General features: G+C 42.2%; 4 protein-coding genes across 7 annotated transcripts in view; 1 reads left to right on the top strand and 3 right to left on the bottom strand.

The window, feature by feature from the left end:
- The window catches only part of LOC111950242 (pyruvate carboxylase, mitochondrial), a 99,740-nt gene extending 62,821 nt beyond the window's left edge, over positions 1–36,919 (bottom strand). Inside the window, exons 1-8 of one of the 3 annotated variants that reach the window (XM_023967664.2) lie at positions 36,461–36,919; positions 25,733–25,874; positions 25,425–25,609; positions 25,142–25,307; positions 24,826–24,971; positions 24,611–24,728; positions 21,982–22,133; positions 16,837–16,955 (exon numbers count right to left, since the gene is read on the bottom strand). In XM_023967664.2, the coding sequence (XP_023823432.1) occupies positions 16,837–16,955; positions 21,982–22,133; positions 24,611–24,728; positions 24,826–24,971; positions 25,142–25,307; positions 25,425–25,609; positions 25,733–25,874 (1,028 nt within the window). In that variant the 5' untranslated portion in view covers positions 36,461–36,919. Of the gene's footprint in view, positions 1–16,836; positions 16,956–21,981; positions 22,134–24,610; positions 24,729–24,825; positions 24,972–25,141; positions 25,308–25,424; positions 25,610–25,732; positions 25,875–32,248; positions 32,269–36,455 lie in introns of those variants that run through there. The other 2 variants (XM_023967663.2, XM_023967665.2) reach the window with 2 other exon arrangements.
- Positions 36,920–40,736: 3,817 nt separating this feature from the next.
- Positions 40,737–46,276, bottom strand: LOC111950244 (calmodulin-1). The gene is made up of 6 exons (XM_023967667.2): positions 45,861–46,276; positions 44,025–44,055; positions 43,722–43,865; positions 43,442–43,548; positions 43,074–43,209; positions 40,737–42,184 (listed from the first exon to the last, which is right to left on the bottom strand). Exons 1-6 carry the CDS (start codon positions 45,861–45,863, stop codon positions 42,156–42,158), a joined length of 450 nt encoding a protein of 149 aa, XP_023823435.1. The 5' UTR covers positions 45,864–46,276; the 3' UTR covers positions 40,737–42,155.
- Positions 46,277–49,429: 3,153 nt separating this feature from the next.
- On the bottom strand, positions 49,430–54,731 carry LOC111950241 (amino acid transporter heavy chain SLC3A2). Of its 2 annotated transcripts, none has more exons than XM_023967660.2 (9): positions 54,645–54,731; positions 52,817–53,060; positions 52,542–52,732; positions 51,707–51,880; positions 51,498–51,592; positions 51,250–51,389; positions 50,681–50,996; positions 50,489–50,551; positions 49,430–50,356 (listed from the first exon to the last, which is right to left on the bottom strand). In XM_023967660.2, the coding sequence occupies exons 2-9, from the start codon at positions 53,032–53,034 to the stop codon at positions 50,009–50,011; spliced, it is 1,545 nt and encodes a 514-aa protein (XP_023823428.1). In that variant the 5' UTR covers positions 53,035–53,060; positions 54,645–54,731; the 3' UTR covers positions 49,430–50,008. The 2 variants fall into 2 exon arrangements, with proteins under 2 accessions (XP_023823428.1, XP_023823429.1); XM_023967661.2 differs by having other exon boundaries at positions 52,817–53,055.
- A 7,913-nt stretch (positions 54,732–62,644) lies between these two features.
- Positions 62,645–69,675, top strand: tmem179bb (transmembrane protein 179Bb). Its single transcript, XM_023968778.1, has 5 exons — positions 62,645–62,798; positions 67,939–68,129; positions 68,227–68,364; positions 68,502–68,580; positions 68,746–69,675. Exons 1-5 carry the CDS (start codon positions 62,703–62,705, stop codon positions 68,878–68,880), a joined length of 639 nt encoding a protein of 212 aa, XP_023824546.1. The 5' UTR covers positions 62,645–62,702; the 3' UTR covers positions 68,881–69,675.
- Positions 69,676–72,089: the final 2,414 nt, after the last annotated feature.

Raw genomic sequence — 72,089 nt, 5'->3', positions numbered from 1 at the left:
TAATAATAATATTGACTACGTAGTGTTCTCCCCTGTTCCTTTTCTTTCTCAAGGCTAAAGCTTTGTTCGCCAACTCTTCAATCAAGTTCCCAAGCAGAAGAAAGCCATGTCAACCATGACGATCAAGCAAACGGCGCATCTATAAAACAAAAATAACTACAAAAACGCTGTCTCTTGCACTGCTCCAGAATCTCCATAAGTGTTCAATTGGGTTGAGATCTGGTGACTGAGACGGCCATGGAATATGGCTTACATAGTTTTTATGCTCATCAAACCATTCAGTGACCACTTGTGCTCTGTGGACTGGGGCACTGTCATCCACTCCCATCAGGATAGAAATGCTTCACCATAGGTTGAAGGTGATCCCTCAGAATGGCTGTGTATTTACTGGCATTTACCTTGCCCTCTAAGGGGTTCAGTGGACCTGAACCATGCCAGGGAAACGCACCCCACACCATAAGCGTCGCCGGAACACTCATTTACTCAAGTGTTTCCATTATTTTGGCAGTTCCCTGTAGATTACCTACACAACTATATGGGTTTGACTGAATGTAGATTACCTACATCAGTGGATCCAAAACTGTGGGGCGCACCCCCAGAAGTCCTTTTAACTTCTTATGGCTGCAGGGGCAGTATTGAGTAGCTTGGATGAAAGGTGCACAGAGGTGCCCAGAGTAAACGGCCTGCTCCTCAGTCATAGTTGCTAATATTTGCATATTATTATTATATTGGGTAGAAAATACTCTGAAGTTTCTAAAACTGTTTGAATTATGTCTGTGAGTATAACAGAACTCATATGGCAGGCAAAAACCTGAGAAGTTCCACTTCCTGTTTGGATTTTTTCTGAGGTGGCAGATTTTCAACCAAGCTCTCATTGAAATTACAGTGAGATATTGATGAGTTTTCACTTCCTACGGCTTCCACTAGATGTCAACAGTCAATAGAACTTTGTCTGATGACTAATGTGAAGGGGGGCCGAAGGAGACAGGAATTAGTCACCACTGCCATGAGCTGACCATGCTTTGACCACGCGCGTTCACGTGATAGGCAGCTTCGTTCCATCGCTCAACTGAAGGCAATCTAATTCTCCGGTTGGAACATTATTCAAGATGTATGTTAACAACAGTCTAAAGATTGATTCAGTACATCGTTTGACATGTTTCTACTGACTTATGGAACTTTTGGACATTTCGTCACGTTATAGTGGACGCGCTTTGTGACTTTGGAATTGTTTACCAAACGCGCTAACCAAAGTAGCTAATTGGACATAAATAACAGACATTATCGAACAAATCAAGCATTTATTGTGGACCTGGGATTCCTAGGACTGCATTCTGATGAAGTTCAAAGGTAAGGAAACATTTATCATGTATTTTCTGGTTTCTGTTGAGTCCAACATGGCGGCTAATTTGGCTATTGTTCTAAGCGCCGTCTCAGATTATTGCATGATTTGCTTTTACCGTAAAGTTTTTTTAAAATCTGACACAGCGGTTGCATTAAGGAGAGGTATATCTATAATTCCATGTGTATAACTTGTATTATCATCTACATTTATGATGAGTATTTCTGTTGAAACGAAGTGGCTATGCAAAATCACTTGATGTTTTTGGAACTAGTGAATGTAACGCGCCAATGTAAACTGATTTTTTGTTATAAATATGAACTTTATCAAACAAAACATGCATGTATTGTGTAACATGAAGTCCTATGAGTGTCATCTGATGAAGATCAAAGGTTAGTGATTAATTTTCATCTCTATTTCTTCTTTTTGTGACTGCTATATTTCGCTGGAAAATGGCTGTGCTTATTGTGGTTTGGTGGTGACCTAACATAATCGTTTGTAGTGCTTTAGCTGAAAAGCATATTTGAAAAACGGACACTTTGGTGGCATTAACAACAAGATTACCTTTAAAATGATATGACACATGTTTGAGGAATTTTAATGATGAGATTTCTGTTTGAATTTGGCGCCCTGCACTTTCACTGGCTGTTGTCATATCGATCCCGTTAGCGGGATGCAGCCATAAGAAGTTAAAAAAGAAACTCAGTCCGGCTTTAAACTTACTCTTGAAAGTTGTAATAGTAGAATGCACAAGGTGCAATTTCAAAATTGGGTAGTGCATCATCAGTTCCTCTTGTCAGTCATTTCATACCTTAGAGAGCTATTTTTAACTCAGAAATGTCCAGATCAACTAGCCTATGTCAGCTACCATTTTTATATACAGTGGGGCAAAAAAGTATTTAGTCAGCCACCAATTGTGCAAGTTCTCCCACTTAAAAAGATGAGGCCTGTAATTTTAATCATAGGTACACTTCAACTATGACAGACAAAATGAGAAGAAAAAAAATCCAGAAAATCACATTGTAGGATTTTTAATGAATTTATTTGCAAATTATGGTGGAAAATAAGTATTTGGTCAATAACAAAAGTTTCTCAATACTTTGTTATATACCCTTTGTTGGCAATGACAGGGGTCAAACGTTTTCTGTAAGTCTTCACAAGGTTTTCACACACTGTTGCTGGTATTTTGGCCCATTCCTCCATGCAGATCTCCTCTAGAGCAGTGATGTTTTGGGGCTGTTGCTGGGCAACGCGGACTTTCAACTCCCTCCAAAGATTTTCTATGGGGTTGAGATCTGGAGACTGGCTAGGCCACTCCAGGACCTTGAAATGCTTCTTACGAAGCCACCCCTTTGTTACCCGGGCGGTGTGTTTGTGATCATTGTCATGCTGAAAGACCCAGCCACGTTTCATCTTCAATGCCCTTGCTGATGGAAAGAGGTTTTCACCCAAAATCTCACGATACATGGCCCCATTCATTCTTTCCTCTACACGGATCAGTCGTCCTGGTCCCTTTGCAGAAAAACAGCCCCAAAGCATGATGTTTCCACCCCCATGCTTCCCAGTAGGTATGGTGTTATTTGGATGCAACTCAGCATTMTTTGTCCTCCAAACACGACGAGTTGAGTTTTTACCAAAAAGTTATATTTTGGTTTCATCTGACCATATGACATTCTCCCAATCTTCTTCTGGATCATCCAAATGCTCTCTAGCAAACTTCAGACGGGCCTGGACATGTACTGTCTTAAGCAAGGGGACACCTCTCGCACTGCAGGATTTGAGTCCCTGGCGCCGTAGTGTGTTACTGATGGTAGGCTTTGTTACTTTGGTCCCAGCTCTCTGCAGGTCATTCACTAGGTCCCCCAGTGTGGTTCTGGGATTTTTTGTGATCATCATTTTGACCCCACGGGGTGAGATCTTGCGTGGAGCCCCAGATCGAGGGAGATTATCAGTGGTCTTGTATGTCTTCCATTTCCTAATAATTGCTCCCACAGTTGATTTCTTCAAACCAAGCTGCTTACCTATTGCAGATTCAGTCTTCCCAGCCTGGTGCAGGTCTACAGTTTTGTTTCTGGTGTCCTTTGCCCAGCTCTTTGGTCTTGGCCATAGTGGAGTTTGGAGTGTGACTGTTTGAGGTTGTGGACAGGTGTCTTTTATACTGATAACAAGTTCAAACAGGTGCCATTAATACAGGTAACGAGTGGAGGACAGAGGAGCCTCTTAAAGAAGAAGTTACAGGTCTGTGAGAGCCAGAAATCTTGCTTGTTTGTAGGTGACCAAATACTTATTTTCCACCATAATTTGCAAATAAATTCATTAAAAATCCTACAATGTGATTTTCTGGATTTTTTCCTTCTCATTTTGTCTGTCATAGTTGAAGTATACCTATGATGAAAATTACAGGCCTCTCATCTTTTTAAGTGGGAGAACTTGCACAATTGGTGGCTGACTAAATACTTTTTTGCCCCACTGTATACATATTTATTTTTTTGCCCATAGCAATTTTTTTGTCACTCAAATATCACATGAATACACATTAGACATGGCAAATGTATAGAATTGCAAGAAAACTAGCTTTTAAATTGCTAAAATGTTCTTTGCACCCAATTACAAAACGTGTAGAACTACAGGAAATAAGCTTAAAGCCTGCCAAATTCTCTCCACCAACAAAACAGGTTGAAAAAGTTTGGGAACCTCTGACATACATGACTATAATACAAATATTATGGGCTTGACTGAATGTAGATTACCTACAGGACTATATGGGCTTGACGTGTTGTTTCCACCAGTGGAGGCTGCTGAGGGGAGGACGGCTCATAATGGCCCGAACGGAGCAAATGGAATGACATCAAACACATGGAAAGCATGTTTCATGTATTTGATACCATTCCACCTATCCGCTCCACCCATTACCATAAGCCCGTCCTCCCCAATTAAGGTGCCACCAACCTCCTGTGCTTTCCACTTATATATATTATATTTTTCATATCAGTTGACACAATGGGAGAAGACAACATAGAAAGGAATCCCTTGAGAAGTACTGGGACCCAACCTTTATACAACCCTTCAAGAGTCTTAAAAAGACTGAGCAAAAGGACAGTCTTGAAACTTAATGACACGACATGAACGGACAGATAATTTGACCAGACAAATGCTGTTTTTAACCATGGGTTAATGCAGTTTTGAACCATGCCTGCAGATTTTCTTCTTGATAACGTGCAATCATTAGAAAATAAAATTGCTGACCTAATATTAAGATTATCCTACCAAGGGGACATTAAAAACTGCAACATCTTATGTTTCACCGAGCCGTGGCTGAACGAAGAAACGAACAATATAGAGCTGGCAGGATTTTCCACGCACCGGCAGAACAGAAAAAAAAATCCAAGATGGCGTAGCAGTCAGACATCTTTGTCTTCTCTTGTCCCGTGTATATATTTTTTACCTCAATTTCAACATACTCTCCTGCAACCCGCCTCACCCAATGGATCTGCTATTTTCTATACTTTAGACCCGGAACCCCCAACAGAAGCTAGCCAGCTAACTAGCTACTAGTCAGTTAGCCACTGCTAGCGGTCATCAGCTAACCTCAGCCCGGTCAACTCCTGCCAGTCTGCACAGCGCGATTCAACCCAGAGCATATCGGACTGCTTTTTCTATACCACATCTCCGGATTCCTACCGCAAGCTCTGAACCTTTTCATCTGGCTCGTCGCAGCTTGCTAGCTGCTATCCGAGTGGCTACTCCTGGCTAACGTTCTGTCCCGAAGCAAGCACCAGTTAGCCTGGAGCTAACCTCGTGCTAGGCCCATCTCCCGGCTAGCTGAAGAGGTCCATCAGCCACTCCTTGGGCTACAACACCTATTTTGCCAATTGGCCTGGATCCCTTTTACTACCGACACGGAGCCCCGCCGATCCATCACGACTGGTCTGCCGACGTAACCGTCCGAAGGGGCTACAACAGACTCGTCCGTTGCGACGTCCCCCAAGGCCCTTCTGCTAGCCCCGGCCCGCTAGCTGTCTGAATCGCCGTGTCTCCAGCTCGCCTAGCTACTCAATGGACCCTATGATCATTCGGCTACACATGCCTCTCCCTAATGTCAATATGCCTGATCCATTGCTGTTTTGGTTAGTGATTGTCTTATTTCACTGTAGAGCCTCCAGCCCTGCTCAATATGCCTTAGCTAGCCCTTTTGTTCCACCTCCCACACATGCAATGACCTCACCTGGTCTCAATGATGTCTCTAGAGACAAAACTCTCTCATCGTCACTCAATGCCTAGGGTTACCTCCACTGTATTCACATCCTACCATACCCTTGTCTGTACATTATGCCTTGAATCTATTCTTCCGCGCCCAGAAACCTGCTCCTTTTACTCTCTGTTCCGAATGCACTAGGTGACCAGTTCTTATAGCCTTTAGCCATACACTTATCCTACTCCTCCTCTGTTCCTCTGGTGATGTAGAGGTTTATCCAGGCCCTGCAGCACCTAGCTCCACTCCCACTGTCCAGGCGCTCTCATTTGTTGACTTCTGTAACCATAAACCCGGATGTCCTAGCCATGTCTGAATCCTGGCTTAGGAAGGCCACCAAAAATCCTGAAATTTCCATCCCTAACTATAACATTTTCCAACAAGATAGAACTGCCAAAGGGGGCGGAGTTGCAAACTACTGCAGAGTTCTGTCATACTATCCAGGTCTGTGCCCAAACAATTCGAGCTTCTACTTTTAAAAAGAATCCACCTTTCCAGAAATAAGTCTCACTGTTGCCGCTTGTTATAGACCACCTTCAGCCCCCAGCTGTGCCCTGGACACCATATGTGAATTGATTGCCCCCCCATCTATCTTCAGAGCTCGTACTGTTAGGTGACCTAAACTGGGACATGCTTAACACACCGGCCGTCCTACTATCTAAGCTAGATGCCCTCAATCTCACACAAATTGTCAATGAACCTACCAGGTACAACCCCAAATCCGTAAACACGGGCACCCTCATATCATCCTGACCAACCTGCCCACTAAATACACCTCTGCTGTCTTCAACCAGGATCTCAGGAATCACTGCCTCATTGCCTGCGTCCGTAATGGATATGCAGTCAAACAATCACCCCTCATCACTGTCAAACGCTCCCGAAAACACTTCAGCGAGCAGGCCTTTCTAAATCGACCTGGCCCGGGTATCCTGGAAGGATATTGACCTCATCCCGTCAGTAGAGGATGCCTGGTTATTCTTTAAAAGTGCTTTACTCATCTTAAATAAGCATGCCCCATTCAAAAAAAAAATAGAACAAGGAACGGATATAGCCCTTGGTTCTCTCCAGACCTGACTGCCCTTGACCAGCACAAAAACATCCTGTGGCGTACTGCATTAGCATTGAATAGCCCCCGCGATATGCAAATTTTCAGGGAAGTTAGGAACCAATATACACAGGCAGTTAGGAAAGCAAAGGCTAGCTTTTTCAAACAGAAATTTGCATCCTGTAGCACAAACTCCAAAAAGTTCTGGGACACTAAAGTCCATGGAGAATAAGAGCACCTCCTCCCAGCTGCCCACTGCACTGAGGATAGGAAACACTGTCACCACCAATAAATCCACGATAATTGAGAATTTCAATAAGCATTTTTCTACGGCTGGCCATGCTTTCCACCTGGCTACCCCAACCACGGTCAACAGCTCAGCACCCCCCACAGCAACTTGCCCAAGCCTCCCCATTTCTCCTTCACCCAAATCCAGATAGCTGATGTTCTGAAAGAGCGGCAAAATCTGGACCCTCTTTCTAAAATTATCTGCTGCAATTGTTGCAACCCCTATTACTAGCCTGTTCAACCTCTCTTTCGTATCGTCTGAAATCCCCAAAGATTGGAAAGCTGCCGCGGTCATCCCCCTCTTCAAAAGGGGGAGACATTCTAGACCCAAACTGTTACAGACGTATATCTATCCTACCCTGCCTTTCTAATGTCTTCGAAAGCCAAGTTAACAAACAGATCACCGACCATCTCGAAACCCACAGTACCTTCTCCGCTATGCAATCTGGTTTCCGAGCTGGTCATGGGTGCACCTCAGCCACGCTCAAGGTCCTAAACGAAATCATAACCGCCATCGATAAAAGACAATACTGTGCAGCCGTATTCATCGACCTGGCCAAGGCATGACTCTGTCAATCACCACATTCTTATCGGCAGACTCAACAGCCTTGGTTTCTCAAATGACTGCCTCGCCTAGTTCACCAACTACTTCTTAGACAGAGTTCAGTGTGTCAAATCGGAGGGCCTGTTGTCCGGAACTCTGGCAGTCTCTATGGGGGTGCCACAGGGTTCAATTCTCGTGCCGACTCTTTTCTCTGTATGCATCAATGATGTCGCTCTCGCTGCTGGTGATTCTCTGATCCACCTCTACGCAGACGACACCATTCTGTATACTTCTGGCCCTTCTTTGGAATCTGTGTTAACTAACCTCCAGAAGAGCTTCAATGCCATACAACTCTCCTTCCGTGGCCTCCAACTGCTCTTAAATGCAACTAAATGCGTGCTCTTCAACTGATCGCTGCCCGCACCTGCCCGCCCGTGCAGCATCACTACACTGGACGGTTCTGACTTCGAATATGTGGACAACTACAAATAACTAGGTGTCTGGTTAGACTGTAAACTCTCCTTCCAGACTCACATTAAGCATCCGTCACTCATGCTGGCAAACATACCCTCTTAAAACTGACTATCCTACCGAGCCTTGACTTCGGCGATGTCATGTACAAAATAGCCTCCAACACTCTACTCAGCAAATTGGATGCAGTCTATCACAGTGCCATCCGTTTTGTCACCAAAGCCCCATATACTACCCACCACTGCGACCTGTATGCTATCGTTGGCTGGCCCTCGCTTCATACTCATCACCAAACCCACTGGCTCCAGGTCAGCTATAAATCTTTGCTAGGTAAAACCCCGCCTTATCTCAGCTCACTGGTCAACATAGCAGCACCCACCCGTACACGCGCTCCAGCAGGTATATTTCCCTGGTCAACCCCAAAGCCAATTCCTCCTTCCAGTTCTCTGCTGCCAATGACTGGAACGAACTGCAAAAAAATCACTGAAGCCTCATAGAACAGGGCTCCGGGCAGCCGAGCGGAAATGGAGGAAAACTCGCCTCCCTGCGGACCTGGCATCCTTTCACTCCCTCCTCTCTACATTCTCCTCTTCTGTCTCTGCTGCTAAAGCCACTTTCTACCACTCTAAATTCCAAGCATCTGCCTCTAACCCTAGGAAGCTCTTTGCCACCTTCTCCTCCCTCCTGAATCCTCCTCCCCCTCCTCCCCCCTTCTCCCTCTCTGCGGATGACTTCGTCAACCATTTTGAAAAGAAGGTCGACGACATCCGATCCTCGTTTGCTAAGTCAAACGACACCGCTGGTTCTGCTCACACTGCCCTACCCTGTGCTTTGACTCTTTCTCCCTCTCTCTCCAGATGAAATCTCGCGTCTGTGACGGCCGGCGCCCAACAACCTGCCGCTTGACCCTATCCCTCTCTTCTCCAGACCATTTCCGGAGACCTTCTCCCTTACCTCACCTCGCTCATCAACTCATCCTTGACCGCTGGCTACGTCCCTTCCGTCTTCAAGAGAGCGAGAGTTGCACCCCTTCTGAAAAAACCTACACTCGATCCCTCCGATGTCAACAACTACAGACCAGTATCCCTTCTTTCTTTTCTCTCCAAAACTCCTGAACGTGCCGTCCTTGGCCAGCTCTCCTGCTATCTCTCCAGATGACCTTCTTGATCCAAATCAGTCAGGTTTCAAGACTAGTCATTCAACTGAGACTGCTCTTCTCTGTGTCACGGAGGCGCTCCGCACTGCTAAAGCTAACTCTCTCTCCTCTGCTCTCATCCTTCTAGACCTATCGGCTGCCTTTGATACTGTGACCATCAGATCCTCCTCTCCACCCTCTCCGAGCTGGCATCTCCGGCGCGCCCACGCTTGGATTGCGTCCTACCTGACAGGTCGCTCCTACCGGTGGCGTGGCGAGAATCTGTCTCCGCACACGTGCTCTCACCACTGGTGTCCCCAGGGCTCTGTTCTAGGCCCTCTCCTATTCTCGCTATACACCAAGTCACTTGGCTCTGTCATATCCTCACATGGCCTCTCCTATCATTGCTATGCAGACGACACACAATTAATCTTCTCCTTTCCCCCCTCTGATAACCAGGTGGCGAATCGCATCTCTGCATGTCTGGCAGACATATTCAGTGTGGATGACGGATCACCACCTCAAGCTGAACCTCGGCAAGACGGAGCTGCTCTTCCTCCCGGGGAAGGACTGCCCGTTCCATGATCTCGCCATCACGGTTGACAACTCCATTGTGTCCTCCTCCCAGAGCGCTAAGAACCTTGGCGTGATCCTGGACAACACCCTGTCGTTTCAACTCACATCAAGGCGGTGACCCGTTCCTGTAGGTTCATGCTCTACAACATTCGCAGAGTACGACCCTGCCTCACACAGGAAGCGGCGCAGGTCCTAATCCAGGCACTTGTCATCTCCCGTCTGGATTACTGCAACTCGCTGTTGGCTGGGCTCCCTGCCTGTCCATTAAACCCCTACAACTCATCCAGAACGCCGCAGCCCGTCTGGTGTTCAACCTTCCCAAGTTCTCTCACGTCACCCCGCTCCTCCGCTCTTCCACTGGCTTCCAGTTGAAGCTCGCATCCGCTACAAGACCATGGTGCTTGCCTACGGAGCTGTGAGGGGAACGGCACCTCCGTACCTTCAGGCTCTGATCAGGCCCTACACCAAACAAGGGCACTGCGTTCATCCACCTCTGGCCTGCTCGCCTCCCTACCTCTGGAAGTACAGTTCCGCTCAGCCCAGTCAAAACTGTTCGCTGCTCTGGCACCCCAATGGTGGAACAAACTCCCTCACGACGCCAGTTCAGCGGAGTCAATCACCACCTTCCGGAGACACCTGAAACCCCACCTCTTTAAGGAATACTAGGATAGGATAAAGTAATCCTCCTAACCCCCCCTCCCCTTAAAAGAGTTAGATGCACTATTGTAAAGTGGTTGTTCCACTGGTAATCATAAGGTGAATGCACCAATTTGTAAGTCGCTCTGGATAAGAGCGTCTGCTAAATGACTTAAATGTAAATGTAATATCTCCCTCACTAACTTTAAGCATCAGCTGTCAGAGCAGCTTACAGATCATTGCACCTGTACATAGCCCATCTGTAAAATAGCCCATCCAACTACCTCATCCCATTTTATTATTTTTTTGCTCCTTTGCACCCCAGTATCTCTACTTGCACATTCATCTTCTGCACATATACCACTCAAGTGGTTTTTTGTAATTACATTGTAATTACTTACCACTACAGCCTATTTATTGCCTTACCTCCCTAATCTTACCTCATTTGCACACGCTGTATATAGATTTTTGTTGTTGTTGTCAAAAACAGCTGGTGCGCAATGTCTATATTAAAGAAGTCTCGAGGTATTGCTCTCCTGAGGTAGAACCTAGGTACCTTATGATAAGCTGTCGACCGCACCATCTACCAAGAGAGTTCTCCTCTGTATTATTCGTAGCCATTTATTTCACCACAAAGCAAAGCTAATCAAATCAAATCAAGTTTATTTTATATAGCCCTTCGTACATCAGCTAATATCTCGAAGTGCTGTACAGAAACCCAGCCTAAACCCAAACAGCAAGCAATGCAGGTGTAGAAGCACGGTGGCTAGGAAAACTCCCTAGAAAGGCCAACCTAGGAAGAAACCTAGAGAGGAAACCAGGCTATGAGGGGTGGCCAGTCCTCTTCTGGCTGTGCCGGGTGGAGATTATAACAGAACTATGCCAAGATGTTCAAAATGTTCATAAGTGACAAGCATGGTCAAATAATAATCATGAATAATTTTCAGTTGGCTTTTCATAGCCGATCATTAAGAGCTAGCACTAAGACCGCTCTCAACCAACTCTATAAGGCCGTAAGCAAAGAAGAAAATGCTCACCCAGAAGCGGCGCTCCTAGTGGCCGAGGAATTTAATGCTGGCAAACTGAAATCAGTTTTACCAAATATTTACCTGCATGTCAAATGTGCAACCAGGGGAGGGAAAAAACCCTAGACCACTTTTACTCCACACACACAGATACATACAAAGCTCTCCCTCGCCCTCCATTTGGCATCTCTGACCATAATTTAATCCTGATTCCTAGTTACAAGCAAAAACTAAAGCAGGGGGTACCAGTGACTCGCTCAATACAGAAATGGTCAGATAGTCCTGTAGTGTAGCATACGTACCGTTTTGCTAGCACAGACAGGAATATGTTCCAGGATTCATTTAATGGCATTGAGGAATACACCACCTCAGTCATCGGCTTCATCAATAAGTGCATCGATGACGTCGTCCCCAGTGACTGTACGTACATATCCCAACCAGAAGCCATGGATTACAGGCAACATCCGCATCGAGCTTTAGGCTAGAGCGGCCGCTTTCAAGGAGCGGGAGACTAATCCGGACACTTATAAGAAATTTCGCTATGCCCTCACACGAACCATCAAACAAGCAAAGCGTCAATACAGGATTAAGATTGAATCCAACTACACCGGCTCTGACGCCCGTCGGATGTGTCAGGGCTTGAAAACTATTACGGACTACAACGGGAAACCCAGACGCGAGCTGCCCAGTGACGCGAGCCTACCAGACGAGCCAAATGCCTTTTATGCTAGCTTCGAGGCAAGCAACACTGAAGCATGCACGAGAGCACCAGCTGTTCTGGATGACTGTGTGATAACGCTCTCGCGGTAGCCGATGTGAACAGGTCAACATTTACAAAGCCGCTGGGCCAGACGGATTACCAGGACGTATACTCAAAGCATTAGCGGATCAACTGTCAAGTGTCTTCACTGACATTTTCAACCTCTCCCTGACCGAGTCTGTAATACCTACATGTTTGAAGCAGACCACCATAGTCCCTGTGCCCAAGGAAGTGAAGGTAACCTGCCTAAATGATTACCGCCCCATGGCACTCACGTCGGTAGCCATGAGGTGCTTTGAAAGGCTGGTCATGGCTCACATCAACAGCATCCTCCCGGACAGCCTAGACCCACTCCAATTCGCATACCGCCCCAACAGATTCAGATGACGCAATCGCAAATCGCACGCCACACTGCCCTTTCTCACCTGGACAAAAGGAACACCTACAGTTAAAGTCGGAAGTTAAATAACACCTTAGCGAAATACATTATAACTCAGTTTCACAATTCCTGACATTTAATCCTAGTAAAAAGTCCCTGTTTTAGGTCAGTTAGGATTACCACTTTATTTTAAGAATGTGAAATGTCAGAATAATAGTAGAGAGAATGATTTATTTCAGGTTTTATTTCTTTCATTACATTCCCGGTGGGTCAGAAGTTAACATGCACTCAATTAGTATTTAGTAGCATTGCCTTTAAATTGTTTAACTTGGGTCAAACATTTTAGCCTTCCACAAGCTTCCCACAATAAGTTGGGTGAATTTTGGCCCATTCCTCCTGACAGAGCTTCTGTAACTGAGTCAGGTTTGTAGGCCTCTTTGCTCATACACGCTTTTTCAGTTCTGCCCACAAATGTTCTATAGGATTGAGGTCAGGGCTTTGTTGTCCTTAAGCCATTTTGCCACAACTTTGGAAGTATGCTTGGGGTCATTGCCCATTTGGAAGATCCATTTGCAACCAGGCTTTAACTTCCTGACTGATGTCTTGAGATGTTGCTTCAATATATCCACATTATTTTCCTTCCTCATGATGCCAACTATTTTGTGAAGTGCACCAGTCCCTCCTGCAGCAAAGCACCCCCACAACATGATGCTGCCACCCCCGTGCTTCACGGTTGGAATGGTGATATTTGGCTTGCAAGTCGCCTCCTTTTTCCTCCAAACATAACGATGGTCATAATGGCCAAACAGTTCCATTTTTGTTTCAGACCAGAAGACATTTCTCCAAAAAGTACGGTCCACATGTGCAGTTGCAAACCGTAGTCTGGCTTTTTTTATGGCGGTTTTGGAGCAGTGGCTTCTTCCTTGCTGAGTGGCCTTTCAGGTTATGTCGATATAGGACTCGTTTTTACTGTGGATATAGATACTTTTGTGCCCGTTTCCTCCAGCATCTTTACAAGGTCCTTTGCTGTTGTTCTGGGATTGATTTGCACTTTCCGCACCAAAGTACGTTCATCTCTAGGAGACAGAATGAGTCTCCTTCCTGAGCGGTATGACGGCTGCGTGGTCCCATGGTGTTTATACATGCGTACTATTGTTTGTACAGATGAACGTGGTACCTTCAAGCGTTTGGAAATTGCTCCCAAGGATGAACCAGACTTGGAGGTCTACAATTTCCCCATGATGTCAAGCAAAGAGGTACTGAGTTTGAAGGTAGGCCTTGAAATACATCCACAGGTACACCTCCAATTGACTCAAATTATGTAAATTAGCCTATCAGAAGCCATGACAATTGTCTGGAATTTTCCAAGCTGTTTAAAGACAGTCAACTTAGTGTATGTAAACTTCTGACCCACTGGAATTGTGATACAGTGAATTATAAGTGAAATAATCTGTCTGTAAACAATTGATGGAAAAATGACTGTCATGCACAAAGTAGATGTCCTAACCGACTTGCCAAAACTATAGTTTGTTAACTTCTCTAGGGTAGGGGGCAGCATTTTCACGTTTGGATGAAAAGCATACCCAAATTCAACTGCTAGTTACTCATCCCCAGGAGATAAGATATGCATATTATTAGTAGATTTGGATAGCAAACACTCTGAAGTTTCTAAAACTGTTTGAATCATGTCTGTGAGTATAACAGAACTTATTTAGCAGGCGAAACCCCGAGGACAAACCATTCAGATGTTTTTTTTTGTTGAGGTTACTGTCTTTTCAATTAGTTTTCATTGGGAAACCAGATTTCTAAGCAAATTGCTTCCAGTTCCTACGGCTTCCACCAGATGTCAACAGTCATGAGAAATAGGTTGAGGTTATTCCTTTGTGTTTTGAAGAAATACGGCCATCTTGAAGTCGAGGCACTCCAGGTGTCCTGTACCTGCGCTTCAATCAAACAGAAGGCATGCAACATTTCGTTTTAGTCCTGTATTGAACACAGATCATCCCGTCTTCAATTTTATTGATTATTAACGTAAAAAAATACCTAAAGTTATATTACAAAAGTAGTTTGCCATTTTTTGGCAAAGTTTACAGGTAACCTTTGATATATTTTGTCGTCATGTTTGAGCAAGTTGGAACCGGTGTTTTTCTGGATCAAACGGGCCAAATAAATGGACATTTTGGATATATATATCGACGGAATTAATCGAACAAAAGGACCATTTGTGATATTTATGGGACATATTGGAGTGCCAACAGCAGAAGCTTGTCAAAGGTAAGGCAAGAATTATATTTTTATTTCTGCGTTTTGTGTCGCGCCTGCTGGGTTGAAATGTTCTCTCTTTTGTTTACTATAAGTGCTATGCTCAGATAATAGCATCGTATGCTTTCGCTGAAAAGCCTATTTGAATTCTGACATGTTGGCTGGATTCATAACCAGTGTAGCTTTAATTTGGTATCGTTCATGTGTGATTTAATGAAAGTTAGATTTTATAGTAATTTTCATAGTAAATCATTTTAATTTGGGGCTCTGCATTTTCTCAGGCTTTTTGCCAAGTGATACAGTAGCGTCTTGCCTAAACTCAAATTTTTGGATATAAATATGAACTTCAACGAACAAAAAATACATGTATTGTGTAACATGAAGTCCTATGAGTGACATCTGATGAAGATTATCAAAGGTTAGTGATTAATTTTATCTCTATTTCTGCTTTTTGTTAATGCTCTCTTTAGCTGGAAAAAATGGCTGTCTTTTTCTGTGACTTGGCTCATAACTAACAATCGTTTGGTGTGCTTTCGTCGTAAAACCTTTTTGAAATCGGACACTGTGGCTGGATTTACAGCAAGTGTAGCTTTAAAATGGAGGAATTTAAATTATGGGATTTCTGTTGTTTTGAATTTGGCGCCCTCCAGTTTCACTGGCTGTTGACGAGGTGGGACGCTACAGTCCCACATACCCTAGAGAGGTTAACAAGAAAATTGGAGTGGTTGAAAAATGAGTTTTAAATGACTCCAACCTAAGTGTATGTAAACTTCTGACTTCAACTATGTGAGAATGCTGTTCATTGACTACTGCTCAGTTTTCATCACCATAGTGCCCACGGAGCTAAGTTCTCTGGGACTAAACACCTCCCTCTGCAACTGGATCCTGGACTTCCTGACAGGCCGCCCCCAGGTGGTAAGAGTAGGCAACAACAAGTCTGCCACGCTGATCCTTAACACTGGGGCCCCTCAGGGGTGTGTACTTAGTCCCCTCCTGTATTCCCTGTTCACCCACAACTGCGTGGCCAAACACGACTCGCAACACCATCATTAAGTTTGCTGACAACACAACAGTGGTAGGCCTGAACACAGACAACGATGAGATGGCCTATAGGGAGGTGGTCAGAGTACTGGCAGTGTGATGCAGGGACAACAACTCTCGCTCAACGTGAGCAAGACAAAGGAGCTGACTGGGGACTACAGGAAAACGCAGGCAGAACAGGCCCCCATTAATATCGACGAGGCTGTAGTGGGGTGGGTCGAGAGTTTCAAGTTCCTTGGGTTCCACGTCACCAACAAACTATCATGGTCCAAACATACCAAGACAGTCGTAAGAGGCACGACAAACCTTTTCCGCCTCAGGACACTGAAAATATTTGGCATGGTCCCCAGATCCTCAAAAGATTCTACAGCTGCACCATTGAGAGCATCCTGACCGGTTGCATCACCGCCTGGTATGGTAACTGCTCGGCATCTGACCGTAAGGCGCTACAGAGGGTAGTGCGAACGGCCCAGTACATCACTGGGGCCAAGCTCCTGCCATCCAGGACCTATATAATAGGCGGTGTCAGAGGAAAGCTCAGAAAATTGTCAGAGACTCCAGTCACCCAAGTTACAGACTGTTTTCTCTGCTACCGCATGGCAAGCGGTACCGGAGCGGCAAGTCTAGGACCAAAAGGCTCCTCAACAGCTCTACTCCCAAGCCATTAGACTGCTGAACAATTCATAAAAATCCCCACCGGACAATTTACATTGACAACACCCCCCCCCCCCCCCCTTCTCGTACACTGCTGCTTGTTTGTTACCTATGCATAGTCACTTCGCCCCCACCTACATGTACAGATTACCTCAACTAGCCTGTACCCCTGCACACTGACTTGGTACTGGTGCCCCCTGTATATAGCCTCGTTATTGCTATTCTTATTGTATTACTTTTTATTTTAGCCTACTTAGTAAATATTTTCTTCTTGAACTGCACTGTAGGTTAAGGGCTTGTAAGTAAGCATTTCACGGTTAAGTCTACCATTATTGTACTCGGCACATGTGGCAAATAAATTCTGTTTTTAAAGGGAACACAGTCTTATAGGTTGTCAGAGGTGACATGGTAACGGCTGTGACTCACTCCGTGATCTGCTCGGTAACGGTGTGCTCCACCTGCAGGCGGGAGTTGACCTCGATGAAGTAGTGCCTTCCATGTTTATCCACCAGGAACTCCACTGTGCCAGCGTTCTCATAGCCCACCTGTACATACAGACAGATCCAATTAGATACAAACCTTTACTTTGCTTCTTCAAACCTACAAATAGGCTACTTCAAACTTACTTGAGGACATAAAGAATGTCACAGTTAATAAGGCACAGTTATACAAGGGGGGAGACTGTATTCAAGTACTCCATCAAGAATGTCATTGTTAATAAGGCACAGTTATACAAGGGGGGAGACTGTATTCAAGTACTCCATCCTTAAAAAGAGCTTTGTTGCTCACATTCCATGACTTTTATTAATTAACCTTTATTTAACTAGGTAAATCAGAACAAATTCTTATTTTACAATGACGGCCTACCACGGCCAAACCCTCCCTTAACACGGACGACACTGGGCCAATTGTGCTCCGACCTATGGGACTCCCGATCACGGACGGTTGTGATGCATCCCGGGATCGAACCAGGGTCTGTAGTGACGCCTCTTGCACTGAGATGCAGTGCCTTAGACCGCTGCGCCACTCGGGAACCCACTATAGTCCAATATAGTGTGCAGTCAGATTTCCTCCATGGGCAGCCCTATACATAGTAAGTTATTTGTAGAAGGCACATTCTCATATTCTGAATTCTATTTGAAGAGATTACAATTTCTGGGTTCAAAAAGGTAAAATTATCTTGATAAAAATGCATAACGAATTAACCACTCACAAACCAAAATTGTTCATCTGAATATCTTACAGTACACAACTAAATCTCCTAAAATGGGGAAGCGACAACAAGACTGACAGCTACAAAAGGAAGATAGCGTGTGATATCCCAGGCTGTGATTATAGTTATGAACGTCCGTGCTGTCTGTAAGAATGACAGCCCTACTAGAGCACAGGCACGGAGGCACCAGGAAATAATTTATCAGACCATTTCTCCCTCCACATCGCTGCAGAAGCTTGAGATTGCGACGGCCAAAATTCACTGAAATCTGATCCAATTTATCTTTGTAATTCATCCCGCGCTCTAAAACTCATCTCTGCCAACCAGGGCAGGCACCCCTCTCATCCATTCAGACAGTCCCCCCATGTTAAGGTGCAGGCTCACAACTAGACAGCTTATATCACACACTGCATAGACCACACAAACAGACAAGCACTGTATGTATTACAATAATGTTTGGAAATAAGTGTTAAGAGTGCCACAGGAAATAGTCATAGTAATTTCAGTCCAATTAAAAACCCTGCTAGCGGGAGACCTGCTGGCGACCATATTCCACTGTAAAAGAAATATCTGTGAATTTCTGAAATTTGCATAGAACAGGCTGTATTTCATAATGGGCTTTGTATACTTAAGCGGTCCGATATCTACTGCCTACTGTTAGTGTTACAGCAAACTGTTAAGATCTAGCAAACATAAGGAAAAGGTATGGAGAAGCAGGTGTTGCTGAAAACCACAGGGTATTGGGAGTTAAACAGTACAGCATCACTATAGAGACTGGCATGTGGATAGAGAGGTTTGATTAGAACGGGAGGGAAACAGATGGCATTCCACAGAGGTGTAGAGGCGGCAAGATGGAGGGAGTAGGAGAGGGGGTGAGGCACACGCCAGCAGAGCGAAACACTGCTGCCGTCACCAAGGATAGGTACTGTACGTGCAACCACTATAATCCAGAAACTTAAGCAATCTGCTGTGTAACATATGAGTTGAGAAGAAAAATACAGGCCTGTCGTTTGTATAGAGTGTGTGTATGGGGGGGGGGGTGAAGCAAAATATGAAATTCAAGGAGCATGTTGGCAAGAAGAGCAAAGTAGGGAAGCTGTGCACCCCCCTAGCTGACCTGTGATTAAGAGGTTTTGGGGTAAAGCAGCTGTCACCATGGAAACCAGACATAAAATAGTTCACACCAATGGTTTATTTCTCTAGCAGCTATTCTCGTTATACTTTGTGACCTTTTCAAAACTCCCTGTGCTAGCTTCCCTTGACCAGAGAGTTCCATCACTGATTTAATTTATTGAACCTTTATTTAACTAGGCAAGGCAGTTAAGAACAAATTCTTATCTACAATGACGGCCTTTCGAAAAGACAAAAGGCCTCCTGTGGGGGGTGACGGGGGGCTGGGATTAAAAATATAGGACTAAACAAACATCACAACAAGAGAGACACCACAGACTTGCAAGGACACTCATTTCTGGGGTTGGAGTAAAAATACTTTTGTCCACCAATTTATCAAAATATGCTGAGATTCATCTTACGATTGCAGCATAGCTCAGTTAAGGCAAAACCAAAAAGGAATAAAGTAGAACATAAAACCTGCTGATGTTGTCCATTAAGTAGAACATAAAACCTGCTGATGTTGTCCATGAAGTAGAACATAAAACCTGCTGATGTTGTCCATGAAGTAGAACATAAAACCTGCTGATGTTGTCCATGAAGTAGAACATAAAACCTGTTGATGTTGTCCATGGAAGTAGAACATAAAACCTGCTGATGTTGTCCATGAAGTAGAACATAAACCCTGCTGATGTTGTTCATTAAAGGGGTGCGGCTGTAACAGGCCTACATCTGTATCACCACTATGAAGTGATACGTGTCTGTATTTAATGTACAAGAGAGATAACTATAACCACACCTTGACACACGTGGGTATCAATATTGTAATATAAAGTAATCATTTTTTATTTTAGTATTCTAGTGAAAATTCTCTCCTAACTCAAATCCTTACTAAGTCTACTTAAAGCATGCTTCACTCAGATATTTTGGTACACAGCTTACTCTGGAGATAAAAGGCTGGCCCACCCTCTTTTAATCAAGTAGTTCTTTGCAGTTTCCTAAAATAACTGCAGATTATTAAAATTGGGTAATGCTTTAAATATTAATGGATAAAAATTGGCCAATTTCTCTCTCTGAACTGGTTTCCTCTCATGAAAGCCTTGGAAGTCTGGGGAAGTTGATAATTAGTAAGGTGATATTTAGTGAAGGTATAAAAGGCGGCTGCATGCTTCCCAGAAGAAACAGTTTGGAAGAGTTTGCGCATACATTATGACCACATTGTGACGTTTTTGTTAGTGTTGGACTAAGACACGGGGTTTTTCGGCTGTTCAGGCACACCGAAGTTCGGCCGAAGTCTACGCCCCTTCGTCGGTTATGGTCAACAGTAAGGACTCTTCAATAAGGAATGACAACAGACAACGAGAGACGACTCATCTTCATTCACATTCTTTCATTCAAAAACAAATACTGCACCAAACGTCTTAGTTCAATGAAGAGAAATTAAGGAAACGATACTGGCAACAGCATCTCAAAATTGACAGTACTATTACCACTTATTTCTTGTTTTTAAAGTTAAAAGTCTTAAGGGAGTCTGCGAGCACTCGTTCGGTTAGGCGCTAGCCGAACTGAATCATGCAGACACCTTTAGGGTGAACATTATCCTCCTCAAATACAGCAGGAGAGGTCATCGACTTGACAGATATGGGATCCATAGATAAACATAGGAGGAGAAACATTGGACATTAAAATGTTCTCTTCCTTTAGAGAGAAGACTTATAGATCCTCCAGCACACTAATCTGTATTAAAAAAAAATCTAAACATCAAATCCCTTTGACACAAAAAGCTAGACGCTAGTGGACACCAATACGGAAGGACATAATGCATCTGATATCCAATCAAATCAAAATGCTATTGGTCGCATACACATATTTAGCAGATGTTATCGCAGGTGCGGCAAAACGCTTGTGCTCGTCTGGGAGCAGACTGACAGTGAACCACCACTGGCAGGGTTGTTTTTGTTAGGAGAGCAGCTTTCTAAAAGTAGAAACCAAAATGTTCTCCTCATCTCAGCCCTTCATTCCTCACTGCCATATGATTGAACAGATGGAGATTAATTATGTCCCTCACTCACACCCAATTTCTTTCTCTCGTGCTCTAACTCCTTCCCCTCACACAGAGACTAATGCACTCAACAGTGGCAGTTCCCAAAATGCAGGCAACAAAGCACATTAAAAAAAGATCTCTCCTTCAAAACACATACCAAACCTACCACACCCCCTCTCTTTTCCATCCCCAAAACAGACAGCAAATAAAGCAGTACACAAGGCAGGGATAAGCACTAGCAGGACAGCTAGCTCAAGGGTACACATGACAGGCACACCAGCTACTGTGTACACAACGCCTAATAAGCTTATCACACACAGGATGGGGAATCAGCGGGACACAACCGTCACTAGTAATTGTTCTCATGTCAAAGTAATTGCTTCCACCTCACAATAACAAACAAAAAATCCAGCTTGATTGCAATCAGGAAATTTTGCAACTGCATATTCTTTGAGTGTGGGAGTCCCACAAGCTTGCTCGTGGTGTCCCTTCCGTGGCTATGTTGATAAATGCTGCCATCTAGTGTACCTACCTATGGTAGCCTGCAGGTAAAATGTCATTCCCACTGATTTAATTACCTTTCTTTATCTAAACGGCTCCCTCTCGTCTCTCTAAATCCTGTTCTTACACTGCAATATCTTCCTCAAGGTTTTTCATCCTTCTCCCACACTTCTCCACTGCCCCTCTGAGCACAACAACACTGAATGAGAACACCTATTTGGTAAGGCTCAGAGTTTCTTATAAGTGACTTCAAACGCATTGTGCTTTGAAGGCCCTGGCTTTAGTTCATTTCTACTGAAAATATATATATTTTTTCACACCTAAATCGGCCCGACAGCCAGTGGGATAAAGACAGGAATGAGGTAGAGGGAATGTTTCCCTATGAGCAGAGATGTTTGAATAAAAATAACATACAAGTTCAGAGTTTCTCAACTATAATTCGTCATGCCTATGGTGTTAGACGTGTTATTGCAAAGTAAAACCACACTCCATTCAGATAACAATGGTCTTATATGCCATTCAAAACTGCAAATACACACAGCTCTGCCATTTCAAAAAGGCAATAGTACCAAAATTCTAAACATTCTAAAAAATAAAAAAAAGTACTGAAAAGAAGCCTGCCTAATGGAACAGAAGAAGTTTTAGCTAGACACTACCTATTAAAAGAATGCATCAAAGTGTGTGGGCATGTTGCATCTTGTACCTGTCTGGCCAGTTTGACAGAGTCAGCGGTGAGTCTGTCCCGGAGGTGTGGGTCCAGTTGTACAGCCGGGGCCATCTCTACCACCTTCTGGTGCCTCCTCTGGATAGAGCAGTCCCTCTCATACAGGTGGATAACATTACCATACTTGTCACCTGGGAGAGACAGGAATGACAGTAGGTCTACAAGTTATTTAGGCCAGTAAGATCAAAGTAAATTTACTGGTGTGTGTGTGTGTACACACAGAGCATTCGGAAAGTATACAGACCCCTTCCCTCTTCCCACATTTTGTTAAGTTACAGCCTTATTCTAAAATGGATAAAAATCATATTTCCCCCCCCCCCCCCCYCAATCTACACACAACACCCCATTATGACAAAGCAAACACAGGTTTAGAAATTGACAAATGTATTAATAAAAAAACAGAAATACCTTATTTACATAAGTATTCAGACCCTTTGCTATGAGACTTGAAATTGAGCTCAGGTGCTTCCTGTTTCCATTGATCATCCTTGAGATGTTTCTACAACTTGATTGGAGTCCACCTGTGGTAAATTCAATTGATTGGACATGATTTGGAAAGGCACACACCTGTCTATATAAGGTCCCACAGCTGACGGTGCGTGTCAGAGCAAAAACCAAGCCATGAGGTCGAAGGAATTGTCTGTAGAGCTCCGGGACAAGATAGTGTCAAGGCTCAGATCCGGGGAATGGTACCACAACATTTCTGCAGCATTGAAGGTCCCCAAGAACACAGTGGCCTCCATTACTTTTGAATGGAAGAAGTTTGGAATCACCAAGACTCGTCCTAGAGCTAGTCGCTCGGCCAAACTGAACAATCAGGGGAGAAGGGCCTTGGTCAGGGAGGTGACCAAGAACCCAATGGTCACTCTGACAGAGCTCCAGAGTTCCTCTGTGGAGATGGGAGAACCTTCCAAAAGGACAACCATCTCTGCAGCACTCCACCAATCAGGCCTTTGTGGTAAAGTGGCCAGATGGAAACCACTCCGCTTGGAGTTTGCCAAAATGCACCTAAAAGGACTCTCAGACCATGAGAAACAAGATTCTCTGGTCTGATGAAACCAAGATTGAACTCCTTGACCTGAATGCCAAGCGTCATGTCTGGAGAAACCTGGCACCATCCCTATGGTGAAGCATGGTGGTGACAGCGTCATGCTGTGGGGATGTTTTTCAGCGGCAGGGACTGGGAGACTAGTCAGAAAACCTGCTCCAGAGCGCTCAGGACCTCAGACTGGAGCGAAGGTTCACCTTCCAACAGGACAACGACCCTAAGCACAAAGCCAAGACAACACAGGAGTGGCTTCAGGAACACGTCTCTGAATGTCCTTGAGTGGCCTAGCCAGAGCCCGGACTTAAACATCTCTGGAGAAACTTGAAAATAGCTGTGCAGAGACGCTCCCCGTCCAACCTGACAGAGCTTTAGAGGATCTGCAGAGAAGAATGGGAGAAACTCCCCAAATACAGGCGTGCCAAGCTTGTAGCATCATACCCAAGAAGACTCGAGGATGTAATCGCTGCCAAAGGTGCTTCAACAAAGTACTGAGTAAAGGGTCTGAATATTAATGTAAATGTAATATTTCATACATTTGCAAAAAATATATATATATAATAATAATGTTTGCTTTGTCATTATGGGTTATTTAATCAATTTTAGAATAAGGCTGTAACGTAACAAAATGTGGGAAAAGTCAAGGGGTCTGAATACTTTCTGAATGCACTGTATATTGTTGGATGCTGCTGGGGAATGAAAATGTAAGACAAGTTGCTCAGGTGGAAACCATTAAGTTGAACCTTTAGCAGGAGGAAACTCCACACGATTCAAATTTGCTGCATTCATGTAATGGAACCTAGCGAGAGTGAAACTTTGGCGCAACTCCATACGATTCAAGAGATTACATGTTACCCCAGGAAACCAATTGACGGCGGTAACTGTAGATGACAAAGTAGCTATATTCACATCAGGGGGATTTGGCTGAGTGCGGTGCAACTCCATCCGGGTCAAGGTTGCTGCATTCACATCAGGGGAACATAGCTGGGCTGAAACTTTGTTGCAGCTCCATACAAAGAGGCTCTGTCCACACCAGGGAAACTGAGCAGGATTTAACGTGGGTGAAACTCAACATGATTATTGCATTTCCATTTTCGTGTGTTGCACTTGCATTCAGTAGCATCCATGAATCACATGATTATGCAGAGCATTGACGTCAAAAAGGAAGAACCAAGGACACGGATGGTTCCTGATGTGAGATTCTCTCTGGTGTTTACAGAACAACTAGTGCTGTGAGATTAGGATGGCAGGACCTGCTTAGGACAAAGCAATTGTAACAGGAGCAAAAGATCGCAATATGGGAAAATGAATGGCTGCAGTACAGCCGTTATAATGAATGCTTGATGCATGGAAAACTAAGGCATAAATGTATTCAAGTGTGTATTCTTACTCTAAATGTATGCAGTTCTGTCCTTGCGCTGTTCTTGTCCATTAATGTTCTTTATTATGTCATGTTTTGTGTGGGCCCTAGGAACAGCAGCTGCTGCTGTAGTAGTAGCTAGTGGGAATCCTAGTAAAATACAGAATCATGTCCCCCAAAAATAGTCACGCAAACAAACTCACCCAGGATCTGCACTTCAATGTGTCTGGGTCTCTCAACGAACTTCTCCACGAACAGAGCACCGTTCCCAAACGCAGCCAGGGCCTCAGAGTACGCACGCTGATAGTTCTCCTCCAGCTCCTACACACGTCGGCCGACGGGGATCAACAAGTCAAACAGCACAAAGACAAAACACTCAGATTGGAGCCCCTACTTACTCGCAGGTATCTCTACTCACCTCGTACTCTTTGACCACCCTCATTCCCCTGCCCCCACCGCCATAGGCAGCCTTAAAGATGATGGGAAAGCCATGGGTGTTGGAAAACTCCTGGGCCTCCGATAGGCAAGTGACGGGACCGTCTGTCCCTGGTACCACTGGGACTCCTGGAAGCAAAAATCAAACATGAGGTTAGCTGAGTGTAACTAAACTTTTACATAACTGTACGCAAGACTGTATGTTTGATGATTCTGATTAAAAAATGTAAAACCTAAAACTCAGATGAAACAAACATCCATCAGACAGTCCTGAGAATGGCAGTGAGTGTCCAGCCTACCTGCACGGATAGCGATGGCTCGAGCTTCCACTTTGTCTCCCATCTTGCGCACCACTTCAGGGGATGGGCCAATGAAGCGTACCCCAGCATCGGCACACGCCTGGGCAAAGTCTGATCGCTCAGACAGGAAGCCGTACCCAGGGTGGATGGCATCCACATCATTCTCCTGAGAAGAAAATATTAAATATATGATACGACAAAGTTGTGGCAAGACAGCATAAAAGGTGTGATCTTAAAACGTAGTAAGAATTGGTTCAGAAAAGTTTGAAAAGACGCATATTACCTTAGCCACTTTGATGATGTCAGGGATGTCCAGGTACGCAGCCACGGGCGGCAAGCCCTTCCCTATGAGGTAAGCCTCATCTGCCTTCTGCCTGTGCATCTGGCCTGTGTCCTGTTCAGAGTAGACAGCCACCGTCCGGATCCCCAGCTCAGTGCAGGCCCGAAACACACGGATAGCAATCTCACCTACAAGCGGTTGGATTAGTCAACTGGGGATTGAATTATGTGGTGAGAGGAAACTAGCGATAAGACTTTGGCTGACATTTCAGTGTCTACAGAATGGCCAGGGTGGGAGAATGGTTACTGTACCTCTGTTCGCCACCATAACCTTTTTGATGGGCTTGTACTCCAGAGTATGAGAGGAGGTGTGGTTGGAGCGGGACAGGCAGCATGCCCTCCTGACAGCCAGCAGCCCCAGGGCCGAACGCATGCCTCCAACCTGCAGCAGCATCTACACAGGTCAAGGACGGGGGGACAAGAACAGGAAGGAACGAGTAAACAACTGACAGCCCATGCATGATGCAACACAGGTCCTGACCTATATACAGTAGTATGTAGTCCAACTTAAGACAGTAAAAATGCCAACCTTGTCAAGAAGGAGATTGCCTAAAGTTGTAAAGCAGACAAATGTTGCATTAAAAGATGCAGACAGGACTATCTAATCGTGAGCGATTTATAGCTAACGCTTCCTTTACCTTGGAAAGAATTTGGGAATAGTAGATAGCTGACTAAATTGTAGAAATGTCTGTTTACATACCACTGGCATCAGTAAAGTACAGTGATTAAAAATATCTGCACAAGACACCAAAAGACAGAATTACCTTGGAAGGAGTGCAAGTAACAGAGTAAGGAGAGTGTTGGGGAGTGGACAGAGACAGCCTCAATCTAGAACACTCTGACCACAGACTTCTGGAGAGTAGAAATGTTAAACATTCCCATTATTCCAAGGAAGACTGCAATAGCCAGAGAAAATTTGCCTAAGAAATTGGTTAGCCTCTAGTTAGAAGCTCAATTTGGCAATAGCTGATTCCTTAAGAAAAAGGTCAAGGGGAAATGAACAGGTTTGAACTTGAACTTAAGAGTTAAATATAAATTGTTGAATGTCCAACTGTGCTAACCCACGACCCTAGCTCACAAAACAATCAAAACCCTTCGGAGTATCCAAAAACTGTTGGCCTGTTGTTGTAACCATCATGAGACTGGTCCTCTGACACAGAAGCCGCATTGAACTCCAGTAGTCAAAAGTTCAGACTCCATGGTCCGACCAGCAGTTCTACAGATCCAGTTCAAATCTGCATAAGTATTCACATGAACAGGCCTACACTAAGAGGTTGATCAGGGTCTATAAAACAGGGCCCGGTTTCCGAAACGCATCTAAAGGCTAATAAGTTAATCGTTAGAACCTTCGTAGGAGCATCGTTAAATCTCTGGCCTGTTTCCAAAACTCATCAATATTAAACTACTCAGGCCACTCAGAACAGCTCAGATAGTGCGTCAGATACTTTTTTGCCCACCCCGTGTCACTTTATACACTGAAGATTTTCTGCTAAATAGATAATCACATGGTTTATCCATCTCTGTGACTGCCGATTACATCTGAACTAAAGTTGACTACAAAGTTGCCAATGTCTTTGCAATTGATACAAACAAGCGACGTATAAAATATGCTTCAAATGAAAACCGAGATGACGGCATTAAAATATAAACCATAGGCTATAGGCCAATTTCAATCATATTTTAAGTTACATTTCATGTTCAAACAATTGAGTTCTATTTTGCTTGCAGGCTACTGTCTAATTTGTTTCAATATACTGTATTTAATGTGTAGCCTAAAATGTGCGCAATGATGTGCCAAAAATCTGCGATTTTATGAAATTTTATTGGGTCAGCATTGTAGACTGAACAAAAATAAAACAATTTCAAAAGTTGCAGTTCATATTAGGAAATCAGTCAATTGAAATAAATCATGCCCTAATCTATGGAGTTCACATGACTGGGAATACAGATACACATTGGCTGGTCAGACACCTTTTACATTTTTTTATTTAAAAAAATTATTAAAAAGTAGGGGCGTGGATCAGAAAACCAGTCAGTATCCGGTCACCACCTTTTGCCTCAAGCAGCACGACATCTCCTTCATCTCCTGACTGTGGCATGTTGAATGTTGTCCAATTCCTCTAAAATGGCTGTGTGAAGTTGCTGGATACTGGCGGGAAATGGAAGACGCTGTCATACACGTTGATCCAGAGCATCCCAAACAAACATGCTCAAATGGGTGACATATCTGGTGACTACGGAGGCCATGGAACTGGGACATTTTCAGCTTCCAGGAATTGTGTTCAGATCCTTGCGACATTGGGCCATGCATTATGATGCTGAAACATGAGGTGATGGAGGCAGATGAATGACAACAATGGGCCTCAGGATCTCATCACAGTATCTCTGTGCATTCAAATTGCCATCAATAAAATGCAATTGTGTTCGTTGTCCGTAGTTTATGCCTGCCCATACCATAACCACACCGCCACCATGGGGCACACTGTTCACAACGTTGACATCAGCAAACCATCTGCCATATGACCGGTACAGTTGAAACCGGGATTCATCCGTGAAGAGCACACTTCTCCAGCGCGCCAGTGGTCATCGTAGGTGAGCATTTGTCCTCTGAAGTCAGTTTACGACACAGAACTGCAGTCAGGTTAAGACACTGGTGCAGACAACGAGCACGCAGATGAGCTTCCCTGAGACGGTTTCTGACAGTTTGTATAAGAAATTCTATGGTTATGCAAACCCACAGTTTCATCAGCTGTCCGGGTGGCTGGTCTCAGATGATCCCACAGGTGAATTGTCTTGGCAAAAGGAGAAATGCTCACTAACAGGGATGTATACAAATTTGTGCAGAAAATTCGAGAAAAGCATTTTGTGCGCATGGAAAATTTCTGGGATCTTTCGTTTCAGCTCATGAAACATGAGACCAACACTTTACATGATGCGCATATATTTTAGTTCAGTATAATAAGCCGCCTCAATATTTGCAGCCATAGATGGTAATCTCTCTTTAGGAGCTGATCCTTCGTCAGTATTGTGAAATAATTATGTTAAGCGGTAAGATTTGAATGGAGAAAGCTGATCTGAGAGCAGCGCTCCCTTTCTTTCGATCCTATCCGTATCGACGATGCACTTAGTGACCGTTCTCTCTGCGTGGTGTTTTGGGAAACGCATGTTACATCTTCAGCCGTTGTGAGAAAATTGCATCGTTAAAACCCTCGTAAGCCTAAATTCCATCACTATCTGAAAACCGGGCCCTGGATCATAACAGTCTATCCAAACACAAGACGCTAGGTCTAAACAGCAAATGTTTTAACAGGAGCTAAAGATTGTCATTGATCAGTCATAACAAGCTCAGCACTTGTGATCCTAAATAAAGTCTGTGGCTGAATGAATGGAAGTGGGCCAAATGAAAGACTATATTCTTGATGACATTCCTCTTGTCCAATCACTTGTGCAACATGGTAAAGGGCAGCCTACTGTCATACAGCCTTGCACATTTTTGCCTCCAACTAAGCTCACCTGTCAACCATTTCCGCTCAGTTTTTCCCCTGACAAGAATAGGCTGCAAATGTATTTCAATGTGTTCTGGAGTCAAGCTGACAGGGTGTGTTTGCTTTATGGCTTAACGAGGGCACTGGAGAGAAAGTCTGGCACCAAGGAGCACCCGTCAGCAGACTGACCTTGTTGAACAGTCTCTCCATTATCACCTACAGTGTCTTCTTTCCAGACAAAGTTGACTCACCGATGAGTTATTAATACTACACAGAGAGAGAACTAAAGGTTGGTTTGTCAAAGCCAATGAAATGTATTTAAAATGATGTAGTATTACCTCATTGGAGAGTCAAATGTGTACAGTCAAGGTTAGGACAAGGTGCCAGTTAGAGTAGTCAACATTGTGACAACTAGGCCATTTCTCGTCTGGAAAGAAGACACTAATAGAGAAATAGTTCAACGAGGTCAGTCTGCTGACAACTATGAAAACGGGCTACGACAGGCAGAACAAGGTGGTTTACATTTTCAATAAAATGTGCCTACATCAGTCTCTGTGCTGGTCTTTTCCACTCCACAACAGAAATACGAGATTGGGAAGTCAACATGACTGAACATGTTAGGGCAATTGTCTTAAAACCAGATTTAACATGCATAAAAACACCAACCAGTTCAACAAATTGATGTGGCATACATTACTAGGCCTGGTGGCTATAGCCCACTAAAAACAACTAAGTTGTAGCGTGTTCATTTTTAGCTTCACAAAAGTTGTTTTATTATATCAAGACTAGGCTAAATCCTAAACATTCTGGAATGCAGTACCCGAGAGATACTTTTGTTGAAAGTACTGATTGTAACCAGAGTGCAATTGTAACAAGACAAAGTTGTTGGCTAAACCCCCCATGCAGGTATAAACATACAGGCCTCAACTTTATCAACTCATCTGGAACAGATGACTCCAGATCCGACATGCTCTTGACAATCACTCAACACCTTCATTCGACAACTTTTTTTCTTGTGGAAACTTGGTGAGTTATATAAATGACAATTGTAGTGCAAGCAAGGTGTTCATGTTGTAGACAACGATTAAACAGATAAGAATGACCTCTGACTTACTGAGAAGAGTGCTGCGGGAAGTCTACCTTTGACAAGGTAGCTGAAGCCGTTTCTCAATCTCTCGGTCCCAGCTTTGATGCACCTGTACTGACCTCGCCTTCTGGATGATAGCGGTGTGACCACCTGAGCCACTGCCTGTTCACACCGCTATTTTTTTAGTTGACTTTATTTGAACAAATTCTTAACTGACTTGCCTAGGGGCAGAACGACAGATTTTTTACCTTGTCAACTCAGGGATTTGATCTTGCAACCTTTCGGTTACTAGTCCAACGGTCTAACCACTAGGCTACCTGCCGCCCCATCCAGAAGGCGAGGTCAGCACAGGTGCATCAAAGCTGGGACCGAGAAACAGCTATCTCAAGGCCATCAGACTGCTAAACAGCAATCACTAGCTCAGAAAGGCTGCTGCCCACATTGAGACCCGATTACTGGACACTTTAATAAATGGATCACTAGTCACTTTAAACAATGCCACTTTAAAAATGTTTACATATGTTACATTACTCATATCACATGTATATACTGTATTTTATACCATCTATTGCACCTTGCCTATGGCTCATCCATATATTTATATGTACATATTCTCATTCCCCCCTTTAGATGTGTGTATTAGGTAGTTGTTAGATATTACTGCACTGTTGGAATTAGAAGGTCAAGCATTTCTCTACACTCACATTAACATCTACTAACCATGTGTATGTGACCAGTCAAATTTGAACAGGTTTCTGCAACAAAAACTATTCCTGCTCAATTAACAGATACTATCTACTAGACAGATCACTTTGAGGTTTGAAATGGTATAAACTTGAGTGGATATTGTATAGATCCAGCTATATGAATAGGCCTCAATTACCAATTAATGGAACAATCTAAATTAGAAAAACATCTGATTAAGTTTGATTCCTGCTGATCATTTCCTTTAAGACAGTACTTGCAAATACACTGCAGGGTGAAACAAATATAGGCTGTGTAAAGATTCCCATATTTGAACCTAGTCTCTTTCCCAGCCATGTGTTCAGTATCACTGTAAGCCTGGCAAGGGTAACTTGAACCTAGGCCTAAATGCCATTTGTAACCATGAATGTAGCAATGTTGCAGACTGAAAATGTAGGGACAGCAGTTGGTTAGTAAGAGGTGAAAAAAGTAGAAACCATTAGAAAATATCACAATAGATGGTTGGGTTACTAATGCACAATATAGGCTACTGTGGCAGTGTTCTTCAGATTGGTCCAGCAGACCCAAGCCAAGGGTCTGGTCTGCACTTTGGACTGGCCAGGGCCCGGTTTCCCTAAAGAATCTTAAGGCTAGGCTCACCGTTAGAACCTTCGTAGGAGCATCTTTAAATCTGAGCCGTTTCCCAAAATCATTGTTATTAACGTAGAATTTAAAAACACAAGTAATCTTACGCCTGCCTCAGACCACTCGTAGAACAACTTAGTGCGTCGTTAGTTGCTTTTTTGCCCTCCCATGTCAATTTATATACGAAACATCTACACTAAACATGGATAAACCATGAGATTGTTGTGATGTTATTGGCAGTCAACGAGACAAAGTTGACTACAAATATAAAGTTGCCAGTGTCTTTGCAATTGATACAAACAAGCATTTTTTTTTTTTTAAATGCTTCAAATTGTAGGAAAGATGCATCGTTAAAGACACTCATAAGCCTAAGACCCAGCGCTATCGGGAAACCAGGCCCTGGACACTTTATTGGTCCCCAGGAAAGTGATCGAAGAACACTGCTTGGCCTATATGAGAACGAGTCAACAGGAGTGTTCTACTAGCGTCTAATATCCACAAAGTCAGATTCCACAGCCACAAAGTCAAAAATGGCTACAGAAATTGTGTTTTTGGTCTTAATGTAAAGTTGACCACACTGCTAAACTTGTGCCTAAGGTTAAAATCACATTTTAAGAAGATAAACCCCACCCATTTCTACAATTTAAGACTTTCTGGGTATAGAAGCTAGTGACGACCTATCTTAATAGACACTGCCTTTAGCGTCTATTCATTTTCTGGCCAGGGGAGTTTTGTTTAGAGCATTAAGAGCACCGACACTCTGTCTGAACATTAACACATCGATTGCGGCACAATATTGTTAACATAAGGAACGTATATTTCATTTCAGCAAGAAATAATAAAATGAGGTTCCCCACACGGCCTTACCTCAATGTTAGCGCTTGTTTATCGAAAACAGAAGTGACCACCTGTGCTAATTAGCCACCTAGCGTGCTCGAAGACCTGTGCGTAAGCGTAACTGGGGAGGAAGTGTAGCGGAAGTGTAGTTCGTCGGCTGGAGGCACACAGCCGCATGGGTCTGTGCAAATCTACTACAGTAAGTATCCTTTTTGTTTGAAAGATTTTCTCCGCTGATATGAAAGATAAGTTCCATATGTTTCGAAAACCGTAATCGCAAGCGATGATTGACGTTTCTAAGTGTTAAAACAGTGCGTTGGGATTGTAGTTCACATGGTCCCAACGGTAAGTGGTGCTTATAGCTGAGAACCCTTGGGATAAGGCAGAAGGCCTTGGTGAAGTGTCACTCCAATCTCCTTTTCACCTCATTTAAACACCCAATTTATTTAACAAAAGGAACATCTCAATAGGTGGTCCAGGTATGTAATGATATAGAATAAAAGGGATTGGGCCTTTCCTCTTTTGTTCTGCATTGTTCCTCAAGCAAGGGGGAGGCCGATGATGTCACAGATTTCCATAAAACCAACTCCTTGAATGCCCGACTCGTTGAAGTTTGCAGTTGTCAAAAATATATATAATACTAATAATAAATACACACAGTTGAAGTCAGAAGTTTACATACACTTAGGTTGGAGTCATTAAAACTTGTTTTTCAACCACTCCACAAATTTCTTGTTAACAAACTATAGTTTTGGCAAGTCGGTTAGGACATCTACTTTGTGCATGACACAAGTAATTTTTCCAACAATTGTTTGCAGACAGATTATTTCACTGTATCACAATTCCAGTGGGTCAGACGTTTACATACACTAAGTTGACTGTGCCTTTAAAAAGCTTGGAAAATTCCAGAAAATTACGTCATGGCTTTAGAAGCTTCTGATAGGCTAATTGACATAATTTCAGTCAATTGGAGGTGTACCTGTGGATGTATTTCAAGGCCTACCTTCCAACTCAGTGCCTCTTTGCTTGACATCATGGGAAAATCAAAAGAAATCAGCTAAGACCTCAAAGAAAATTGTAGACCTCCACAATTCTGGTTCATCCTTGGGAGCAATTTCCAAACGCCTGAAGGTACCACGTTCATCTGTACAAACAATAGTACGCAAGTATAAACACTATGGGACAGCGCAGCCGTCATACCGCTCAGGAAGGAGACACGTTCTGTCTCCTAGAGATGAACATACTTGTGTGAAAAGTGCAAATCAATCCCAGAACAGAAAAAAGACCTTGTTAAGATGCTGGAGGAAACAGGTACAAAAGGATCTATATCCACAGTAAAACGAGTCCTATATCGACATAACCTGAAAGGCCGCTCAGCAAGGAAGAAGCCACTGCTCCAAAACCACCATAAAAAAGCCAGACTACAGTTTGCAACTGCACATGGGGACAAAGATTGTAATTTTGGGAGAAATGTCCTCTGGTCTGATGAAACAAAAATAGAACCGTTTGGCCATAATGACCATCATTATGTTTGAAGGAAAAAGGGGGAGGCTTGCAAGCCAAAGAACACCATTCCAACCGTGAAGCACGGGGGTGGCAGCGTCATGTTGTGTGGGTGCTTTGCTGCAGGAGGGACTGGTGCACTTCACAAAATAGATGGCATCATGAGGGAGGAGAATTATGTAGATATATTGAAGCAACATCTCAAGACATCAGTCAGGAAGTTAAAGCTTGGTCGCAAATGGGTCTTCCAAGTTGACAACCCCAAGCATACTTCCAAAGTTGTAGCAAAATAACTTAAGAACAACAAAGTCAAGGTATTGGAGTGGCCATCTCAAAGCCCTGACCTCAATCCTATAGAGGCCTACAAAGAGGCCTACAAACCTGACTCACTTACACCAGCTCTGTCAGGCGGAATAGGACAAAATTCACCCAACGTATTGTGGGAAACTTGTGGAAGGCTACCTAAAACGTTTGACCCAAGTTAAACAATTTAAAGGAAATGCTACCAAATACTATTTCACTATGTAAACTGGGAATGTGATGAAAGAAATAAAATCTAAAATAAATCATTCTCTACTATTATTCTGACATTTCACATTCTTAAAATAAAGTGGTGATCCTAATTGACCTAAAACATGGAGTTTTTACAAGGATTAAATGTCAGGAATTGTGAAAAACAATTTAAAATGTATTTGGCTAAGGTGTATGTAAACTTCCGACTTCAACTTTACAATAGCAAATTAATTCACAGTATCCCGATATAGCACATTCTGTAAATTCAAAGAATAAATAGTTTATATAAAATGACCCCATCAGAAATAGGCCTTTACATTACATTTTGAATTATACTCAACAAATAAAAAAGGTAGTTACTCATTTCATTATTTATTTTAAGTAGAACCTGTGAAATGTTCAATTAAGCATGTAACAAAATATGAATGTATAAAATCTAAAAATGTAAATATAAAACACATCAACTATAGTTGCAAACAAAATATAGGCCTAAAAAATATATATATTTATTTATTTGGGGGCTTGGCTGTTTTGCATGTTATTTTGGCATTAATACGTGTCACATATCAATTTGCATTTGGTACCTTGGGTCGAATGTTAGCGCCAACTCACGAAACCCCCATTTCTCGACCGTGTAAATTTGGGCCATGTCTTTGCAGATGTAAGTTGTAAACGACAGCTGTTATCCCCTTCCATCTTCGTGATTCTTTGCCATATGGTGTGCCGCGGGCAAAAGCCTCTTGCAAAGTCTGAGTTGGGGGTTTGTTTTGAGCATTTGACTATACTTTTTTGGGTCTCATCCGTACTCTCTCCGTAGTGTTTCACATGATTCTTGCGTAGGTGGTAAAATAGATTAGTTGTGTTTGAGCCCGTTGTCGGGACCGGCCTGCGGCATATTTTGCAGGAGACGGTTTTCTGGTCCATGTCAGACTTTCATATCCAAACCACGTCCATGTGACCGAAGTTGCCCCTGTTTTAGATACGAGCTCCGTGTCACGTTCAAGCTCTTCCATGTTTGTTTGTGTTGTAAATTTCCTTCCACACGGCACATGTGGAAGAATGCAAAGCGTCGTCCAATTGACGAAAAATATTGCCGTAAAGAGTGTGATTTGCGACAACAAAATAAACGAGCACAATATGAAACGATAGACGTTTTTCTATCGTCACACAACATATATCGTCATATCGCCCAGCCCTATAGTACAGTATGAAGACCAGCTTGAGTCCTGTTTTTGCAGTAAGCAGGTCCCCTGCACCCATGCGGGGAGTAGTGATTAGCAGTGATTTTATTTAAGATTTCCTATTTAAAATAGGCCATATCTTTTATTTTCTCATGACCAAGAGATTATTACTATGTTACTTCATTTCAAGGAGTACCTCGTATCCTCCAAGAAGATGTATTTTGGTACTTGGATGGCTTTAAAGTGTCACTAATCACAGTGGGTGCAGTCCATCGTACCATGACATCAACCTACCTACCACCGAGCTTGCCAGCCACCAAGCAGTCATTCATCAGTCCTGTCTGGCATTTAGTTGGACATGTCATTCACCTTATTTAGTGCCATTTCAGTCTTTCTGTTCAATCTTCCCAGTGTAACAGTTGGGATAATGGGACGATTCGGAGTACAACTAAATTTCTCATCCCTGAATTGAGGTATGTTTTTTCAAGCCATATCTTTCAAGTTCTCCATGGTTTCTGGCACTACACTGTCATGCTGTCTGACCCCAGTGCAGCTCAGTGTAATAAAGCACAACTAGGGACGGAATCTTCCGGCAACTTTACCTGGTTCAACAAAGTCAAGGTTCTTCACTGATAGAAAGAGCAAACAAATCAATCTCAATGTTCTCACGTTTGACGTATTATGTCAGTCAGAACATAGAGAATCGATGTAACTATTTGCTTGAGTCCAAACGTTTAAGGTGATAGAGAATTCAAAATGTTGAAATGTCACCATAATTTGAGAGATGCAGCTGCATTACCCATTTTTACCCCTGATGCAGCCACCTAACTAACCAACTCTTCAAATCAGCTAGCTGGCATAGCTAGCTAAACAACTGCTTGCTAGCTAACTGCTCTGTACCTGCATGCAAACACATTGCAGTAACGTTAATATGATTTGATGGACGGATATTGGCCAACTACCTCGGGATAAGCAAAGGTGACAACCCCCCTCAAAAAAACATTATCTAAGACTTGTAACGATAATGCAAACAAACTTACCTTACCTCTTCAAGTCTAACGTTAGCACGCTTGAATAGGCTTGAAAGTCTCCCAGCTAACTATCTGTGGCTATCTGACGTTAGCAGGTGTGTTGCTATTGATTGTTGCTGGCAGATAACTCTTCTTCAATTAACGTAATTAGCTAGCTGGGTACTGTGAGATGACGGAGGTCCCCCTCAGATCGTGCTTTTTGTTTGTTTTCTGTGCACCCCAGCTAGCAGTCCCGGTTGATGACAGAAAAAAGTCTGGGGTTTGAAAGACTAGCTAGCTGTCTATTTACATGAGACGTCTAACTCACTCACACGACTCGCCCACCCCCTTTGCTATTGGTTATCTTGATTACGCCCATTAATACCCTCGCACCCGATGCCATAGAGAATCCAGTGGGCCTGATCTATATATCAATTTATTTTGTCTATCTGTTTCCAGAGGTGTATACTATCAATGAGTTAGCCAGCTAACTTTGATAAAACAACTAGAAATAGCTTATTGATTCTGAAGCTAAACCACTGAGTTCCTAAACCCAGAGACGCAACATCGCGAGACTTCCGGGAACGCTTGCGAAACAGACCAGTCCTGGAAGTGAAATGTTCTTCCTTAGTTGTTAATTTTCTCTAAATCTAAAGGTACAACCTATATCCGAGGCCATGTCTTAAGTAGTTGGCAATGTTATTTCTGCAACCTCGTGAAAGTGACAAAATGACACGTTTTCATTTTCGTCAAAAACAACTTTATATCGAAGGAGTGCATGTGATATGATGGCGTGCACATGCGCCGTGTGGCGCGAGAACCGTTGACCCAATGACGTGTAACTACACATAAGTTAAACTAGCCAACATCGCCTACAAGTGTGATGGGCTAAAACTGCTTCTCCAATAAAAATCACCTATCTTCAGTGTTTTATTTCGGGCGATGTTCGTAAATTCAATCCGGAGTGCCAGAGTGTAATTTGCATCACTGTCAATGACATACTTTTATTTTGAAGGCTAACCGCAAAGTCCACTATTGGGGCTAGCTTCACAAAGATGGGTCCGACAACCATTGATCAAATGAGAACTGTTTTATAAAAGAGGGTTATTTTTAGATGATGACACCTAGCTATATAGTTAACTGGCTAACTATAACTACTGAAACAGATTATGTAGTTTTGCTATGTTTTTGAGGAAGAACATTGTTTGCATCCATGAGCTAGCAAGCTTTTTTTAATGAACAGCACTGTAGGTGCGCGCGACAACTTCACCAGCATCATAGCTTACGTATCGATTAATCATTGTGACATGAAATACTAGTGATAGTGTAATAACTACGTAAAAAAATTATGAACGCGTTAAATTATTATGTGAGGTGTAGTCATATTCAGGTCCTGATTGGTCAACAAGCTTATTTGACGTGTATCTTTTTTTGACACGCAAAGACCCAAACGGCGTTCCATAGGTAGTTGGTAAATTCAGAGGGTTTCGCTCTCGGAGCTTTCAGAGCGCACACTGGATCGGAGCTTTCTGACTTCACAACGGCACCCAAGCTAACTTGCTAGTGACTGTAACTGTGCTGCTGGTAACAATTTAATTATGCTCTTTTTGCCGACACCGGTCAAAATCAAAGGGTCTTGATGATTCCTAAATTAATCAGTTATTCTGCGCTCTGGCACACTCATACGAGTGCTCTGAAATCGGAGTAGATAGTCAGAGTGAATTTATGAACGCACTCTTAGGCAGGCGCTCACCAGAGCTGAGAACATGTGTTGTGCCGAAAATCTTCCCCCTGCCAGGTGTTGTGCCCCCCTGCCATGCCCATTCAACTCATCTTTCTAAAAAATAAAACGTTTTTGCTAAATATATTAAGTTAGCTGGCTAACTTATTGATTCTGCTTTGTAGTATATGCTTCTGGTTAATGTTTGAAATGTACTGTGTGCTATTCGCAATACCCAACGTCAATCAATGTGCACAGCAATGATTTATACACTGAGTGTACAAAACATTAAGGACACCTGCTCTTTCCATGATATAGACTGACCAGGTGAAAGCTATGATCCCTTATTGATGTCACTTGTTTAAGCCCCTTCAAACAGTGTAGATGAAGGGGAGGATACAGGTTAAAGAAAGATTTTTAAGCCTTGAGGCAATTGAGGCATGGATTGTGTATGGGTGCCATTCAGAGGGTGAATGGGTAAGACAAAATATTTAAGTGCCTTTGAACTGGGTATAGTAGTAGGTGCCAAGCGCACCGGTTTGTGTCAAGAACTACAACGCTGCTGGGTTTTTAATGCTCAACAGTTTCCCGTGTGTATCAAGAATGGTCCACCACCCAAAGGACATCCAGCCAACTTGACACAACTGTGAGAAGCACTGAAATCAACATGTGCCAGCATCCTTGTGGAACGGTTTCGACACCTTGTAGAGTCCATTCCCCGACAAAATTAGGTTCTGAAGTCAAAGGGGATCAGGGCGGGGCAACTCAATATTAGGAAGGTATCCTTAATGTTTGGTACTTTCAGTGTATAGACAGACACTAGATGACTGACAAGGGGTGCTGTTTTAATGCCACCGCAGATCCATCTTGGCATTCCCCCACCATTGCTAAAGAAATGCATTAATGAATGTCTACATTTGTTCTATTAAAGACGGACACCTTAATACATACTTTTACATTGTGTGAGTTAAACATACAAAATAGAATGTAAACATTTTCCTTCAAGTATAATTTAAGTTTTGTTACTGTCCCCACTCCAACAAAAAAACTTTAAAAAATAACATTTTCTCCTTGAAACATTTAATTGAAATACTGTATAATTCCTAGGAGTGGTTGGCTGACAAATTATGCGCGCAAATCGATGTGCCCGGATGGCGTGCATTATTATTTCTGAACGGTCAGATAGCTAGCAACAATGACAAGAAACTGCCATGTGGGGTATCGTAGGTGGCTCATTTCAGATAGTTTTATCTTGTTCTTGATACCGTCTTGTTTTGACTGACATGTCTATGCTAATATGGCTCAAATTCACTAGCTAGCTAACCAACAACTGTAACAATGTATTTGAGACAAGCGCTCACTGTGACAATGTATTTACAGTTGAAGTCGGAAGTTTACATACACTTTAGCCAAATACATTTAAACTCAGTTTGACAATTCCTGACATTTAATCCTAGAAAAATTCCCTGTTTTAGGTCAGTTAGGATCACCACTATATTTTAATTATGTGAAATGTCATAATAGTAGAGAGATTTATTTCAGCTTTTATTTTTTTCATTACATTCCCAGTGGGTCAGAAGTTTACATACACTCAATCAGTATTTGGTGAACATCATTACAGGCGTTTGGAAAATACTCTCAAGGATGAACCAGACTTGTGGTCAGCAAATTTTTTTCTGAGGGCTTGGTTGATTTTCCCATGATGTCAAGCAAAGAGGCACTGTGTTTGAAGGTAGGCCTTGAAATACATCCACAGGTACACCTCCAATTATGTCAATTAGCCTCTCAGAAGCTTCTAAAGCCATGACATAATTTTCTGGAATTTTACAAGCTTTTTAAAGGCGCAGTCAACTTAGTGTATGTAAACTTCTGACCCACTGGAATTGTGATAGTGGATAAGTTAAATCCTAACAGACTTGCCAAAACTAGTTTAACAAGAAATTTGTGGAGTGGTTGAAAATCAAGTTAATGACTCCAACCTAAGTGTATGTAAACTTCCACCGTGTGTACGTTAACATTGATACAATAGTTTACATGTTGTCAAGTCTAAGCCAACCTGGTCTGTTTTGCCCCATAATTGCACACACGTTGGTTTTGTTTCTAAACAAACCTGTCGATGAAGGACTGCTTCTTTTAGTGTGATATCCAGGACCCATGGGACATCCCTACCCTATTTGAAGTTGAATTTCAAGTCTTAAGTTTAGGGTTACGTGCCAATATGGCTGAGTGGCTTTAAAGCCTCTCATTGGCCAATACATAGCATCAGCAAGGGTAGGGTTTGATCTTCATTGTCAACTTCTGGTATTCAGCAACCACAGCCAGATTTCAACTAGGTACAGACCAGAACACAATATACACACAACCACACCTCTGATTCAGAGGTGTTAAATGCGGAAGATACAGTTGGGATGTGCAACTAACTAGGTATCCCCTTTATTGTACAATAAGTTCTGCAAATGTGTAACTAAACATTGTTACAACTTGAAAGAATCCAGCAACAAGGGTAAAATACTGCCTGAACATATTGATAGCATTGTCAAACACGTGCTTTCATTGCACAGTATGAGGATAATGAAAGACTGGAGTCTTGGTATAGAAACACTTGTCAAAGAGTTTAATTAGCAAGAAAAAAAACTGACATGAGTTCAGCAATGGAATGCATAATCTCGCATTCTCCCAAAACAACTTACAACTTTAAAGGGCAGGGGGAAAAGAACATGAGAGCTAAACTGGCAAAGTCTTAAAAAATGAGACAAAGATCATGAACAGAAAGAAAATAACTTTCATGACAGTAAAATATAAAAAAAAGTATGAGGGGGAAACTGAAAATGGACGCAAAACATGAAAGGTGGTAGAGCTGAATATGGTGTGGTCGGACGCATAGTGCAACTCCAACACAGACAGTGACTTCAATCACATACACACAAGTTCGGTACAAAACCACAACCAGCAGACTCTCAAACAACTTGGATTCACCCTTCCACAAGTGACATTTAAAAAACAGGACAGGCGGGGAAAATGTATTTTCTTATACAGAGGTTCCTTTAAAACCCACAATATCAGTGGCATTTGCTTGGGGAATGAATATCCTAATAGTACATGACGTTGAGAGCAGGGTTGAAGTCCATGGCCACTTTTGACTCACTCCGTACTTGTCAAAACAGTTATGCCTTAAATATTTACCCAAAAGTCAAATGAATCAATTAATTGTTAAAATGGCATAGTTTGTCATGTCAAACAAGACTGTTGGTGCTAAACAGATACCTGCTCTAGTATAAGAAAAATGTTCAAGAACCGTTGAATCAATTTTATAATGTCTGGACAAAACGCATACAGCACTGCACAGTGGGGTCTTTGTACAACTATGTTGTTTTCTACACGCAAACAGTCATCTTTTCAGCCAACTAATGAGTTTGTAAGCATGCATTTAAGTCAGGTCATATGTTTAAATATACATTTACATAATGTCACAATTTCAAAGAAACATATCGTTAAAACACATACACCAAACATGCGCATGGAAATACATTAGGGTTTGTTTTGTTAATCCTGTCAACTCCCATACTGGTTATTCTGTGCACTTCTAAAAGATAGCAAAAATCTACAACCTTAAGTTGCAAGAGAATAGGCCATGTAATAAAGGGGTGCGAGCACAATAGAAAAGGGATGCAAGCAGAGAAGCACAAAAACATTGCCAAAGAAATAAAGCATGCACTTCTCTTTCACTTGTTCAGACACCATTAGTATATGTAGATTTACCTGTATATGCAAATAGTTTTTTAGGAAAACCATAACATTTAAAAAGAAAGCAGTGTAAGAGGAATAATCAAAGAAAACACAGCTTACACAGATGAGCCTGAATCAAGAAAAATGGACAGGGGGCAAAACAACCAAAAGCAAAGCAAAAAAATTAAAAGTAAGAGGATGGTCATGAATGCTTGTTGAGTGTTGACAGAGTGCTGCCCACGGTTTGGTCTTGTTTGGTGAAGGGGTCCTTTGGGTTTCACATTTTATTTTGCAGTCATCATTTGCACAAATTCTGAAAGACAAGATTGGAAACATTTGGAGGAGTAAGGCCACACATTACATTTGGCAAATGGTTGTCCATTCTGTAGGATACTTCATGCGTCTAAGCTGACAAGTGATCGACACAGGAACAAACACGGTAATGTAAAGTAAAAAAAACAAACATTTGGGAGCCATCTACATTTGTACCACAGAATTGTGGTATAACACCATGTTTTTTTAAATCCGAGCTGTGTTCTGTTATTCAGCTCAATTATCCACACCTCTAATGAAGGTGGAGAGCATGACTGAGTAGGACACTTGGATATCTTGATGTGAAGATCAAATTTATTTCCGCACCCAGCTGCATTCAGCTGCATTCATTATGCTTTTCAATGTTAAAACCTTTCATGAACATAGCATGTCCCAACAGTTTGCCCCGTACAGAGCCATTCTCCTAACATTTACATTTGATTACTGCAATATAATGTGCACTGACATTGTCAATTGTTGCCTTAAAAATAAATAAAACGTTATCAATTACAGAAAATGGACACTAGGAAATGGCAGAGCAAAGCCTATCTAACAGAAGGATGATCAACAAATATGATCAAAGGGGATGTGATGGTTAAAATAATTGTCCTTTTTACTGTAACAAATGACTCAGCCACTGTTCCATTTTGACATAACAAAGGTGCGAAGAACATTGTCCAACTGAAGAATACCTGAAACAACCTGTTCAGAAATATTGCTATGCCAACAAAAGAAGGCAAGTTAAAATGCATGTTCTTGAATAGATTAAATCTGGTTTGACAGCATTCATTTTGTACATTTCATGGCTTGTGTATGGCCAACTCTGACTGATTCGCAATTTCCTGGTTAACACAAGTTTGAGACTAGATAGAGAAGATACGGAAACCGACCTTCGTAGTTGACCTGTCCATCTCCATCGATATCAGCCTCCCGGATCATCTCGTCCACCTCCTCGTCTGTCAGTTTCTCACCAAGGTTTGTCATAACATGACGCAGCTCTGCAGCACTGATATAGCCGTTACCATCCTGCAACACAATAGAGACAGTTTTAGTTTAGTGTTAACTAACATGCAGATCGTATTACTGAGTATTTCCTAAATATTGAATGTCAAATAATCCTGAATTTGGTCAACTCTGGAGAGGTTTGAGACATCCAATAAGAGTGATGGGAGCCAATGGTTAATATTTTAAGTGCTATGACTGGCCAGTGTAAGACATTTGAACAGTCTCAAATCTGACATTCCCCAGTTTGGCTGACCTTGTCGAAGACTCTGAAGGCTTCTCTGATCTCCTCCTCACTGTCGGTGTCCTTCATCTTCCTCGCCATCATGGTCAGGAACTCGGGGAAGTCAATGGTTCCATTTCCTGTGGATCACAAAGCAAAATTCTCACAGGAAGAAAACAATGATTCTTACAATGTAGGTATTTCATCCCAATCATCAGATATTGCATCAGAACGGTATCAAAACCCTCCATTGTGTGTATAGCCTGTGTGTTCATTTGGGGGGAGAGAAATGGAGAGCATTTGTGTGTCTCACCATCAGCATCCACCTCATTGATCATGTCCTGCAGCTCGGCCTCTGTGGGGTTCTGTCCCAGTGAGCGCATCACGGTGCCCAGCTCTTTGGTGGTGATGGTGCCATCGCCATCCTTATCAAACAGCGAGAACGCCTCTTTGAACTCTGGATGAAAAATGTAGATTTGTCACTCTCCAGTCTACATTTCTATAATACAACATATTTCACTACACCCATCTAATGTATTGGAAAATAAAACAGTGTAATATTAACTTAAACATCTAAAACACTGTGGTCATGTTTGAGCAAAAATGGCCATCTTACCAGCGATTTGTTCCTCTGTCAGTTGATCTGCCTGAAAGTAACACATTGTGAATGACACCACTTGATTTGATTCACCCTTTCTTGCACTTGAAGAATCCTCTAATTTCTTTCAAATGCCACCCACAACATTCTAACACAAGAGTTAATTCCCATATTTTGTCCTAGGCTACAAAAAAAATCTAAATGTAACAACCGCTAGTTACTTGATGTAGAACTTATGCCTATATGTCTCTTAAACCTCCTGCCAGTCAAATTGGACCTTTTTACAAGTTAACTCTGAAAAATGTAGTTAATTTAATCTGATTGTCTTAAGGTTCCATGACTTTGTACACACAGGGCATCTGAACACACAAAATACATTTAGAATTTCATTACATTTTGGATGTTTTATTTAACTTTTGTACAACTGTGGTGTTCCCTGTCAAAAATACAAAGTGTATAAAATTGAGTTCAGGCACATGCCCACTCAGATGGACACACTTCCTCTCCCAAACCCCTACATGCATGTGTGTTTGAGCACACACACACACACACCTCACTCCCCTTCTTGGCTTCCATGGCAACCCCCACTGGAACCACACCAGTTGGCATTCTCACAAACAATCCCAACATTGTTTCAATAATATATAGTACTTCTCTCACAGCTCTGGTATATAAAGCTTTTTTGAGGCCTTTACTCATGAAACTGGTGAGGAGGAGAGAGTCCTTGTTAAACTTTGACACAAAGAGGCCTGATAAATAGCACAATGTTTAATCTGAGTATTTGTTATAGTCAAAACAATCCATAGATTATGATTTTTTTTTACTCAAAAACGAGTTGTATGAGGTCAGGTCAATGAGGCCTACAGGTCATAAATAGCGAATAGAAGTTCAAAAGTTATCATGAACATTACAGGTTAAGTTGATAAAAAGATCTAACACAACATAAGTGATAATATATGTATTATTATGGATTTATAATGGGGCAGTCATTTTGGACCGGGAACACATAACTGATTAATTAACATGAAAAGAACACAACAGGAGGGTTAAGTTGTCTTATTGTATCACTAGTTTGTTAACAAGTGATGTGTCAAATTAGACCACCATGCTCCATATTTGGTGCAATATTAGACCAGGCGACAGCACAGTGCCTTAGGTAGAAAGCAACACATTGCATCTGGGGATAACCGGTCTGAAATTAGACACACCATACAAGTAAATGTTAGTTAGCTGTCTAAAGTCACAACACGTTGACTTTGACGGAACCAACTACTGTAACTAGACATAAACGGCATATGCCACCCCACCTCGTCCTGCTAGCGCATTATCAACACGTAAGGATAGGCCTASGCTAGTTAGCCGCACAAAACTAGGTAGCTAGTGACTAACTACATGTAATTCGATATTTAGCTTACTATCGAAGGTAAATGTCGAGCAAAAACAGTGACAAAACCAAGAATAGTGTAGTGTTGACAAACAGCCATAGCTAACTATTAAGGTTAACGTTAGCTAACCAACTTGTTTCCTCGGCGTAGCGAAGTTGCCTAGCTAACTGGCTGCCTATGTCGGACACAACTGACGTTAGCTAGTGAACGTTAGCTAAATTACTGATTGACGCAGATGTCGAGCTAGTTAACAATACATATAACCTTACTGTAGCTCGTTAGCCATCATAATGTGTGTAACCAACAAGTCTGACGTGCTGGCTGTGGCTAACTAGGTAACTGTTAGCCAACACTCATTGCTAGCTAACGTTAGCTAGGCTAGAGATATGGCTACACATGCATATGTTAAGCCAATTCTATGAATCCAACATATTAATTTAATCGGACATTTACAGCAAATGTAACTTACCATGTTGCTATGTTGATTTGATATTGCTAACAATTTCGCGTTGGAGATATGATAATCAAATTTTCCACACAGTCATCCGCGCCTTGCGCTCTTTGCCGCTTCAAGGTAAGTATCACTCCGCGTTGGTTTAGATTTCAAGCCGGACACTGCACTCCCTAGCAACTCGGCTGTCAATATGGTGTCCGTGCGCCGAATATTTTTTTAAACAGCGCGGCAGAAATGGGATTTATCTGCAACCTGGACTATCCTTATAGTCTTTACTAAAAAGTGGCGTTTTAACGTGGTCAATGTTTGTATTTTAAAACTTTAACAACACAATAATGCTAAATCTCTGTTTCCCTTTTCTTTGGAAACGTAAACTCGCTCATGTCTATGTTTGACTGAGAAACCCAGCGACTTTATACGGGCCACACTGAGCAATGGCGCACATCAGCTGACCCAGTAAACGGGACTAGATTGGTGTTCAGCCACCTGCAATGCGTCAGGGAGTCCTCGCAGGGAGTGGAGAGGCTGTTCCAATCTTAAAACCACAAAAACACTTGGCTAAATGTACAAATTGGGATCAGCAGCATAATGTTCAAGAAGCATACACGATTCTGTATAGCCTAGTCATATTGCATAGTAAGCCTAACATGGCTATTTGGAAACCTATTTTAGCGCAACCTGACTGTAGTTTGCACAGAGTTCCAATGTTTCTTCAGAGCAATCATCTGGACTGGATGAATTCAAATAATTGCACATAGGCCTATGCATTTTGAAGTGACCAATGTTGCAAACAGTATGCCCCTTATTTTTTCTATAGTAGAAGGGCCCTGTTTAGAGATGGAATACCTGTATTGCATGTCGAGAGAACCATTTGAGAAATTCTAAGATCGTGCTGTTCTTGTAGGTTTTGAAGTCCAACTCATTAACACATGATACCAGCTTAATTTAGAGCTATTTTGACCCCAATTAAGAAAAAACGAAGAGTTTCAGGTAGACAAATGCAGAGCTAGAAACCCCTTAGGATTTCCAGGAAGGAAGGTTGACAGTTAGCACCCTCAGGACTACCTGACACAGAAAATCAAGACGCGAAGACACCTTCTCAGAAATATAATCCCCTTTTTAAGATCTCATTGTTTCTCTCCGTGTTAAGGTGTCCTCATCGCTCTGCCGAAATTGTGTGCAGCAGATCTGGTGTCAGTGACGAGGCTCTCGGTTTTCATCCCCATCAGTCATCACAGAGGCCCTGATGCATTCTCCCTTAAACACACCCATTTCCATCACTCATCCATACATGACAACTACAACCATTATGAGATATGTGTTGTGCTTGTATAAGACATTCCTTCAAAATAATATATATATACAGCACCAGTCAAAAGTTTGGAAACACCTAAACGGTTTTTCTTTATTTTTACTATTTTCTACATTGTAGAATAATAGTGAAGACATCAAAACTATGAAATAACACATGGAATCATGTAGTAACCAAAAAAGTGTTAAACAAATCAAAATATATTTTATATTTGAAATTATTCAAAGTAGCCACATTTTGCCTTGATGACAGCTTTGCACACTCTTGACATTCTCTCAACCAGCTTCACCTGGAATGCTTTTCCAACAGTCTTGAAGGAGTTCTCACATATGCTGAGCATTTGTTGGCTACTTTTCCTTCACTCTGCGGTTCAACTCATCCCCAACCATCTCAATTGGGTTGAGGTCAGGTGATTGTAGAGGCCAGGTCATCTGATGCAGCACTCCATCCCTCTCCTTCTTAGTCAAATAGCCCTTACAAAGCCTGGAGGTGTGTTTTGGGTCATTGTCCTGTTGAAAAACAAATGATAATCCCACTAAGCGCAAACCAGATGGGATGTATCGCTGCAAAATGCTGTGGTAGTCATGCAGGTTAAGTGTGCCTTGAATTCTAAATAAATCAGTGTCACCAGCAAAGCACCCCAATACCATAACACCTCCTCCTCCATGCTTTACAGTGGGAACCACACATGCGGAGATCATCCGTTCACCTACTCTGTGTCTCACAAAGACACGGTGGTTGGAACCAAAAACCTCAAATTTGGACTCATCAGATCAAAGGACTTATTTCCACCGGTCTAATGTCCATTGCTTGTGTTTCTTGGCCCAAGCAAGTCTCTTCTTATTGGTGTCCTAGTAGTGGTTTCTTTGCAGCAAATCGACCATGAAGGCCTGATTCACGCAGTCTCCTCTGAACAGTTGATGTTGAGATGTGTCTGTTACTTGAACTGAAGCATTTATTTGGTCTGGAATTTCTGAGACTGGAAACGAATGAACTTATCTTCTGCAGCAGAGGTAACTCTGGGTCTTCCTTTCCTGTGGCGGTCCTCATGAGACAGTTTCATCATAGCGCTTCATGATTTTTGCAACTGCACTTGAAACTTTCAAAGTTCCTGACATTTTCCGGTTTGACTGAACTTCATGTCTTAAAGTAATGATGGACTGTCGTTTCTCTTTGTTTATTTGAGCTGTTCTTGCCATAATATGGACTTGGTCTTTTACCAAATAGGGCAATCGTCTGTATACCACCCCTACCTTATCACAACTGATTGTCTCAAACACATTGAAAGAAATTCCACAAATTAACTTTTAACAAAGCACACCTGTTAATTGAAATGCATTCCAGGCAACTACCTCATGTAGTTGGTTGAGAGAATGCCAAGAGTGTGCAAAGCTGTCAAGGCAAAGGGTGGCTAGTTTGAAGAATCTCAGATCTTTTATTTAACACTTTGGTTACTACATGATTCCATAAGTGTTTTCATTTTGATGTCTTCACTATTAATCTACAAGGTAGAAAATAGTAAAAAAGAAAGGAAAACCCTGGAGTGAGTAGATGTGTCCAAACTTTTGACTGGTACTGTATACATTTTTAAAATGATTTTCACTAGTCCACACCATGAAAACCCAGAATAGTCTCTCGGAGGCCATTGTGAACCCACATTTATAGTAAGCGATAGTTTGCTAGTGTTTTAGAAAATCTGAATGAGGGTTTGTGATACAAGAGGTGAAGTGGTTTATACACTAAGAAAAGCAACCACACATCACTAGTGTAGGTTTTTGTGACCTTGTGTCAATCAGCTAAATTTAGAACCATTACACTTAGTGTACGAAGGATAACCTTTCCCCCCCTCTGATGGAAATCTAAAATCAACTAGGCCAATAGCAGTCGTATGGCTTGAACGTCATCATTGATTGTTCCTATGTTCCTCCCACAGAGGCTTTTCCATCCTAGACTGATCAACAAATAGATTGCACATTTATACTCTTGAAGGCATATATGTTGAATCACAACCATCTCATAATCCACTTCTGTGGAGGCAAACAGCAAGAGTCACTGTGTCCATCTATAGAGGTGTCTCCCCCAGGGTTGCCATATAAATGCTCAGTAAGTGTTAGAATAGTCAGGTGAGACAGAGCTCTCCCCATGCGTATCTATAAATAAAGATGCCAAGAGACGTTCAAGTGCACCTGGTCCTGGATGGAAGTCTGAATCGAGGGCTAGCTTTAAGGTCTAATTTTCACACAACATTGCTAGCCTAAATAAAACAGACTAGTAAAGGTTGTATTCAGTTTTATTTATTTCCCTGTTTATCATGCCAATTTAGTATGAGGAAAGAGTTTCAGCCCCTCCACCTTTGATGTGTTTTACACTTCCCTCAGCTGCAAAAGCAATCAGAGAATTCTTGAAACGTGAGAAAGGAGCATTACTTTTGAACACAATTACAACATTTCAATAAGGTACGAACCAAGCCCCCCCCCCCCAAAATAAACTTTAAAAATGGCCAATAAAACACATTTTAAAATGGTCAATTCAATCTGGAATGTATTTTCAGTAACAGCAAGATAGACAGATTGTTGTTGAGGCTTGACTGGTGCTTGCAATGAGGACATTTGCATGTCAGACCAACACCATATTATGGAATACATAATTCACAGCAGTTACTATTTTCTAAGCTAAAATTCTGACCATTTGACTAGTACCAGTGTGACAGTAACTATTTTTCAGACATAAAAAAGTAACAGAATGCCCTAAAAAAAAAAAATCATAAGTGATATTAAAATGGTCACCACAGAGAGACAACTACTTTAACATCAATGCCCACATACAGATGGTGCTGGGATCTCCCCCCTCTCTAGGCTATGTAGGGGAACTGTAGCAGGACAGCCTGTCCCGGGCCCAACTCCAGTGCAGAGAGCCCCACAGCACTGTCGGGGGCCAGGTTGGCCTTGTCTGTGCTCACCTGGACCACAGCCTGAGCAGGCCGGTCAGGGTGGGCCAGCTGAAGGGTCACCACGTCGCTGCCCCAGTTGAAGGCAGCGATGTAGCGCCCACTCTGGTCCCACTGGCGGAGGTAGGCCAGGGCAGAGGTGGAGTTGAAAAGGGGAATGTAGTCCCCATGCTGCAGGGAACGCTCTCTCCCACGCAGGTCACTCAGTGTCTTGAAGAAGGAACGGCAGGCGAGCCTCTGTTCTTTCTCTTTCTGTGGGTGATAAGAATTAAACATTCATGTCATTGCTTTGCCAACAGTTGTATTTTTTAAAATCTGAATGAATGTAATGTGCATATGTATTTTTATACAAACAGAATGTATATGCATTAGCATCTCACTTACCGTAGCAGTTCCATTTGTCTCATCCTCCAGGGAATCCCACAGCATCTTAGGGGACTTTGTATACTGTTATAGAACAATTAACACCAATAAATATCAAGACAATATATCCTTTTAAAAAGTGGGACTCATTTCTCCAAGGCTATAGCTGTTATTTGTTTTGTGATACATTAGTTGCGGAAACCCCCTGCTCACCTCATCAGCCAGGGCTATCTCATCCCCATAGTTGAACACTGGGGTTCCGGGCAGTGTGAGCAAGAGCATCTGGTTGAAGTTGACCATGTCTGGGCCCACCAGTGTGGCCAGGTGACCCTCCTTCCTGTCCCCAATGTTCCAGGCTAGCTGGGTCTGGTTGTGGGAGGAAAGCAGCTGCTGGACAGTCTGAGCACGATCTAAAGCGGTCATGGTCTTAGACCGGAGGGCCCCGGATAGGAGTAGGTCCACCCCAGTGGAGTTCAGCAGTTCAGAGACGTCAACAGCAGAGGTCTTCGCAGTCACTCCAATCAGAATCCTGAGCAAGAAAGAAAAAAATGCTTGCCTTTACTCAATGAATGTTATCTACACAAGTCACACAATGTTCCCAATGTAATAGAATTAAGATCCAGTATCAGCTTTCTTCTTGGCAGCAGTCAGTGCAGTTTACACCACTAGAGGGCACAAGTTCCCAAACAATACCTTCACTAAACCACCAGGGGGCTCACATGCATAACAATCTACTCAGAGGCCCAGTTGAGTGATGTACATAATTGTGGACATGTACTTACCTTCTCTTTCCTTCCGCAGTCCCATTCTGGACAATGGCTCGAATGTCAGCCCAAAGAGACGGAACTATGCTGGCCACGCGCTCTACACCAGACAGCTGGATCCCATCCACACCTTGGTTCAGCCAGAACACCAGGGCAGACTGGACAGAGGGTTCACATATTATTAGATAGATACACTCAAATACATTGTTGGGACTGAGTGACTGGATTTAATGAGTTCACCGAGAAGAGATGCTCCGAACGCTTACCTTGAGTCTCTCAGCAACGTTGGTGACACTGACGTTAGAGAACCATGGTCCACTTCCCAGATAGTTGGGAGTCAGATCCAGGATCACATTGATGCCTGTCAGAAAGGGGCGAGAGAGTTAGTCCATCTGAAATTCAACTGACCAACCAATTCATCAGTTTCAGCAGGCAACAAATTAAATGGTGGTATAAATATAGACACTATACTCACTCTTCTTGTGCGCAGCTATAACGAGGCCTTTGAACTGTTCCAGATTGCCAGCATCAGAGGAGACCTCCTCAAAGTTCAGGCTGACAGGGTCGTCTGCGGGGGCAACATGGATGGGCCCAACAACAAGTCCCTTCACCTTCAGCTGGCTCAAACTGTCAAGCTTCTCCTCCACACCTGTTACACATTAGAAAACTGCTTACTAAGTGTCCATTCATGTATAATTAACACGCTACTGAATTAGGGAGAGCACCACCTTCAATATGGATTTTAAATCTCATTTGTAAAAAACATTATACTGTTCATTGTCACCTTTATGTAAATATCTCATTTTCTATAAAGCCCTGTCAAGTGAATAGTAACTGCCAACTGGTGGGTAATAGCTCTGCTCCCACCAACACATTGTGTTGCCCAGTTCCTAGTGTGACTAATACCCTCAAACAAGAAACCTGCCAAACCAGTCATTGAGGGTGTAGCGAAGGAACAGGAGAAGAAACTGGATTCTGCTGGTTCAGCAGATCCACATCCCCCAGAGTGGAGTCACGGAAGTGGGAAACTTGTTCATTTGCAATAAATCTGACTTCAATACTCCTATGGCACACACTTGGAAGTGCTAAAGCATATGTATTTTAAAATATCATGTCTAGTCACATGAACTGCTACTCCCTGTCAACACCGCGCCAGACCCAATTTCAGTGTCCCCAGAACTTCACTCAGTAATCCCACCCAGTCTATGTGGTTCAATATACTCAAAGTACTACTTAATATAAGCTGGCTGTGACCTAGTGGGTTTCACCACAAATCTGTATTCATCGTCACCCCTTTCAGTGACTCTTACCCTTCAGATTCTGGGTCTCGCTGAAAGCTTGCACATCTCCAATTTGGTACAGAGGTCCATAATTCCACCAGTTCATGGCAGGAAGGTCTTTGCAGCGAGGTGCTTGAACAATGATGGCCACAGCGCCAACCAGCATCCCCAGCCAGCCCAGCCAGAACAGAATCAGAAGGGCCCATCGCGTACGGACCCACCTTTAGGAGAGAGATTATTAGTAATGCAATTAACCTATATGTTCTATTGAGCTACAGTCTATTCCAGGTCTTGATGTTGCTTACGCAGGTGTTCCAGCAACTCTGAGGAGTTCCTCTTTGGATAGACCGGTAAATTTAGTCTCAATCTCCTCAGGGATTTTCACTTTAATGCTGCCGTTCTTCTCCGTGCTGGTGGGAGAACCGGCATCTCCGTTCCCTGCACCGCCAGTTATTGGCCGCTTCTCCTGGTCCATCTCATTCAACTCCACATCCTTCATGTCCACCTCTGTGCCCTTAGTCATTGTGACGTTGGTTAAGGTGAGCTTTTCTTCATAAAAAGAAAGATAACAGTATAATTGCTGCCGGGAACAGTTGTGTGTTACATTGGGCATGTTCCTCTGCCCAGGCGTTGCTAACGCATGCCAGATCGTACACCGCCTGGATTGGTATTTTAAGTGTCTGTGAACCACATGTTATAGACCACTTTGTGTTTGCAAACATAGTGTCACGAGGGCGATGTGCGCAAGTTAGTAGCAGAACACGGCAGTGGCGGTTCTAGACCATTTCAACTGGGGGGGGAGCAAGCTGGGGCCAGTTGTACGGTTAGAGGGGCCAGTTACATTAGACGTTATTGTTGTCATATCGTTTTGCATGTGGTACGATACTGTTCCGCCTAAAGCCGTCCCTCTAGAAAATGTGTGGGTTAAATTAGTGTTCCGCATTGCCACTGTCTAATAATGGATGTAAAAAAAGAAAGATAGCAAAAATGAGTTATGTAAAAATGATTTCATATTCCACATTTAGGGGGGCCATAAGGGGGTCCAAAATTGTTGTCACAACCCCCCCCCAGAACCGCTAGTGGAACATGGGGGATTTATATCGTGGAACGCCAGCAGAAAAAGCGTACGTTAATTAAAGCAAGAATCAAAACATAATTGTAAGGGTATGAGAACCCCCAAAAATATTTTGTTAGCCTAGATTTACGTTTTTATTACTTCTATGTTGAATGGGCGCAGAGGGCTTTGTTACTGCAGCCAAGAGTCACGCGCATCTGTCCCTGACGTCAGCGTGTCGTGTACTGGGAACGGGTCAGTAGCGATCGGTCGATCAATTACGTGGCATTCAACCATTGTTTGATGCATGCAACGTCTGAGCAGAGGAAAGAAACCATGTGTCATGCACAAACGATGGTCTTATAGAATGGCAATTGTATGAAACATTGCATCATCTTACAACAAAACACTGAGGCAAATATGGTAATTACAGTATAACTGTGTTTAATATTGTGACATAATTGAAAGGCTAATATATCGGATCTGAGCCAGGGTGGCAAAAGGGGTTACATTCCCATCGCGCAATAGGCTAATTGTTGGCTTGATCATCGGCAATTGTTAAAGCAATTGCCACCAATTCAACGAGATAAAATGTAGCCCAACATCCTCATTCAATGGCTCGTCGGTAAAATTGTTACGGTAGACAACATCCTTTGAAACATTAGGATATAGCGGGCTTATAGTCTAGCGTGCGTTAAACCGGATTGGTCTAGTTTAATTCTAGTGAACGCATGAGGCACACATGCACCAAGCAGAAAACAGAACAGGCAAAGTGCCATAAAATATATACATTTAATTTTTTATTGTCACTACATAAGTAAAAACTTAACACTATATTTAAATGATATAGTGATATAGTTGAAATATGCCTGCATAAAATCCAAATAATTTTCAGTCACTGGACAAACCAATGATGTCATATCTATGTAGGGCAGGCTATGAGACAAACAGTCAAAGTAGGCCTCAGGAAAATAACCCTCACTTTAGGATACATTTTTTATTTTATTTAACCTTTATTTAACCTAGTCTACAAAACCCAATCTACATTCACATGAACGTAATAAGCAACCCATCATTACCTGGTCAAGAAAACTGGTCGTATATTTTTCAGTGCGAGCACAGATTTACCTCGTTGCTGAAGAAAATTCTGATCTACAGCATCCGTGAAGGGCTCTTTATGTAGCAGCGTACCCGCAGTAGTTTTACGACCGCCCAGTTTTAAGGAAGTGCCGACATCACAAATTGCAGATTGATCAATTATGAGTGTGATCAATGTAATCTTTAACTTCAGCACATGCTGACATAACACAAATTCGATAAATTGGACAGTGGACCATTTGAGACAAATCGATATGCATTTCATGGTTTGGCAATTCGGATGTTTGCGTTTGAAAAAGTCCACCTTAAGCGGTCCGCCATTGGCCAGACGTGCGTCCCCCATCATGTTTTCATGAGTTGACAAGAAATGACACAAACAACTTGTGGGAAATAGATCTCGGTGCTCTATATTTGGAATAACGAAGGAGGATAGAACTGTCAAATGGTGAATAATATTATAGGCCTAGTGATCTCCTCTTTAATAAAACGAATTATATTTCTGTGATATTGTCTGGTTATATTTTCCGTCCATCCATCCTGCTAGAAAACATCTGCAAAAGACAGAAATTGTAGTTTATGGAAAATATACGATTGTGTTCAAATGTAGATATTGGCACTTTGATATACTGAAATTAGTGACTGATTGAGGATAGTAGGCTACTGTACCAATAGTCTAAAACATCCAAGCAAATAAAGCTCTCAACCTTTGACCAAGAAAAAGCTTATTCCTAAATTGCTGCAAAAATCTCCTGTGTTCATAATCCGTCTTTCCATTTTTTTCAACTCCAGACTCATTGGAATTGTTTGTGTTGTTCTCAAGAACATTCTGGTAATAGGCTATTTATTTATATTGATCCACATCCTCAAGTCAAAGCAATGATTAGAATAACTAAACCTGTTAAATGTAAAGTCATGTAGATTTCTGCCTATATAGACATACACAAAAGTAATTATTCATCATGAGAGGGCCATAAACAATACCTAGTAATGCTTATACTGCCAGAAAGATTAAAATATCACCTTTCTGGTATTTTTATTTTAGAGTTATACATTGCTGAGGTGTAATCACTATTGAGGACACAAGGTCAAATACACAGTACAAATATGAGAAAAATATGATGTATGATTTTTTTGGTAACACTTCATTTTAAAGGGTCATTATTACAGTGTGCTTACATATGTAATTACACTGTAACAAGTATTGTAGTTAATTGTAATAACTCATAGTTGCACACTAAAAACAACATGTATCTGGTGGTAATTGCAGTCTAATTAGAGGTGCAACAAGAAATGCTTGTTACAAATGGGCAATTAGACTGCAATTACCACTAGTTACATGTTGTTATTACAGTGTAACTATGAGTTATTACAATTAACTACAATACTTGTTAGTGTAATTACATATTTAATTAATAAGAACCACTTAAAATTAAGTGTTACTGATTTATTTTCCCTATTCTACAAAAGTGGGGGAATAACTGGACCTGTGACTTTGTGGCTGTGTTAACTAGTGAGACCATTGGGAGTGGAGGCGGAATCTGAAGGGGACAACCAGCAATTTCACGGTGTACAGCAATTAAGGTTGCGCTGTCCACAGAGTGTTCTGTACACAAAAATGTCAATCAGAACCTGTCCAGAACTGCTCAAAGTCTATTTTTTTTTTAAATAAACAATCTTGATTACAACATCTTTACTTTTGAAAGACCTTAAGAAGAGATGAAGAAAACACCAGGTGAATGAATTAAAGGCCTATATATGGTAATGATACAGATAGTGATCAAGTTACTGCATCTCTTTCTATCTTGATACAGTTCTGTCCAATCCACAAGACCCATCATGTAATCTCCTCACAAACTATGTGATCCTGTCTGGCTCAGTTGGTAGAGCATGGCACTTGCAAAACTAGGATTGTTGGTTCAATTCCCAGGACCACCCATATGTAAAAATGCATTCACATGTTATTGTAAATTGCTTTGGATGAAAGTGTCTGCTAAATGGCATACTGTATGTTATTATAGAGAGATGTCTGGTTACAACCCAAGATTAGAGTTCAGTGATGGGGGTCACTAATGCAGTGAAACTGTTGAAGTCAGAGGTTGTATAGGAGTCTTTGACTCATTTTAATTTGCAGTACATCCATTGGACATTCTAGGTGGGGGGAAACGAGAGTAGAACATGATGAAGACTTGAAAAGGGGGGCACATTTGGGATCTTACATGTGTGTTTACGTCATCAACCAGTTAGGTTACCGATTAGTGCATCTAATACTTTCCGCCAGCGTTATAGTTTGATACAGTACAGGAAAACACTCTACAAAATGCAGTCTCTCCATGAGCCCATGTCCCTCCTTCTGAAGGGCGGAGGCTGGTGGGTGTCGGGTGTCAGGTGTCATGTAACCACAGCGGAGCAGAGCACATTGTGTTCTTTAGGGTCCTCCCTAAAAACATACACTGAATGTGAAATCAACATGTTTTCATGAAGCGTCTGAGAGAAGGGTGGGTCTAAGGACACAATGTGCTCTGCTCCGCTGTGTCAGTAGAGAACAATGGAAGTATGATCAATGGTCTGATCATATGAATTTGACTATGCTGATTGATCAGACCTGTAATTACATTTAACGGAAGTAGGCCAACTGTGATCAAATCCAAAGAGGTGTTAAAGGCTTTGGATTGAGTGAAATGCTTCTCCCTTGAGCTAAAACATGTTTTTTTCAGTCATTTTAACCTGCATTTATCCATCTTGACAGGACTGAATCGTTACAGAATGCTCAAAGTCACAAACAACAGCAAAACCCTACACTACACTGGCTGCCGGTAAAGTATCGGTCTGATTTTAAGATCTTACTCCTAACTTTTAAAGCACTGCATGGCCTTGCCCCCTCTACTCTGACAGACATGCTCATTCTATACAACCCAGTGAGGGTGCTACGCTCCCAAGGAGCCAGTCTGCTTACTGTACCTTGAGGCAGGCGGGCGGAGCGTTTTCTGTCAAACCCCTTCAGTTATGGAACAGACTATGTGGTCTCAAAGTCATAATTATGGCTAAACCCTATTTCTACAATTTCTCTTTAGATTTTAAACCTAACCCTAACCTTAACTACACGTCTAACCTTATGCCTAACCCTAACCTTAAAGCTCATTTTTACAATATGGACCATTTTGACTTTGTGGCTGTGTTAACTGGTGACAACCCTGTTAGGGAAGAGGGGCAAACAACATATCTTTGAAGCACTGAAGCACTGTGTTCTGGATCGTCTCCCTCGGCAGCCATGGAATGTAGATCCTTGTGCTCCTCTATTGTGTCAATCCAGTAGGATTCTGCTCACTACTCCCTGGGACACAGCAAAGCATTCAGCAAGATCACCCTGAAGTTAGCTGTGTAGAATTTCTGCAGAAATGCTACATGGTCAAAGAAAACACTGAGAGTTAGGCCAGTATACAACACTGAGCTAGTGTCGTTATTCTGGATGGTGTGGGTCAATGGCTCTGCACCACCACATTGGGTTTGTTTGTGGCAGGTGGGCTTGTTGACTGGTTTTCTTGACACGTAGCGGTGATCAGTCAATGCTGGAAACTCCCATTGAGTATCAGCATCTGTACGCTGTGGTGGCATTGGCACACTCAGATTAGACTGCATCACCACAGTTGTCTGCATCTGTAAAGAAATCATAAGAGAGACCACAAGTTTAACAAAGTAAAATACACAGACAGCCTACTGGTCTTGGTTAGGTAAAAGAACATTAAACACTTTGACATTCAATAATTTAGCTAGTTAGACATGTCATGAGCATTACCAGTGGCATGCCTGCAATGAAGGGGTTAATCACGGGTTGGGGAGACATTGTCAGAAAGAAGTTGTTGAATATCACTGTGAACTATTGGCCGGAAATGCTTAACCGGAAGTCCCCCACAAAAGAAACTAAACAAAACCCGCCCATATTTCCGGTGAAAATGAGGTGAATATACTGTAATGAAACAGCAGAGAGCAGGTCTCGATCCCTCGACCTTCTAGCCCGAAGTCCAGCGCGCTATCGACTGTGCCGCAAAAGCATGCTCGTGCGGCAGAGGCGATATCCGCGCTTATAAATCCAGGGTCGTTACAATACTGTAGCATTTGCGAAGTCATCAACAGCTATTGTTTCAATTCAACCCAGGGTTCAACTAAAAATAGACAATACATATACAGGGCATTCGGAAAGTATTCAGACCCCTTGATTCTTTCCACATTTTGTTACGTTACAGCCTTATTCTAAAGTTGATTCAATATACTCCATAATGACAAAGCAAAAACAGGTTTTTAGAAATAAAAAACAGAAATGCCTTATTTACATAAGTATTCAGACCCTTTGCTATGAGACTCAGAATTGAGCTCAGGTGCTTCCTGTTTCCATTGATCATCCTTGAGAGGTTTCTACAACTTGATTGGAGTTCACTTGTGGTAAATTCAATTGATTGGACATGATTTGGAAAGGCACAAACCTGTCTATATAAGGTCCCACAGTTGACAGTGCATGTCAGAGCAAAAACCAAGCTGTAAGGTTGAAGGAATTGTAGATCTCCGAGACAGAATTGTGTTGAGGCACAGATCTGGGGAAGGGTACCAAAACATTTCTGCAGCATTGAAGGTCCCCAAGAACACAGTGGCCTCCATCATTCTTAAATGGAAGAAGTTTGGAAGACTCTTCCTAGAGCTGGCTGCCCGGCCAAACTGAGCAATCGGGGGAGAAGGGCCTTGGTCAGGGAGGTGACCAATAACCCGATGGGCACTCTGACAGAGCTCCAGAGTTCCTATTTGGAGATGGGAGAACCTTCCAAAAGGACAACCATCTCTGCAGCACTCCACCAATCAGGCCTTTATGGTAGAGTGGCCAGACGGAAGCCACTCCTCAGTAAAGGTACATGACAGCCCGCTTGGGGTTTGCCAGAAGGCACCTAAAGGACTCTCAGACCATGAGAAACAAGATTCTCTGGTCTGATGAAACTGAGATTGAACTCATTTGGCCTGAATGCCAAGCGTCACGTCTGGAGGAAACCAGGCACCATCCCTACGGTGACGCATGGTGGTGGCAGCATCATGCTGTGGGGATGTTTTTCAGCGGCTGGGACTGGGAGACTAGTCAGGATTGAGGGAAAAATGAATGGAGCAAAGTACAGAGATATCCTTGATTAAAAACCTGATCCAAAGCACTCAGGGCCTCACACGGGGTCGAAAGCTCCCCTTCCAACAGAACAACGACCCTAAGCACACAGCCAAGACAACGCAGGAGTGGCTTCGGGACAAGTTTCTTAATGTCCTTGAGTGGCACAGCCAGAGCCCGGACTTGAACCCGATCTAACATCTCTGGAGAGACCTGACAATAGCTGTGCAGCGACGCTCCCCATCCAACCTGACAGAGCTTGAGAGGATCTGCAGAGAAGAATGGGAGAAACTCAGAAAATACAGGTGTGCCAAGCTTGTAGCGTCATACCCAAGAAGACCCGAGGATGTAATCACTGCCAAAGATGCTTCAACAAAGTGCTGAGTAAAAGGTCTGAATACTTATGTAAATGTGATATTTGTTTAATTTTTAATACTTTTGCAATAAATTTSCMAAAATTTCCAAAAATCTGTTCTTGTTTTGTCATTATGGGGTATTGTGTGTAGATTGATGAGCAAAAAAATGATATTTTAATCAATTTTAGAATAAGACTGTAACGTAACAAAATGTGGAAAAAGTCAAGGGGTCTGAATGCACTGTAGGTCTAGGATTTCAAGCTTTGGTTCATGTCAAATTACATTTTCAAATTGATATTGAATATATTGGATTCATGTCTCCATTTCAAACAAAAATTTGAAAATGTTAAATAATAGGACGAAATCAAATCAAACTCGATTTAAAGTGCATTTAAAATCTGATTTCATTTAGTCCCATTCTTTAACTTAGATTTTTTGGTTGAAATGGAGAAATGAATCCAACATATCAATTATTAATTTGAAGACAAACTGGAATTGAAATCAGACTAAGTCAGTGGCACAAATATACATCTCCTTCAAATGTTGACATTTGGTTATGTTGACAACCAAGCACAATTCAATATCACTTTTGCAATACAGTAAATAGCCTATTAACTTGTCGACAAGATAAGAAATTATATGTTGGATTCACGTCTCCAACTAAACCAAAAATACAAGTTAAAGAATAGGATTAAGCCAGCGGCTCAGATGAAACTATCCAAACATTAGATACATCTCCTTTAAATTATGATATTTAGTTGCTTTGTCAACCTAACAGAATTCAATGTTACTTCTGTATTATAGTAAATAGCCTAAAGTTAAGGCTATCTTACAAACTAATGTAAACGTTTTTATCAGGGGCACAACTTTGGTTTTAGAAGTGGGGGGGGACATAATTATTTTTATTTTTATCCGGTCGGATAAACACTCCAAACAGCCTACCCGACCGCTCGGCGGCGTCCACTCCTCGTTTTGTATCACATTCCAATGATAAAACTGGGGGGGACAAAAATGCAATTTCAGAAGGTGGGGGTGATATGTCCCCCCGTCCCCAGTGAAAGTTTCGCCCCTGGTTTATATTTAACCTTAAAATTAGTAACTCATAGGCCACATTTTGATGTTACTGTCACTAAAAAAGCCATATTATGTAATCATAGAAAGCGTGCATGTCCAAGATAGCATGCAAAGGTTGCAAGTCTGTGGAGATCTTCACAGTATAAATATCTGTGCAGAATCTCAAACAGCATTGATCACTTGCACTTTATATATTTAATGTAATGTCAACTACAATCCAGGTCATATGGTTGTGCTGTTAGATGAAGCACAGTGATAACACATTACGTTTTTCTATCAATACAAAATATTTGATATTGTATTCCCATTTTAACTTTGTTGTGATTTTAAATGGTTGAAAGTGCAGTGATAAAACATTTAGATGAAAACTAAATCAAAAATCAGGCATTGTTTTTCCATAGTGTCACATTGGGAATTCAACAAACTTCTGGCTGTATTTTTGAGTGGGTGAATAAAGGTTGAAATCTCAGCGATCAACAGTTTCAACCAAAAATTAACCACATTTCCAAGTTGAAACGACGTGGTGTGCCCAGTGGGAAGTCTTTACAGTATCAAAGCCCATAAACTCACCCACCAACCCACTAAACCCCCAGTGATGCTCATCTAAGCAGGGGCTTTGATTTGATCTCCTGTTATTTGTTCCTTTCATTATTGTGGTACCCAGCGGATATTGAATGTCTGAGACATCCACCTCCCGGTCGCTCAGGTTTAGGCTACATTGTGGAAAACAGAACATTTGTATGAGGTTAAGGTGTTTATATATATTTTTATTGAAGAAAACATTATTGGGATTAAAATTAGTAGTTTACAACCGTAGTTAAACAACAGTTTCATTTAGCAAATCAGCAAAGAAAAGTGTTCTGCTGACAAATGTTCTGTCATCACTCTGGAATACTTACAAATTAATCTCAAACCGCCAGAGACAGACGACAGCTACTGCTGATGATGCGCGCACACACACACACACACACACACACACACACACACACACACACACACACACACACACACACACACACACACACACACACACACACACACACACACACACATTTCCAGTCTCTCAGAGGAGAACAATACAAGAGGCAAAAATTGGCTTTGCATTTCTGTGCATGGAATTCTAAACTGGATTATGGTTATAGGGAATCCTGGTGGAGTCCTCGGGAGTCGGGACTCACATCTAGTAAGACAACAACATTGTTAGATAGTCATAAAGCATTCCATCCCAATCTTACAATCAACCAATTCTAATAAATGCATTGCATTCCTTGGCCACATTCAATTGCGGTTTATAATGAAGAAAACGCTTGAATGGGTACATTGTTACAAAAAAAAAGTCAGAGCTCACAGTTAAGAGTGTCTCCATTGTAGACCTTTACGCACAATTTAACACGCTTGGAACGGAGTGCGTTGTCCGGGTGCTAGGGTGTCCTCAATGGGTCTGATAGGATGGCTTTGCAGAGGTGTTCGTGATGGTGTTGCCGTGGCTGCACGTTTTGGAGCTCGTACTTTACGCAGGCTGTTTCATCTGTGGAATAATGTCCGCTGCTTCTCTGACAATCACCCAGGTACGAATGCATTAACGTTTGAAATGTCGGGAACTTTCAACCGCCTATGATACATTCTAAACTTGAGAACTAATTTTATCCCTTGTGTAAAAAAATKTATCAACGGAAATGTATTGACAACATTTCCACACATAGCCTAGGCTACTGTCTGCTGTCACCCTCAAACCGACACTAGGCTATTGGTAGGCTGCTAGATGTAGAACATACATTGGATATGTTTTTATCGTCCTCTCAACGATGGGTCAAACCTTTAGATGCTACATCTGTTATGGAAGATTTTTATCAGACTTTCAAGAAACTTTCTCCTATATTATGTTTTTTCCTGCTTTTATCTCGGAATGTGTAACACATCCCAAAACATGGGGGATAGCCTATAATGAGAAAATAAATGAAATCAGCAGAGATAATCATGTGAAGTAAGTGAATATCATTGATGACTCTTCGCTAGGCCTACAGGCTTATACAATGTCTTAGTGGACTTCACCGAAATGCAAAATTGTTGCATGCAGTGACTTTGCAATAGATTAGGCTACCATTCCACATAAAAATACTACAGTTTACTATATAATACTATAGTACTTAATATAGAATTCTGTAGTATTCTGTAGTAAACTGTAGTATACTGTAGAATACTCTACTGCACACTGGAGTATCCCTCGATTGTGTAGTGCTTACTACAGAATTTTGTAGTATACTGTAGAAAAATATACTACACACTGTATCGATATGCTCATATACAGTTGAAGTCGGAAGTTTACATACACCTTAGCTAAATACATTTAAACTCAGTTTTTCACAATTCCTGACATTTAATCCCAGTGAACATTCCCTGTCTTTGGTCAGTTAGGATCACCACTTTACTTTAAGAATGTGAAATGTCAGAATAATAGTAGAGAGAATTATTTATTTCAGCTTTTATTTATTTCTTTCGTCACATTCCCAGTGGGTCAGAAGTGTACATACACTCAATTAGTATTTGGTAGCATTGCCTTTAAATTGTTTAACTTGGGTCAAAAGTTTTGGGTAGCCTTCCACATGCTTCCCACAATAAATTGGGTGAATTTTGGCCCATTCCTCCTGACAGATTGTCCTTCCTAATTGTCCTTCCTCATGATGCCATCTATTTTGTGAAGTGCACCAGTCCCTCCTGCAGCAAAGCACCCCCACAACATGATGCTGCCACCCCCGTGCTTCACGGTTGGGATGGTATTCTTCGGCTTGCAAGCCTCCCCCTTTTTCCTCCAAACATAACAATGGTCATTATGGCCAATCATTTCTATTTTTGTTTCATCAGACCAGAGGACATTTCTCCAAAAAGTACGATCTTTGACCCCATGTGCAGTTGCAAACAGTAGTCTGGCTTTTTTAAGGCGGTTTTGGAGCAGTGGCTTCTTCCTTGCTGAGCGGCCTTTCAGGTTATGTCCATACTCGTTTTACAGGTTATGTCCATACTCGTTTTACTGTGGATATAGATACTTTTGTACCTGTTTCCTCCAGCATCTTCACAAGGTCCTTTGCTGTTGTTCTGGGATTGATTTGCACTTTTCACACCAAAGTACGTGTCACGCCCTGACCTTAGTTATCTATGTTTTCTTTATTATTTTGGTTAGGTCAGGGTGTGACTAGGGTGGGTATGCTAGTTTGTATTGTCTAGGGTTTTTGTAAGTCTAGGGTATGTAGGTCTAGGTGATGTGTAGGTTTATGGTGGCCTGATATGGTTCCCAACCGGATGCAGCTGTTTATCGTTGTCTCTGATTGGGGATCATATTTAGGTAGCCATTTTCCCTTTTGTGTTCGTGGGTTCTTGTCTATGTGCCTGTTCAGCACTTATTTTGTTTTGCTTCACGGTTCATTTTGTTATTTTCTTAGTTTTGTTCAGTGTTCATTCTTATAATAAAGAAGAATGTACGCATACTACGCTGCACCTTGGTCTCCACCTTTTGACGGCAGTGACAGAAGAACCCACCACAAAAGGACCAAGCAGCATGTTTAGGAGGAATGGACCTGGGAGGAGATTTTGGACGGAGCAGGACCCTGGACGCAGGCTGGGGAGTATCGCCTTCCGAGGGAGGAAATAGAGGCAGCTAAAGCGGAACGGCGATATTATGAGGAGAAATGCCAACGAGGTAGGCCACAGAAACCCCAACAAGTTTTTTTGGGGGGGCACATAGAGCCAGTCAGGGAGTCGGATGAGGAGTTCGACGCACGATTCCGGAGAGCATGGAGAGAGCTGCAGAGCGAGCGTGCTTGGGAGCGTGTGACTGGTCAGACACCGTGTTACGCAGTGATGCGCACAGTGTCTCCAGTTCGCATTCATAGCCCCGGTGCGCTCTATTCCAGCTCTTCGCACTTGCCGGGCTCAAGTGAGCATCCAGCCAGGACGCATTGTGCCAGCTATACGCTCTAGATCTCTAGTGTTTCTCCACAGTCCAGTACGTCCTGTGCCTCCTCTCCGCACTCGCCCTGAGGTGCGTGTCCCCAGCTCGGTACCCCTATAAGTTCAGGTTTGCGGTCGGGAGTCCGCATCTTTGGGKKGGGGGGGGGGGGGGGGKKKTGTCMCGCCYYSRCYTTWGTTWTCTATGTTTTCTTTATTWTTTTGGTTAGGTCAGGGTGTGACTAGGGTGGGTATGCTAGTTTTGTATTGTCTAGGGTTTTTGTAAGTCTAGGGTATGTAGGTTTAGGTGATGTGTAAGTTTATGGTGGCCTGATATGGTTGCCAATCAGAGCCAGCTGTTTATCGTTGTCTCTAAATGGGGATCATATTTAGGTAGCCATTTTCCCTTTTGTGTTTGTGGGTTCTTGTCTATGTGTAGTTGCCTGTTCAGCACTCATTTTGTATAGCTACACGGTTCATTTTGTTAGTTTTGTTCAGTGTTCATTCTTATAATAAAGAAGAATGTGCGCATACCACGCTGCGCCTTGGTCTCCACCTTTTGACGGCCGTGACAGTACGTTAATCTCTAGGAGACAGAACGCGTCTCCTTCCTGAGTGGTATGACGGATGCGTGGTCCCATGGTGTTTATACTTGCGTACTATTGTTTGTACAGATGAACGTGGTACCTTCAGGCATTTGGAAATTGCTCCCAAGGATGAACCAGACTTGTGGTGGTCTAAAAAAGAAAATCTGATGTCTTTTCTTTTGATTTTACCATGATGTCAAGCAATGAGGCACTGAGTTTGAAGGTAGGCCTTGAAATACATCCACCTTCAATTGACTTAAATGATGTCAATTAGCCTATCAGAAGCTTCTAAAGCCATGACATCATTTTATGAAATTTTCCAAGCTGTTTAAAGGCACAATCAACTTAGTGTACGTAAACCTCTGGCCCACTGGAATTGTGATACAGTGAATTATAAGTTAAATAACCTGTCTGTAAACAATTGTTGGAAAAATTACTCGTGTCATGGACACAGTAGATGTCCTAACCGACTTGCCAAAACTATAGTTTGTTAACAAGAAACTTGTGGAGTGGTTGAAAAACGAGTTTTAACAACTCCAACCTAAGTGTATGTATACTTCCGACTTCAACAAGATATCATTTGCGTATGTCCTGCCCATTCCCCATCCCCCCATATCACAATTTGTGCCACTCATGACTGAAAAACCTACATGCCAAGTATATACCATATATTGTGTTCCCTACAGGTTATAGAAAAGAGCAGAATTGCTGAACCTAACTGCGCAGACCACAGTCCTACCTAAATACTGGTTATGAACAATTTGCTATTTTAATGTTGTTCAGTAAGATTCTTCAAGGAGAAAGCCCCCTCCCCCAAAAATATTATTAAAATGATAATAAAACAAAAACATGACAGTGAAATACTACAGTAAAGTTTGCAAAAACACTACAGTGGATACTATAGTTAAGTGATAATGCCTGAGAAGCCGGTGTTTGAAGGATATATTGGCACGGGTGTTATTAGGCCTGAGACGATATATATTATATATATATATTACTATATATAAATATAGTAATACTAAAGTATACTATAGTATTTTTTCATGTGGGACTTTCATACAGATGGCAATGACTTTGAAATGAAATGTGTTGAGAGACAGGAAAATTCAACATGAGTTCTACATTCAGAGTCCTCCTGACTGTTTCACATGGCCCAATGGAACCATATAATCATCATCTAATGTCCTAAAAGAATATAACTATACATTTGTGCACATGAATGGATGAATGGAATTTCTCAAGCATTCCTCTCCAAGTTGAATTTAGCTCTCCTGTGCATCCCTACCCAGGCCAGGAAACACAGTGAGGTCTGTGTGTGACAGACCTCACTCTGTTTCCCTGCCTATTAAGGGACGTTAATTTGAGAGCATGTGTATCTCGCCATGGCTGACCAAGCTCTCTTGCTGTTAATGTCCAGTGAAGATACTTTCCAGTGTTATAGGTTGTGTACAGTGCATTAAAACATCTTAAGGATCCAACCTTTTTTTTCTCAAATTTTTGCCTAAAATGACATGCCCAAATCTAACTGCCTGTAGCTCAGGACGTGAAGCAAGGATATGCATATTCTTCATACCATTTGAAAGGAAACATTTTGAAGTTTGTGGAAATGTGAAATTAATGTAGGAGAATATAACACATTAGATCTGGTAAAAGATAATACAAAGAAAAATGACATGCGTTTTTTGTTGTTGTACCATCATCTTTGAAATGTAAGAGAAAGGCCATAATGTATTATTCTAGCCCTGGCACAATTTAGAGTTTGGCCACTAGATGGCAGCAGTGTATGTGCAAAGTTTTAGACTGATCAATGAACTATTACACATCTGTTCATAATGTTGTAAGACTGCCCAAATGTGCCTAATTGGTTTATTATTGCATTTTCAAGTTCATAATTGTGCACTCTCCTCAAACAATAACATGGTATTCTTTCACTGTAATAGCTACTGTAAATTGGACAGTGCAGTTAGATTACCAATAATTAAGCTTTCTGCCCATGTCAGATATGTCTATATCCTGGGAATTGTTTTTGTTACTTACAACCTCATGCTAATCACATTAGCCTACGTTAGCTCAACCGTCCTGCGGGGGGGACACCGATCCCTTAGAGGTATAATTTCAATTGCATACTGTAGGATAAATGGTATAGTTATACTGAATGCATCTGTATTGTGTCATGCAGGGCCACTTTACAGGGCAGTGCATTCTTTATGGGACTGTTGAGTACAACACATCTGGCCTGATCCTGGAGAACCCCAGCCATCCCTCCCTCTGCTACTTTGTGTCAGCCATCTCTGTGTCTGTGGCCATCTACTGCTTCTGCCTCACCCTCTACTGGATCTACACCAGCTGTGTGGAAGAGGAGATCAAGAGGTGAGAGACAGACTTTCCATGCCTAGTAGTGTGGCAGTAAAGTAGAAATGATTTGATTTGTTGTGGACTTTCTTTACTTCCTGTCCTGCATCCCCAGGGAAAGACTGTGGCTGAATGTGACTCTGGGGGTGTGTATGAAGATATTGTTTTTCCTGGCGGTGTCAGGGTGTACCCTGAGGATCGGCAGGGACCGCCTCTGTCTGTCTGCCCTCCACAACGTGCCCTCCATAACCAGGTGAGATGGCGGCCTTTTTTTCCTGTCTTCTCCCGTATCACCTCTTTGCTCAGTGCCCTCTTGTTTCGCATACCGTATGTGAAATGTGAAATATTGTATGACGTTCTTGTTAATTTGGAGGACTTCTTTCATTTCAGTTGTGAAGAAGCCGAGAATAAAACCTGGGTCAGTCCCTACAATGGAAATCAGTTCTACACGGGATTGTATAATGCAGAGGTCTGTCCTGACACTGTGCATATCATAATATTAACGAACACATCAAAACGTTATTGCCTTATCAGACCACAAGCTGCTTCAAAACCACAGATCATGTGTTGTCATTGTTATTTAAACCCATGTATTTTATTCTTCATCTCTGCACTCTTCTTTTGTCTTTCCCAGAAGTCTGTGTGGGTGAACTTCTTCTTCTGGGTGCAGATCGTGGTGGTGGTGTTTGTCCAGAAACGTCAGGGGTTAGGCTCAAGGTCAGAATGGAGCGTGTCTGAAACAGAGCCCTTGTTCCACCGTCCTGTCTGACCCCACCGACCACACCAAGCCAGATGGGTACCATAATGGTTGTGTTCCTCTGCTCAGACGTTGCTGACGCATGCCAGATCTTACAACTTCTACATAGGTATTTTACGTATCAGCTAACCATATGTTTTAGCATGTTATAGTAATCTGGTGCCCAACGGCACAGTTGATGACGTGGCACACAACCATTAGTTGACGCATGCAACGTTCTGAGCAGGGAAACACGACCAATGTGTCCTTGCATCCAGGTCGCTGCATGCAACAACCTAGTTTTGTCCCAAGCTCAAGACAGGGATAACAGTGGGTTATAAAACCGGATGTACTCAATTATTGATAATGTAATTAGATTCCACTGCAGTATGAAATAGCCTACCATACACATTTTACTTAATTAGGCTGAATTGGCCCCAACTCTGTCATTTGGATAAGTACTTTTACTAAATAAGATTCCTTTTGATAAAGCCACTCAGTACTGACATTAAAGGCATTACAACATCTAATTTAGGCCAGGAATGGTGCGCCCTAACTACAATGTGTTTTCCCTTTGGAATAGTACAATTAACATTGGAGATAACTTCTTCCATTTTTGTATACTTATCAGTTTAACCAATTAGTTACACAATTCAGTCACTTCCTGTTAGGTAAAATGACCTGCTCAATGTATACTGATTGATGTAACAGCTGTGAAAGTCAAACATTTCCTGTGTTTTTCATGTGTTTTTGTCAGAACAAAATCTCTGTCATTGCTCAAATCTTTATTGATTATGAAGTCATTATTAATGAAGTACAGTTACATTGTTACTAGTTATTTTCTAGTACTGAATATGAGTTACCATGGGAACATTTTATGAGAAAAAGGTTTGCAAAAAAAATAATATATTGTTCCAGATTCACTCCATCACAACCTTTATAAATGGCATTAACTACAGTAAGTCTCCATTCCCAACCACTGACACATAAAATAAATGTTTTGTCATACTCGTGGTATACGGACTGATATAAGACGGCTATCAGCCAATCAGGGCTCGACCCACCCAGTTTATAAATGGCATTAACTACAATAAGTCTCCATTCCCAACCACTGCCACATTCTGTCCCTCCTCTCACCACCAATCCTCCCCTCTCCTCTCTGCCCTCTTCTTCACTCTCTCTTTCTCTCAATCTCTTACAGTTGCTTGCTGAGTTTGCAAGCTTGTCTTTCTTTTGCTTCAATGGCGGCCTTGGTGTCCAGGAGCTGCTCCAGCTGCCTGCGTTTGTTAAACATGTCTAGCTTTGCTGTTTCTATCTGCTGACCCAGGCCCTCCCCCCTCTGCTGAGCTATCACTAGGGCCAACTGTGTGCTCTGCTCATGGCACTCGGCCCTTGGCCGCGTTGCCTCTGCCAACAGGCTCTACATGTTGTTTAAAACGGAATTCACCTGCTCCTGAGACACTGTACGGGCTGGGGTAAAGTCAAATATTGAAGGAAAAATCACTGAGGATACACACACACTGATCTGGCAACAACCAAAGTAGAGCATAAAACATCCTACTTGGATTTGCACTGAGGTGTAGCCTAGTGATTCAACACTATCTTAAAACCACTAAATAGCTATAAACACTGAAATGTTCATGACAGCAGCATCAGTCTGATTCATCAGCCCATGAGACGTCTGCAGGTAGCTTACTGTGTAGCTTATCTCTCCCCAGTGCTAGTAACGTCAGCTAACACATTTCAAACACTCAGACACCTTTTCAACCCCAAAAGGACAGTTTTACATTTGGCGTCATAAGTGAAGCCAAAGTCATTTCTGGATAATACGTTGCATGTGACAATAAAACATATGTAATTGTAACTACCTGCATAATTACATTGTGGTTACCAAAGTTATTGCACAACTGCATAGTACCACGTTTTGCTTTCAGAGTTGAAACACTTTGCTCTGATTTATACAAACTCATAATACTGAATGTATGTCTATAAACTTGGAAGGGCCACTTACCAGTGTGAAATGGTCCCATCTGAAAAAAGGAACATGTGCTGCAGCAGTTTCTTCTCTCCTCTTCACCTGAATGGTTTGAACCTATACTTACCAATTACTGGTAGATTCCCACGCAGCTGATGTGCAGACTCTCATTTGTCATATGAAATGTAACGGGTGCTTAGCCCTTTAAAACGAGCTTAGGGTCGGAGGGAGGGAGAGTAGGAGCCAAATGAAATGAGATTGGTTGCTTTGCTTGCATGCAGACAGTCATGCATGGATGTAGTGAGAACCAAAACCAACACTTCTAATTCTTTAAAAAAGATATATAAATCTGGTTACAATATGTAGGTACAACAATACTGGTTACAACAACAGTAACGGTAGACCTGATGCTATTTCAAACAGTTACTGTACTTGTCACTAGAGGGAGATGTTATTTCCCATTTACACCGGTAGTTTAAAAAAGATTGCACTGTGATTCTCAGTTAATATAGAGAGCATTACTATCAGTTATCAGAACATGTAGATATATCCAGACTTACTTTATTAGTGCGCTTCTGTACCACCATCATCATCATCATGTTCATCAACAACTATTGGAATTTGTACTGGTAACACATTAGATACAGCAGAATGAATACACACAGGACTCTTTTCAAGATAAGGTGTGGTTTTAGAGTGTTGATGGGATTGAGTTGAGTCACCCAACACATTTAGTTGTTCGGTACCTCTGTCCTCGACCCTGTCAATATCTTCATACTTGTAAATGTTTACATGGCCATTCTTTGAAATGTCGGTCCACATTCAAGACCATTTATCGCTTTATTGTTATTATTGTGCTGAATAATTTGTGCACCTACTGGCTATGTATGTATGCTGATGTATAGAAGTGTGTTTTAGCATGCTCAGTTTTAGGCTCTGGTCCCAAGCCTTCCGAGCATCGATCACATATGGTGCTCCTAATGGCATCAGCTGAGCGAGGGGTAGTGGGAGTGTTAGTGTGAGGATGTACTCTACTGCATTAAATCCATACTTGATCATGATGTATAATTACAACAGTGGGCAGAACTGAGACATGGGAAAACCCCTTTTGAATTGTGGCGAAGGGCAAATTGCCGAGAGGGATTTTTTATTTATTAAAGAGATAATCTTAAAAGCATAAAATGGGACAATTGTGCACTTAACTCTTAAAAGATGATTTACTATATCTCTGATGTCATATTATGGACAATATTGTTGGCCTATCGAT

Source organism: Salvelinus sp. IW2-2015, linkage group LG23 (genome assembly GCF_002910315.2).
Source record: "Salvelinus sp. IW2-2015 linkage group LG23, ASM291031v2, whole genome shotgun sequence".
In the NCBI taxonomy this organism is placed as follows: domain Eukaryota; kingdom Metazoa; phylum Chordata; class Actinopteri; order Salmoniformes; family Salmonidae; genus Salvelinus; species Salvelinus sp. IW2-2015.
This window is presented reverse-complemented; position numbering and strand designations above follow the sequence as displayed.

Coding starts and splice junctions, on each gene's coding strand:
- LOC111950244 (XM_023967667.2), bottom strand. Junction 43,866..44,024: donor GACAGAGGAACAAATCGCTG/GTAAGATGGCCA, acceptor TTTTTCATCCAG/AGTTCAAAGAGGCGTTCTCG. Junction 43,210..43,441: donor CCTTCAGAGTCTTCGACAAG/GTCAGCCAAACT, acceptor ATTGTGTTGCAG/GATGGTAACGGCTATATCAG.
- LOC111950241 (XM_023967660.2), bottom strand. CDS start 53,034: ATGACTAAGGGCACAGAGGTGGACATGAAGGATGTGGAGTTGAATGAG. Junction 50,552..50,680: donor AGATAGCCCTGGCTGATGAG/GTGAGCAGGGGG, acceptor GTTCTATAACAG/TATACAAAGTCCCCTAAGAT. Junction 50,357..50,488: donor AGACAAATGGAACTGCTACG/GTAAGTGAGATG, acceptor TATCACCCACAG/AAAGAGAAAGAACAGAGGCT.
- tmem179bb (XM_023968778.1), top strand. CDS start 62,703: ATGGTGTTGCCGTGGCTGCACGTTTTGGAGCTCGTACTTTACGCAGGC. Junction 62,799..67,938: donor CTTCTCTGACAATCACCCAG/GTACGAATGCAT, acceptor TGTGTCATGCAG/GGCCACTTTACAGGGCAGTG. Junction 68,581..68,745: donor CGGGATTGTATAATGCAGAG/GTCTGTCCTGAC, acceptor TGTCTTTCCCAG/AAGTCTGTGTGGGTGAACTT.